The sequence below is a fragment of the Miscanthus floridulus genome, chromosome 9 (assembly GCF_019320115.1).
Source record: "Miscanthus floridulus cultivar M001 chromosome 9, ASM1932011v1, whole genome shotgun sequence".
NCBI lineage: Eukaryota > Viridiplantae > Streptophyta > Magnoliopsida > Poales > Poaceae > Miscanthus > Miscanthus floridulus.
Genome location: NC_089588.1, coordinates 6,908,959 through 6,981,047, shown reverse-complemented (window position 1 = coordinate 6,981,047; position 72,089 = coordinate 6,908,959). Strand labels below are relative to the sequence as shown.

The window sequence follows — 72,089 nt, the reverse complement described above, 5'->3', positions numbered from 1 at the left end:
GCCGTGGGCCAGTAAAAACTAGCTCAGAAAGCTTTGTCGACCAGGTTTCTTGAGGCCGCATGGTTGCCGCAGGAACCAGAGTGAATTTTGAGAAGTAGCTTCACTCCCTCTTCTTAGGTAATGCATTTCTACAGTATCCCTTCCTTGGCACTTTTCCTCATCAAGTTGCCGTCCACCAGCACGTAATGCTTGCTTCGACGGATTAGGCGTTCGATTTCAGTCTTGTCGGCGGGTACTTCGGTGCTGGTGAGGTACTTGATGAACTGTTCCCTCCAATCGGCGACCGGTGAAGGTACCATAAGTACCTGCTGCTCGGCGGGGGGAATTTCCTGAACTTTCTTCTCTTCCTTAATGTATGACGCCAAAAGATCTTGAATGAAGACCCCAGGCAAAATCATGGCACGAGAGGAGCCTATCTTGGAGAGGTGGTTGGCGAGCTGATTTTGATCTCATACCACGTGGAGGTACTCAATACCGTAGAATTTTCCTTCAAGCTTCCTGATTTCGGGGCAATATGCATCCATCTTTTTACTGGAGTAGGACTAGTCTTTGTTGAGCTGGTTGATGACCAGCGCGGAGTCCCCGTATACCATGAGGCATTTCATGCCAAGCTCAATGGCTATACGTAGTCCGTGGAGACACACTTTGTATTCGGCAGCATTGTTGGAGGCCAGAAAATATATTCGAAGAACGTATCAGAGCTTATCCTTGGTCAGCGTGATGAACAGAATGCCCACACCAGCACCATTGATGTTGAGGGCGCTATCGAAGTAAATCACCCAGTGCTCGGGGCAAGTGGCTGCGATGGGCTCTTGGATCTCGGTCCACTCAGCGATGAAATTAGCAAGCGCCTGTGACTTGATGGTAGGACTGCTTCTAAATTCGATGGAGTAAGTGTTGAGCTCGACAACGCACTTGATGATGCGGCCATTGGCCTCTTTGTTGCGAAGAATGTCCCCTAGAGGGAACTCGGTGACCACGGGTCGAAAACATTGTAAAATATCAGTCCCAAACCAAGAAGTGGAGAGACTCTCAGGTGGTAAGAAAAGACATAAAACACGGAGACCTCGCACTCAGAAGAAAACCCAACGCACAACTTATTGGCAAACTGCAACCGAAATGGGAAGGCCCATACACAGCAACGGCAGCAGGGCGCCCAGGCTCTTTCCACTTGACCGACAGCGAAGGTGTCATGATAACCCACACCTGGAATATTGATAGCCTCCGCAGATACTACATCTAGGCAATGTACCAAAGGGCAACCTCCATAAATAATAAGCAGAGGCCCCTCCGTTCATTTACTTTTCAGTTCCTTTTTTCTTTAACAAAAAAATACAAAAGAGCCTGTACTCTTTTCCTCACAGGGGAACTCCAAGCGGAGGTGAGGTTTTTAACGAGGCAGGCTCAATGTAAAAATCCTCTAGAAGTATAAAGAGGTAATTCCCCAAAAGAACGCTTGAAAAGTCCAAAAACCAAAAGCGGCCAGCTCTGGCGCCGCAATATTCGGTGAACAAAAATAAGCACAGGTCCTTGCAAAGCGCCGGCCATAGGCTTTGGCAATTTGAAACGACCTCCATGGCCAATCAGGCCTCTGACCCTTGATAAAGACCTGATCAGATTCAGGCATCAAGGCAAAAACAACCTTGGCCAAACAGGCCTCCGACCCTTGACAAAGACCTGACCAGATTCAGGCATCAAGGCAAAAACAACCTTGGCCAAACAGGCCTCCGACCCTTGACAAAGATCTGACCAGATTCAGGCATCAAGGCAAAAACAACCTTGGCCAAACAGGCCTCTGACCCTTGACAAAGACCTAACCAGATTCAGGCATCAAGGCAAAAACAACCTTGGCCAAACAGGCCTCCGACCCTTGAAGAAAACCTGACCAGATTCAGGCATCAAGGCAGAAACCACCTTGGCCAAACAGGCCTCCAACCTTGACGAAGACCTGAACAAATCCAGGCATCAAGGCAAAAACAACCTTGGCCAAACAGGCCTCCGACCTTAACAAACAAAACTACCCCAAGCATCAGGGAAAACACCATTATGGCACTAGAACCAGGAAGAAGGTCTCCGCCATCGAAAATAGCAAAAAGAGGAAAATGTCTGACAAAACATTGTCACCATTATGGCGCTAGGCCTATTTACTTCAAAAGATCTCAAAAGGAATGAATAATTCAAGCAAGATATAGGCCATTAAAGCCAAGATACGTTCCAACTAACAGCGTACCAAAAAGTTAACACCCAAAAGCCACCACCCCACTATAAAACGGGTTCCCCCCATGCCCTTAAAACCTCAGTCAGCATAGGGCGCAAGGGGGGAAGAAGGCAGAGCACAAGCACAAGCCACAGCAACAGCCATGGAGGCAGGGGTCTCCTTAGATATCTAAGTCGGCCGTAGATATTGTATGAAAACTCGTAAAATCGGAGGCACCAGTAGACGGTCGGAGACAGTGAGAATAGAGACAGAACCTACGGCACGGTGATGAACAGCGTAGGCCTACGGAAGAGGGGGGATATCGTACGAAATCTCGTAACATCCCCCTAACGCCAGAAACCTAACCTGCCATCTCCACAAATGAAACATGTCCCACGGGTGTGCAGCGTCGGAGGCCCATACCACCAGACGGCTAAAACACCCAGCTAAACAAATATCAAAAGTCTCCACCTCATGCACAAGCCGCACCAAACCTCCTATCGGATCCCACACTGACTCAGCAACCCTCGCCAGGCGAACTACAAGTACGCCTCCGCCGGCCAAAAAAATGCCAGCACTCCTACCCCGGCCATCAAGCAAGCACAGAGAAGGAGAAAACATGGGGTGGAGGTCTTGGCCACCACCTCTGTATCGTGCACATTCGCCCAAGCAAAGGCCCACGGTGTGCAAACTCGAGACTAGACGAGATATGTAAACTAGCACAACAGACATAAGCCCCCACACAAACAATCAAGAAAGTGAACCTGTTTTGTATTCCATAAAACGTCAAGTAGCATTCTTACAGGACACAAACTTACAATAAAATCCAAACTATTGTGGCGGAGGTCCGCGCCAAGCAAGCGCGCGAGTAAACCCAGCGCGCTCGTTGTCTATGTCAAACTTAACTGACTCAAACACGTCGCGCGCAACGCTGTGGGGAAAGGTCGAACGCCAATACTCCCAAAGCTCTCCGCTCACATAAATACCGTCGTTGTAGAGAGTCAAAGGCGCAACATCTTGCGCAGGCTCCCGATTTGGAACCTGCGCAAGGTTAAAATTTTCCACAAAATCATTCAGAATAAAAGAAACTTTATTTACAAGAGTCCAACTGGACTACAATATACAAGTCAAAATAGCTAAGTCCTATAAAGAGCCTAGACCTCCGGCGTCTCAGCCACAGCAGAAGCCCCTGGAACGGAGCCTGCATCAACTGTGGGCGGAGACGGCGCCTGCGGCCTCCGACCATCACCACCGCCGATCGTAGCGCCCACCGGAGCGCCAGCGGTGGCGGAGGCGTCGCCCGCGGTCGCCGAGCGTGGAACTGGCGGAGGCCTGCCCGCAAGACTCTTCTGCGCATCCTGTAGCACAGGCTAAAATATCAGTGGCATAGGCAATGAAAGCCTTCGCAGCTTCGCAAAAAGCAAGGAGAGAAAAATAGCGGCTACAAAGACTAGAAATACCTTCGCCCTCTTTTCCTCTGCTAGTTTCCGGGCAGCAGGTCTCCCAAATGGAGCCCAAAAGTACCCAATGAAATTTCTCAAGGTTTTTCGCAAACCAAGAGAAGTCTCACCAAGCTCCTCTGGACTCGGCAGCGCTCCCTCCGGAATACTTTCGGTATGCGTACACCCGCCGCGCACCAAAAGCTTGGCGTAATTCGCTACTCCCGCCAGCGCCCCGTAGTCCGTGTAGCCAATGATTAGACAAGGGAGCTTCGCAAGGTGACGCTTTAGCCAGGAGGCGAGGGCGTAGACGTTGTCTTCCTCCAGAGGAGCGAAGGTTTCACTGCCGAACTCGGCGACGATGGCCCGGTAATGGCCAACGGTTGCAGCAACGACCCCCTTGACCGAGTCCAAACGCCTCGTCGTCAAAGACAGCTGCTCCCCCACCGCAGCTATGGATTCCTTCTCAGAGGCTAGCTCTCGCCGGAGACCCTCGGCCAACTCGTTCGCCCTACGGGCCTGCTCAGCGGACAAAACTTCTGCATCCCGGGCCTTGGCGAGATCGGCCCTCAAAGCCTCCTTTTCTTGTTCCTTCTCCGCCAGAGAAAGGCGGAGAGCTGCAAGGGAGTTGGCCAAACCCCCTTTTCACCTTCCAGACGCTCGTTCTCTGCCTTGAGCGATTCAATCATAGTATCTCGGTCGGAGACCTCGCGAGTGCAGCGCTCTTTCATAACAACGGCCGTGTGATACCCCTGTGATTAGAAAAGAAGAAGACCAAGGCGATCAGCATTAGAAACAAAAACAAGTCTAAAGGCGAACATACACCAAAAAAGGCAAACCGCCAAAGACGCACCAAGCTCTGGTGTTCTAGATGAACACGGAGAAGTTGGAAGAAATCCATGTCCCTCAGACGCTGTTTGAAGCGATATGTTCAAAGAAGAACAAACAAACACAAAACCATAAGGTGAGAAAAGCAAATCTCACAATAAATACACCAACTGCCAGAGACCACCTCTGATGTCTCCAAGAACCCCAAGATAGCACTCTTCCCAACCTAAGATAGAAGTGTCGGAGGAGCCTGCGTAGCAAAAAAAACAACAACAACAACTCAGGTCAGAGGGCCGATTAGAAATAGGCAATAACAACAGGCCAAAAGACGAGTAACATAAAGACACTCTACACTCACTTGGACCCGGCGCCATCGGCTCCGGCTGCCCCGGACCAAACCTGGCGCTGGCAGCGGCCGCTTGTTCCTCCAGAGTGAGGAGTCCGGCCATGACATCACCTGCAAAGCAACAAGTACACAGTATTAGCACTTGGTAGAATACAGAAACAAATAAACCTGGTGAAGACAGCGGACACACAAATGTGCGCCAATCAAACTTACTCATAAAAAGCCCAGGATGGGCCGTCTGACGAGCCCCCTGGGCAGAAGTCTCCGCCCGATCATGCGGTGAAGGCCCGAAAGGCTGGCTCTCCCCAGCCCATGGCCTGGCAAGCGGAGAGCTCGAAGAAGCCTGGGCCGCGGGGGCCTGCTCAGCAAGCACGGCCTCCGGCTGCCCGACGTTGGCCTCCGGCGCGGGGAGAGACACAGCAACGGTGGGAGGCAAAGGAGCGCGCAGCAAGACGACCTCCACGCCCTCTTCAGAACTTGAATACAGCTCGCCAAAAATGTCAGGCATAGGATTGGTGGTGCTGGCCTCCGGCTATTCGGCGCTACTCGCAGCAGCATGCAAGGAGCGCGCCGGAGCAGCGCTGGCCTCTGGCCGCTCCTCACCGCTCACAGCGCCACGTACAGAGCGCACCGGAGCTCCAAGAGAGCCGCTATCTCCGCCGCTCGTGACCCGCACGTCCCTTGATGGGACGAAAGAGCTCTGAACGTCTTCACCACCGGCGGAGGCAACACCCGCACTACCGGCCGAAGACGCCGTCAGCGCGATCACCAGAGCACCGGTCTTCTTCTTCTTTTTTTTCATAGGCGCCTGAGCAACAACGGCGCCCTTCCTCTTCTTGGACTCGGCCTCCGCCGTAACATTCTTCGCGAAGGCCTTCTTCTTCTTCTTGTCAATCGAAGCCAGGACCTCGGCGGGAACCTCGCGCTCCCGGTAGACGATCCCGAGCTCCTCAAAACTCGATTGAGCCACGGCATGGTGCCTGCCACGACTCTCCGAGACATGTACTCACGCTCGGAAATTTTGCCAACCAACCCGACGGTGGCCTCCTCAACGTCGGCAACGAAGCTGTCCTCCGTCACCCCCTCCCCCAAAGACCGGCCAAAGCAGGGGAAAGGAATCCCGGCCTCCGGCCCAAAAATGGGAACCTTCACCTTTTCCAACCGAAAGGATGGGTTGTCTCTGCCCAGGGACCAATAGTTGGAGGCCATAATCTCCTCCACTAGGTTGCGGTCCCCAGAGTAGTGGCACGCTGCCGTAAAAGCCCGGTCGCAAGCCTTCCTCGTCGGAGACATCTCCTCCGGTGGATCCACGCGCGTATGCGGTGCCATCACCTCCATTCTTGAAGTCAATGGATACTCCACGACCTCCGCACCATCCTCGGTAGTGCCGCGGACCCCGTAGGTCTTCACGTAGAACCACTGCTCAAGCCAGCCGCGGTACCACTTGCCCTTCTGGCAAAAAGAAATCTCCAGGCGGTCTACGCCTTGGTTCCTCTTCGACATAAAGGTGCAACTACCATACTAGTAGGTCACCTCCACCTCCTTGCCCTCCCGCACCTCCTTCTTCTTCTTCGGCTACTTCTGCAGCTCGTAGTACGCGCAGAAGGTGTCCACATCCAGCTCGGCGCCATAAGAAACACACGCCCAGCAAAATTTGCTGAGCGTAAGGAAGGCCGTAGGGGTCAGATGGTGAACCTGGACGTTGAACGTCTCCAACACCTGGCGGAGGAAGGGGACGTAAGGAAGGCGGAGGCCGCAGGTGAAAAAGTCCCGAAACACCACCGCATATCCCTCCTCCGGCTCCGGAATGGTCTGGCAGGGCGGAGGGATCTTTACCCTCGAAGAAGGAAAATACGATTCCTTCAACATCTCCACGACCGCCTCTTCAGTAATGGAGGAGGGGCCGAAATCCCATGACTTTATCGCCATGTCTCCGGAATCCGCAGTGACCAGGTCCCCGACAGACGCAGAGACACTCCCCAAATCCTCCTCCACCAGCTTCTCAAATTCCAGCGCAGAGGCGGAGGCAACCATGCACTCCTCAAAACGTGCACTCCAGCCACCTGCCCTAATACCAAGAAGGTGGCGATAGGGTCCGAAGAAGGCGGGCCAGCGAGTATGGGCGAAGGCCGAAAAGAAAGCCACTGCGGCGGCAACCTAGGAGGAAGGCGCAAGCGGAAAGAAGGAACGCGCGAAGGCAGTTCAAGCGAAAGCAAAGAAAGCAGAGAGTGATTTCAGGCGTTGCAACGAAAATGAATGACTCGTGCGGGGGGGACCCCGCCACCAACACCGCCCTTATATAGGCCGCAGGCGGGCGGTTCGGCTCTCGTCGTACAACGGTCACCCCCGGATAGTGCGCCTGGCGCCCAACGGTAACCCCTGGATAAGTTGCAAGGTGCACAACGGCTAGATTTGTAGCCCAACGGCAACCTAAACAAGACCAGCGGCCGCGCCAGAGCGGGCCAGGGGGGAACCGGCGGGGATCGGTCGGAGACATGACCACGCGCAGTCTCCGCCCCCGCGGACGTCCTTGCTTAAGGCGCTTTGAGCTCACGACACGCTCCGGCGGACCGTGGTCTCAAAAGGGGGGAACTGTTGTAACACGGCCTCCGAGAGTAGCAGAGACCTACGCGGTCAGTAGTTCGCAAAGACGTCTCCGACCGATCACCTAAGCGAAGGCCCAGCCACCACGCCTCCAGACCCTGACCCTGGAAAGATGACAGTTTCTCAGACTGTGCTCGCAGGACGCTGCATGCAACCTCGGCGGAGCCTCCGCCCGTTAGGCGCGCAGGCACCTCCGGACGAAGAGGGCGGAGGCCGCCCCACTGATAGGCTAATCAAATGCCAACATCTAATATGTGTGTGCAGGTAAGCAGAGGAAGGCGCTCATGGACGGCGCTGGCACTCCGGTTCGGCCTCCGCTCATATGGGCGGAGGCCCGAGCAGGAGCACGACTGAACTGGGCGTCGGAGGTCGGTGGCTTTCGGCGCCCCTGAGGCGAAGACCTACGGCGGAGGGCCAAAGGCCTATCAACGAATCTTGAGGCCTGCTGGGCCGGTTGGTCGCGCAGACCCAGTATCTGGTAGCGGCGTGGCAAGATTACCCCGAGACGAAGAGCAAGTAGAGGAATATTCCAAGAATGTACTGTAGCAGTTGAGGGGCACTGTTGTAAACACCGCAATGACGGTAGTTGAGCCCTATAAATAGGGAACACTTGTAACAATACAGGGAGGTTGGTGAATGAATTAATGAAACCACAGCATTACGTGTCACTCCCTTACACGCCCACTTGCCGTGCCAACCCTTCCAAAGCTTCCGCCCGATTACTGCACTCATCGGGTGAGGCCCCTACCACTTCCTCACCGTTTGAGACAGCAAGTCTCAACATTCATAAAGTGCAAGCACTCGTAGGCTATAATTATATTATCTATAATTAGCCGGCCTGGAACAAAGGCCGACTGCTCCTCAGATATTACCTCTGGAAGGATACCCCTCAACCTATTAGCCACCATCTTCGATGCAATTTTGTAAAGCACATTGCATAGGCTGATCGGTCTAAATTGACAAAGTTTCTCCGGATTCTCCACTTTCGGGATCAAAACAATGCTCGTGTTGTTGATAATAGAGAGGTCATCTTCTCCTTGCAACACTCGCAAGACAATAGACGTTACCTCCTCCCCGCACAGCTCCCAGTGACGCTGAAAAAATGTGCTGGATTCCGGGAGCTTTGGTGGGAACATTTGGAACAAAGCTGTCTTGACCTCATCACTGCTAAGCAGCAGGCCATTTGCACTTGCGCATGATGTTGTTGTGGCCCGCTAGTAGCCCAACAACTAGTAGATGGTCGATCTATCTACATGCCATACCAACAGCAGACCAAGGCCCGGCCCAGACAAACCATTCAGACATTCAGGCACAGAGCCATTCTTGGGCTAATGAAACCTTCACATATATATATAGTTACATACACGCTTATATACATAATAAAGTAGCTAGATAAATGCATGATGGTTCTCAATGGAACGGGGCGTTGCTTTGCTTGCTTCCCTGTTTCCAATGAGCGGCCATTGATTTGAAAGCTTTGCACGAGGGCAGTCTTGGCATTCCTTTCGCACCTGTATCTCAGCTGTGGAGAGAGCGAGATTCTTCAAGATAGTCAAAAAAGCTCGATGACAAATTTGCAATTGATAATAAGTGGAGGAAAAGTTTCGCGGAAAGAACATTTTTTGTTTGAAGGAAGTTATGCCAAGTTTTGTTTGTAAACAAATGACGGTGGGATCGAAGCCGCAGCGCGCCTGGATCGCGTCTCGCGCAACAAAACACTGGTCAAGTTTGGGCCGTTTGTGGCACGTGGCCCATATTCTTTCCACCGCCCTAAAAAAAAGTCTAATTTATACCTCTCTTATTAAATAGCACGATTATATTTTTCTCCCTGAGCTACAAAATTAATTTTTGACCTACCTCAACTTCTAAAACCATTTATTATTGCATCTTGGATGGTTTTGATGGTGATTCTCATGTCACGCCACGTCAGAGGGACAAAAGTTAAAAGTTCACCGAGTTAATGGGACTAGAAATATGTTTTAAAATATATCCAAAAATTCATAAAAATAAATTTTTAAAACTTTATCTAAATATTTTTACATGAAAAAATAATGCAATTAAAATTCCTAAAATCTAGTTTAGTCTTAGAATATTCATACTCCCTCCATCCCAAAATAAGGGTCGCTATGTTATTCGTGTCGGTCAAACTTTCTTAAGTTTGACTAGATTTGTCAAAAATATGAGCAACATTTATATCTTCAAATAAGTTTATTATAAAAATAGCTTCGACCATCTATCTAATGATACTATTTATGTACTATAGACATTAATATTTTTCTTGTACATATTTGGTCAAAGTTAAACATGCTTGACTCTACGGGAAGCGAGAACACACTTATTTTGAGACAGATGGAGTAGAAAAATTGTTTTACCTTGGAAAACTATGAAACTACTTTAAGATTTTTTTCTTTCTAAAATCATGCCCTATCTTATGGTGGCTAGCTCGAAATTGTTTGAATCTTTATAGATTCATTTTGGTGCTTATTTGCTAGTAGAAACTCTCTCATTTGTTATAGTTAGTCGTCGATGCGTTATTTTGTCGCGCCAAGCGGGCATGCGTGACCAAAAGGATTAGATCTAGAATTTGGAGAGTAGACTATTATTGAAACATTTTGATTTCAAAAGGATTAACAATAACAACAAACAAACACCCCCCCCCCCCCCCCCGCGCTGTCGTGGCTCTTTGGCATTGCTACGCTTGTGCGGCGCGTGAGTACTCACCTACTTGCACATGTGGACTTTCTCGTCATGGTTTGGCCATTTGGAATAGCGCAAGCTCATAAAAGGCAACACCAACTTCACCTACCCTAACATTTTGCCTTGAGGCATCTTTGATGTCATCGACTCTGCCTTTGCTAACTTTTGGGCTGCGGGGCTAGCCGTCGACTTCGTCTAATCCCACATTTCGTCTTGAGGGGCTCGCCATCGTTGACGACGTCATCAACCTTGCATTCGTCATCATTTCAATTTGAAGGCCTCATCATCGACTTCGCGTATGCCAACATTTCGGCTTGAGGGGGTCGCTGTCAACTTTGGCATCATCAACTTTGCCTACGACAACATGTTGACCTAGGTGCTCGCCGTCGCCTTTGGCGTCATTGACTCCTCCTTTGCTAACATTTCGGCTTGTGGGGCTCATTTACGATTTTGCCATCATCGACTTCGCGTACACCATTATTTTGGCTCGAGAGGTTCGCCGTCGACTTCACCATCATAGACTTCGCCTACATTTTGGCTCGAGGAGTTTGTGATCAACTTTGACGTAGTTAATTTCGCCTTTGCCAAAAAATCTAGATTTTGGGGATCGCCCACATCCGCAACAATTTCCACGTCTATGTCACCTACATCAATTATGCAAAGAATCTCTCACAAGCACTAGTCAAAAGAGGGGCCAGGGAGTGGCGCATTAGACAAGCAATGCACCCGTGTATGCAAAGTATTGTCTATGGTGCCCATGAGTAAGGACTTGAAAGCGGTGCAGCCACAACCAGATTAATTCTCCTAGTTATGTGGGGTTCTCCTAGTATTTTAGTATTCAAAATTTAATATAAACTTTTCCTACCAAATGCCTCCTAGTGAGGATTCCCATGTGTTATGACTAGTGGTAGTATTTTATAACTACTTAAATACACTATGAGAATTCCACTATTTTGGTAGTGAGCGATCATTTATGACTACTTTGCCTACTATAACTACTTTTACTACAGCGGCTACATTGGTTCATCCATGAAGTGGAGTTTTCATGGGCCCAAGGCTAGGCGAAGTGTCAAGCTTCCAAAGGCAAGATCGAAAAGGTTCAAGTGAAACTGAGTGTTGAAGAAAAATCAAAGAAGAAAGTACCGCATGACAATCTTTGTATGGGCTAGAGTCACGTGCGTGCTCTTTTTTTCATATCCTTTCCTGGGGTGCACACATGTAGGTTGTGAAGGACGGTTCTCACAATAAAGTCCGAGTTGTAATTAGGCCTCTTCTAGTCTAAATATCTATTGGGTCTGGTACTTTGAGCCCAAACCAAATACCTGAGCGGGTATTGTTCGTGTGTAACATACATTGGGAACCCCTTAGCATGTATATATGCCCAATTACTAAGTCTAGTGACATTTTTGAGGGTTTTAGGGCATGTTTGTACATTTTAGGGGCTCATTTGTAATTGCAAACTCGATCGAGGGAATATATGAAAATGACCACTTCCCTCCTACCTTATAGAAGGAGGACACGAACAAGATGGAGGGCATTGGCAAATCACTCTGTTTACTATCTCTCTCATTTTTTGTTCTCATCCCTCTTTGTTGCTATCTCTCTCCCATTTTCTATTCCCATCTCTCTCTTTTCGGTTCACAACCAACAAATAAAAAATCTAGCAGAGTATGTACCATCTAGATCTTTATTGTTTCTAATAAAACAAGATTTTGATAGTTTACATAAATTTTATATGCTTTTCTTCAGTCAATTATAGTATAATATACATGTTGTTTTGCGCAAAAACATAAAAAACATTTTTCCCTATAGTGCTTCATGTATGGATAGGGTACTCATTATGTCTATCATCGCTATATTATGTTAGCCATGTGTTCCGGTTAGTCATATAAAATTATAATAATACCAATTCAAATAACCTTTTATATATAGAGGTAAATAGAACTACTCCAAAATAAAGTTAAGAAAGGTCAGCAAAATCTTTTTCCTTCTTTTTTAATTAAAAAGCAGATGGTACAGGTCCAAGCCCTTCCAAAAAAACACACATCATTAGACTACTCGGCGCAAGGCTAATATACCCCTCCGTGCTCATCTTGAAAATTTTGATATACCCACTCCGCGCTCCTCCTGAAAATTTTGAGACAAAAGTGATATTTCGATCGCATTACAGAAACACACCTTGCCTCCCTCCACCCGTCGCCGCCGCCACAGCCGGACTCCTCCTAAATCTCGATCTCTACCATCCCCTCCATCTCACCTAGTTGGCTCGCTCTTGTCGCAGATACAAAAGGTGACACTGATGAATTGTTGTTTTTCTTATATAAATGATTCTTCCACTTTAGTTAATAGTCAAAATTTAGTTATGCTTCAATTGCTAAACTTAGTTAATTGTTTTTTAAGGCCACGACTCAGATCTGGACGAGTTGGATGAGCGTGTGAAAAATCTACTCAAAAGTTTCGACGCAAGACGGCCCTCTGCGTGCTTTACTTGAAGTTGTCTTGGAAGATTCTGAGAGAGGTTATCTTGACCAGGAAAGAAATTCAGGTTAGATCGAGATTTAGAAGAGATTTGATACGCTGCAGCAGAAGATCGAGGAGCTTGAATTTGAAAACCGCACGACAAAGGCTGCTTTTTTTAGATTCGGAAGATGTTAAGGGAAGTTAGAGCAACTCCAAGAGGGTTGGTAAAAATATATGGTTAAACCCATGATTTAGTCAATCTCTAAAATAAAAATTCCTGCAAAAAAACAAAAAACTCCAACAGCCTTTCTAGTATGGCGAAGCAGATGGCTAGCGGCACATGCAAGCTATATTTACTATGCGAGAATTCTAGGATAGATGGCTTGATATTTTACAAAGCTAGATACAATAGTTGTTGGACTAATCGCTTTTCTTTCCAAAATAGTCAAATATAGATTATACAAGATGGATGGCTCTTCTGTTGGAGTTGCTCTTAGTTCACAGGGAGATGAACTAAAAGAAGGTATTGCCAAAATGAATTCCTCAGAATTTGAGTCGAAGTAGGAGTGCCACAGATCTGCTGTTGAGAGCTCAGTAGTTCACGTTTTATTTGATTATTATGGTGGCTTGTCTCGAGCATGCATGTGGGTAAAGTTGCCTGTTGGTTGAAGTTCAATGTGGCGTAGCAGTAGTAGTTACTATGTCTTTCACTGAACTTCTGTAAACTTGGGCTATTACATGGTAGATAGTATGCCTTGCACCACAATGTGGCGTATAATATAATTATGGCTAGACAACTGTGTAATTTTGCTTATTTTCTTTGTTTCCTTCTTTGCTTCCTGAAGCTTATACTTGGCAAACTCTGTTATTTAAATTTTAATAAAGTTCAGTAGGAGGGCAACCCCTCCTGTTTTCCCTTAAAAAAATGTGGCGTATAGTAGGTACTGTCTTACATGCTAGGTACTATGCCTTGCACCAGGACGCTGCTAATGTCAATGCAACTGCGGACACAGCGGGTCATGGTAGCTTGTTCCTTTGCTCCCTCAACATGTAAGCATAGCCAATTACATGGTGTAAAAATCTAATAGGTATAAAAAACTAAAGAATAAAGTTTTTAAACAAATTAAACCTTGTAAGGAGCAAATCAGATAGATGACAGCCAATGGAGTAAAATATACTAGCATAAGGGGGAGTTAGATTTACTTAGTTTGGGAGGCAATTAATCCTCCAGTGCAGAAGCGGTCATTGTTCATTGAGAAGAAGACGCTAAAGACTGAAGTATTTGGGGATTGAGGAAGTAGATATGAAGGCGCGGGGCGGGGGCAACAACTTGCGGGGTGTCAGATTGCGCAGCCTCTGTCGACGATGGGCTGATGGCAACGGCGGCATGCACCGGTGGGCCGGCCAACGTTGGGCGGAGGCGGTGCTCGCCGATCATCGCCATCTCCACTTCCCTCGGCTTGCAGACGCGTGATACTTGTTCGGCCGGCCGGGTTCCACATGAACGAAACACAGCCAGCTACCGTCGAGCTTAGTGCCACTGCAACTGCAGTGTCGCCGCCGCCGCCCGAGCTTGGTGCCGGAAAAGGGAGGCGCTATAGGACTGACGCACGAGAGGGTGGAATGCGAAGGCCATATTGGCTCGGGTATTTCACATCCACAGAACTGAAGGGGTCGGTCGTGGGCTGTGTGTGAATCAGGGAGGCAGGACACAGTGCCGTTAAATTGGGGAGACCAGCCGCCACGCGGACGACACAATTTCTTCCACTCTGCTCGTGCTCTGTGGTAAGTGGTTGGCGTCTGGATTCGGGGTTTGGGGCGGTCGAGGACGCGTATGGGCCCGAGGATGGACGTGTGGTCACACGCAGGGCACGCGTCGCCACTTACCCAGGCTCAGGCTGGATCACAAAACACCGAATGAATCCATGACGAGTACGAGTTGGACACACGGCCTGACGGCCACACAGGGGACGACCTGATTCCGCGCCGCTCGTTGCACACGTCGGCCATGAAATGTATCGTGGAGGCGCAGTAGCTACCGATGGAGGCAGATCCCGGACTACTTTCTATGCTTCTGGATAAAAAAATAAAAAAAAAAGAAAAAAAATCTATTTTTATTTTTTTTAAATAAGAAATAAATCATGTATATATCTTGAAACAACAATGATTGAGTACAAAAATTTGAACTCCTTATAAACTATTATTTACAGGAAAAGCTTAGCTGAATAGTTACTCTCTGCTGTCAGTATGTACAACAAGCAAAGCAACCAAACTCATTGCTTCACCAGAAAGTTTTTGAACTTTCAATATTCTGAACATATGAAGAAAAAATTAACATGTATTGTTTTCCGAGTTTGTATTATGTGAAATAAATGATCAAAAGTGGTAGGAGGTTGTGGTCTTTAGAATGTAGCGCCGTCCTGTACAAGGAATCATTAATTTGATGGTAATCCAAAAATATATGAAAAAATACGGGACTAATCTATGTGGCTACGGAGTACTATATAAGGAGTTGATCGTTAATTAACCGAATGCTCAATGCAAATATAATAAGTTTTATTAATTAATTACAAAGAAAACACAATATCTTTATTGGTCTATGCTTTTCTATGTACAAGATCAGGTATTTTCTCCCCCTGACGCCCCTATTTGGTGTTAGACGAGGTGATTGGTTGCTTAGGTGATGGGGAGCCGTCCCCTATTTGGTGTTACCTTCCTTTGATTAAGGTATCTCAAAGGTTCCCCTGACGCCCCTATTTGGTGTTAGAGGGGGTGATTGGCTGCTTTGGTGATGGGGAGTCAGCCCCTATTTGGTGTTAGAGGGGATGATTGGTTACCTTCCTTTGATTAAGGTATCTGTGTTAGAGGGGGTGATTGGTTGCTTTGGTGATGGGGAACCGGTCCAAAATGGTGAGATGCATACTCAAATCGCGCACCTAGTCGTGTTTGATTGTCTTTGTTGTTGGTCCAGTATGAGATGAGATCTTGTTTGGTTGCATGCATGGATGAGAGTTTTGAGTGTATGACACATGGGCTAGGGAAAAGATGCGAGGCAGGCATCCAAACATGCGGGATGGGGCTCAGGATGGCCTCCTGTGTGTCCTAATATGGCTAGAGGGGGTGAATAACCTATTTAAAAATCTATAAATCAACTAGAGCAATTTGATTAGTATGACAAATAGCGAAAAACAAACTTGCTCTAGCTCTACAAGGGTTGCAAGCCACCTATCCAATAATTCTAGTTGCTATGATCACTAGACACACAATTCACTAGGTCACTACTCACTAAGAGCTCTTGTCACACCCAATTTTAAGAACAAAAGAGGATGTACAAAAGTCTTATGTGCACCCCAGGAACGGTCGCACACATAAGTGGACAAATTGTGAATTGTACCAACACAATGTTTATTACAGAGCGAATAAATATTCAACACATAGTCTCAAACATAGATATAATAGCTACTACGATAACTCTCTTGCGGAAGCTCCAACAGGGACGTCAACTGGTGGACACCAAGCCTAATACTCATCACGGTAATCTTCAATCCAATCTTGATCTGTTACCCATCCAGAATTTTTCCAACATAAAAGATAAAGCAAGGCATAAGTACATGTCGTACTTAACAAGATAACTAAGGGTTCATGAGGCTCAATTAGCTGACACTAGTTTACTGCGGTTAGCATTTAAGTCATCATCAAGTTTAGCATTTATTAACATCAAGGTAGCAATAATCCCAAAACACATGATCAATGAACATGAATAATCAATATCTTAAACAATTAACATAAATGATCATCTTAACAAGTAAAAGTCATTATCCCTTAATGTAAGTGTTCCAAGGTCGCTCGTATCCGTGAGCACGGCTAGCATACCAGTTTGTTAACTCTGCGCAGAGGTGTACACTTTCACTGTGAGTCATGTTTCACAAATGAGTGGGTTAATTACTCCCCAAAACATCGGAAACCATATAAATCCACCCAAGAGCTCGTCTAACCGGCCAGGGCCGCAGGATCATCAGATATAGGAACCCCCCTTCCAATAATATAAAAGGCTGCTTCCACAGCTAGGCTCAACAGGACAGAGGCTGTCCTATACCCAACTCGTAGACCTCTAACCAACTAGAAAAGGGTTTCTCAAGCAACTAGAGCCAGAGCCATATAGCCCTCACAACTGTACGTTAAATCCCGGATAATCAGTTACAAGACAAGTCCTTCTGTTGCTAAAAAGTCATATTGTTTTTGTTTATAGCATATTCATTAATCAAGTTTTAAGATCATGATTGTTGCACTAGCAATAGAACTACCCAATGCAAACCTCCCAGAGTGACAAGGTAATTGAGTATTCAAAAGCTAGGAAATCCTACCATAGGTAGCAAGGAAGACACATGCATATGTATTTTAGTGAGCATCATGAATAGGACAACAAGGAAGGTCCTTAGCTATACTTGTCTTGATCAAAGTTCTCCTAAAAGTCTTGTTGGTCTTGCTGGTCGTAGAAGTTCTCTTGATCACCAACGTAAACCTCACCGTCTGAACTCGATCAACAACACCAAGCAGCAACATACAATCATCCGAGCAATCATACACGAAGCAAACAAATGCTATAATTAGAAAAATACACCACCAGCAAGAAAACAGTTTGAAAAGTGTATAAAAACATTCTACTCGTCACTACGATCACATAGACACGAAATTCACCGAATTTGGATCTAAAACGAGCGAGATATGAATTTTCCAAGTTTTCCTATAAACTATTAATGCATTAAACATAAACTCGAAATTTAAAACTAGAACTGAGCTAACAAGGACACTAACACGTAGATCATGAGATTACGAATCCAACGCAATTTGAATGGATCGAATCGGAGTTAAAATGAGCATTTTATAAGCTTTTGAAATCAGTGGCAAAACTGTAATTAGATGGAACTTGATTTTGAATCTGTTAAATGAAAAATACGTTTTCCAAAAGAGAAAACGTATTCTCTGGAATATGCTTTGGACTGCGGGTTCAAAATCTAAAGAGCTCAGGGGCTCTTTAGCAATTAATCCCTGCGAAAGGGTACCGGCCACTGCTGGCCATCCGATCCAATATGGACGGACCAGATTAGATGAGGGGCGACGGCCGGCCAGAGAAGAAACAACCGGCGGCGGCGCCATTGCTGGGAAAATCGAGGACCTCACCGGTGAACTCATACCGAGCGCTACAGGCCATGATTTTCAATGATTCCGGTGCCAAACGATAAAGGAGGAGACGGGGATCTCACCAAGCAAGAAGATGTGGTCGGGGAAGGACCGAGGTGAACGGCCGGCTCGCGACGGCGGACCTGCAAGTTCGGCAAGCCGGTGAGAGCGGAGCAAGGCGCAGGATGACGAAAGAAAAGAACTGGCGGCTTCACTAAGGCAATGTGGAGCTCGTCAAGGAGCTTACGGGGTTGGCGGAATCACACGAACAACAAATCGCGTGCGGCTGCGGCGATTAGGGTTTTCGGCGGCTCTGCTGCTCAAGAGCGAGGTGGCGGGTCGCTTAGGGCTGCAAAGGGCATCGCGGACGCGGTCGTTCGAGCTTTATAGGGACCCAGACACGTAGATTGCACCAACGCGCAAGGAAATCATGCGGACGGGTCGGTGCCGGGTTCGGCTCAACTCCGACTCAGGGAAGAAGGCGACGCTGACGTGCGGGCCCGGTTCATCAGCGAGACAGAGAGGAGAAAGGAGGCGGGCTGCTGCCGCTGGCGCTCGTGGGCTGACGCTGCGCGGCTGCTGGGCTTCGGCTTGGCCCAAGAAGAAAGCGGCGGCGCTGCTGGACTGGGCCAGAAGAATGGCCCAGAAGACCACTGCGGCCAGCACAAGGAAAAGGCCACTCGGGCCAGAGTGTGGGGTAGGCCGAGTAGGCCAAATCAAGGAGGAATGGGCCTTGCGGCCAGGAACAGTAAGGAAAAGAGCTTCTCCCTTTTCTTTTTATTTCCAGAATTTTTTTCAAAGCAAATCCAAATAGAATTTAAACTCCTTTTCTCTTGCAACAAAAACCAGGCAATCACAAATAACATATGCTCCAGCATGAGTGCATCAACATGTTCCTAAACTTATATTTAATCTTATCTTCACAAAAATTATTTATTTAACTATATTGACAAGTTCACAAAATCACTAAAAAAATCAAATTCAACTATTTTAAATTGATGCAAATTTTTGGGTGTTACAGCTCTCACACTTGCTACACTAAAGAGCTTGCTACAACTAGTTTGCGGGTATATAAATGAGTAAGTAAGGTGATTATACCGCTGCGTAGAAGAGTGAACCAATCACAAGATGAATACTAATTCAATCACTGGGAGAATACCAAAGGACAAGAGACAACTATTTTTCTCCCGAGGTTCACGTGCTTGTGGCACGCTAGTCCCCGTTGTGTTGACCAACACTTGGTGGTTCGGCGGCTTAGAGGTGTTGCACGAACCTCATCCACACAAAATTGGACACCACAAGAACCTACACATAAGTGAGGTAACTCAATGACACGAGCAATCCACTAGAGTTACCTTTCGGTGCTCCGCCGGAGAAGGCACAATACCACTCACAATCACCGGGAGATGGCCACGAACAATTATCGACTCATGCCAATCCTCCTTCGCTGCTCCAAGCCGTCTAGGTAGCGGCAACCACCAAGAGCAACAAGCAAATCCGGCAGTGAAACACGAACACCAAGTGCCTCTAGATGTAATCACTCAAGCAATGCACTTGGATTCTCTCCCAATCTCACAAAGATGATGAATCAATGATGGAGATGAGTGGGAGGGCTTTGGCTAAGCTCACAAGGTTGCTATATCAATGCAAATGGCCAAGAGAGTGAGCTTGAGCCGGCCATGGGGCTTAAATAGAAGCCCCCACGAAATAGAGACGTTAGCTCTCTGTTCACTAAAAAATCGGGGCGACCGGACGCGCCGGTCAGATTGACCGGACGCAGGACCCTAGCGTCAGGTCACGCGATGCATGCCACGTGGCCCCTGCTTCAAATACTGATCGCCCCATCTCAACAGTCATCAGTGCACTTAAGTTGTGACCGGACGCGCTGCTCGAAGTGACCGGACGCACCAACACCAACGTCCGATCATTTCTAGTAAGGTTCCACTTGCGAAAATTCACGACCGAATGCGTCTGGTCATGCCCGACCGGACTCACCCAGTGTCCGGTCACTCAATGTCTACTCTGTGCGCCGCCACATCAGCACGACCGGATGCTGAACAATGTTCAGCCAGAGTCTGGTCGCCTGTGTCCGATCAAGAGACCGAGGGTGGCCTTCATTGCACGCCACTGACCGGACGCAGGACCCCAGTGTCCGGTCACTGCATGACCAGTGTCTGGTGCACTCTGTGAAACCCTGTCTTTTCTATACAGGGCGCTGGTGGCACCGTTGGATTGTTCTTTGGGCCCACAATTTGTGTACCAAGGTCTTTGGTATCAAAATGACCTTCTTCTTTGGGCCCATAATTTGTGTACCAATGAACTTAGCCTTCACACCATTGCCACCCTTAAAAAGCATGTAACAAGAATCAAATCTAATTGAGGATACATAAGATTGCTTGTTCTTGTTAGTCTTGCAATATTGCTCTATATGCCCAACTTGCTTGCATCTATTGCAAAACCGACCATTGGCCTTCACAAAAGCTAGCTTTGGGAGTGACAAAGGCCGTCTTGCTTTTCTTGGGGGTATAGCATAATCCCTCTTTGTTGAGAGAAAACATTTGGCTATCCAAGCACTTTAGCAAGCGGACATCTCCACCATAGGTATTGCCTAAGGCACGAGTGAGCTCATTCACCACCTCCTTGAGGGTCTTATTTTCCACCATTAGTGAGGCATCACAAGTGAAACCATCACTCAAAGATGAAGTTGAAGTACAATTGCTACAAGAAGGGTTAGTGGGAGCAACAACAATGGGCTTATAAAAAGATTTATCAATAATATCATATGTTAGTCCCACATCACAAGACACAATCACTTGCTTCTTCTTGGCTTTCTCCATTTTGACTTGCTCAATGAAAGAGGAGTGAGCATTTTTAAGCTTGGAGTGAGCTTTACCAAGCTTCTCATGGGCTTCTAATTGTCTCTCATGAGTGGCTTTGAGCTCATCAAGAGATTGCTCAAGAAATTTGATTTTCTTGTGTAATTCTTTGCACTCCTTTCTCTTCATCTCAAAGCAAGTGTACACTTGCTCACACATGTTCATGAGCTCCTCCTTGGTGTACTCGTCATCATCATCATCACTCCTACAAGCATCACTTTCACATTCATCATCATCACTCACATCATATTTTACCTTGGTAGGCTTTGCCATGAGGCATGTAGATGGAGTGTCGAAGATGGAGGGCTTGTTGTTGATGGTGATGCTTGCTAGTGCTTTCTTGATAGATTTCTTGCCATCATCACTAGAGCCATCACTATCCGAAGAGCTATCGCTATCCGAAGAGCCATCACTATCCTAAGTGACCACATAGCCTTCACCCTTCTTCTTCTTTTAGAAGGTCATTTTTTTCTCCTTCTTCTCCTTCTTGTTCTTCTTCTTCTTATCCTCATCATTATCACTATTGTAGGGACAATCCGCTACAACGTGATCGGGGCTCTTGCAATTGTAGCATCTTCTCACATATTCTTTGCTTTTAGTGTGATCTCTTCTCTTTCTTGCACCATAGCCCTTCTTCTTCATGAATTTTCCCATTTTGCGCATAAATAGAGCCATGGCCTCATCATCAATATCACTAAAATACTCATCATCACTTGATTCTTTCTTGGACTTACCCTTATTCTTGGATGATGAGCTAGCCTTGAATGCTACAGTGTTCAGCCAGAGTCCGGTCACCTGCGTCCGATCAAGAGACCGAGGGCGGCCTTCACTATGCGCCACTAATCGGACGTAGGACCCCAGCGTCCGGTCACTGCGTGACCAACGTCCGGTGTACTATGTGAAACCCTATCTTTTCTATACAGGGCGCCGATGGCACCGTCGTACTGTTCGCACTGCCGGTGAGGTTTCGAACCCTTACCCCCAAGTGCTAAACATCAAGTGTATCACCTTGTGCGCATGTGTTAGCATATTTTCACAAATGTTTTTAAGGGTGTTAGCACTCCACTAGATCCTAAATGCATATGCAATGAGTTAGATCATCTAGTGGCACTTTGATAACCATATTTCAATACGAGTTTCACCCCTCTTAATAGTACGGCTATCGATCCTAAATATGATCACACTCACTAAGTGTCTCGATCACTAGAACGAAAAGCTCCTATCAAGTTTCACCTTTGCATTGAGCTTTTTGTTTTTCTTTCTCATTTTTCCAAGTTCAAGCATTTGATCATCACCATGCCATCACCATCATCATCATGTCATGATCTTCACTTGCTTAGACACTTGGAGTAGTGCTACCTATCTCATAATCACTTGATAAAATAGGTTAGCACTTAGGATTTCATCAATTCACCAAAATCAAACTAGAGCTTTTACCCCCAGAGTGCGCAACAGATGCCGGCCTAGCTCATTGTACCCCGAGCCGATGCCCCTCTGACCCAGGTCCACCGAAGCCCACAGCATACCCAGGCCTTAGGCCTACTCAACCCAGGATGGCCCCACAACATACCCCAGGCATTAGGCCTACTCAACCCAAAAGACTAGCCTATTTTTTAAAGAGGGAAAGAATGACACAAAAGGTGTGTATCAGGTTTATCATATTGTTTGAGCAGCTTTCTGCATATTTTCCAACATCATATTTACCAATAATGGGACAAGGATAGAGCATGAATATACGTTGACCGACAATGTGATTGACAAGTGGTGATGCTACAATAGTGGCTCTAGCAAGGTGCTTGAGAAAATGCTTCTTGGGTTTGTTGGAGCATCTCCAAGAGATTAGCAAAAAAGACTAGGCAAATTTACTGATTTAGCTACTCTCTAAAATAGATTTGGCAAAAAATACTAGAGTACTCTAACAGACTCTGTAAAACCAAGACGCTAGATAGCTGGTGAGGTAGGCTATCTAAAACTAGAGAGCGAATGAGGTGGGATGGAGAGCAACTAAATTTGGAGAGTCGTTTACATAGTTTGTTAGAGACGGTTTTTCCTTCAATAATAGCCAAATTTACCTTTAGAAAACGATTTGGCTAATCTCTTGAAGATGCTCTTAAGCAACATTTTGCTACGTTGCTTTGGATTCAAACTCTATAGCTAAGTGATCTGAAGACAATTGCTCCATTTAAATGTGGTTTTAATTTTTTTTTCTGCACATAACATGCATGTATCTTGTTGCATAAAATAAACTACAGGTTTTTAACTGCCTCTTTATATTTTATCTGATTAATATCCCAAGTAAAGTATATTATAGCATCAGCATCCCACATCACAAAAGGCCTTTGCTGCCCTGATGAAATTCGAGGCACACTGGGCCTGGCTGGTGCACATAGGCCTACACGAGCGGGCCAGGCCCACATCCATCTCTCCACTCTCTTCTTCAGTTCTTCCCCGTCCGTCTCTACCGAGCAGAGAAAGGAGGAGAAGCCATCTGTAAATCTCAGGAGCGGAGAACCCAACCACCACCACACCTCTCTCCCCCCAATCCGTCTTCCTCTTCCCCATCCGTCCTAGTCTTCGCACGCAGCTTCGCCAGGATCGATTCGCGAGTCCTCTCCCGTCCGGATCGAGGTTCATGGTGAGCAACCTCCCCTCCCGCCCTAGTTTCTCCAACCTAGGATTACTGTTTTACTTCTATACCAATCCAAATCTTCCCTCACCTGCTCAAACACCATGTCTACTTCGCCTCCACTTACCTCGAGTTCCATTAGTTCGCGCGTGTATCAATCTGGTTTGATTGTGTGTACCGTCTGATTAACCATCACTTCCATTCCTTTCGTTGGCAGGTTTACATATGCGCGCGGGTTTACTGATGCATATCACGGGCACCTGATCCGGATGTCCTGTGCTGTCCAGCAGACAGATCTCCTGCTTCCTTCGAGTCCAGTTCATGTATGAACTCTTCCTTTCCCTGGCACGCTGCTAGATATAAAAGGCTGTCTTGGATTTAAAAAGAACCAGATATCCATGTCTGATCAGCAAAGGCACTACGGCAGCTACGAGCTCCTCCCCGCTCAGCCAGATGTGCAGTGCCTGGTCTGCACACAGCCTTTCACTCTGGATGCCGAGGTCACCGACAGCTTCGAAGCTTTAGCCATATGCAGGGAGTGCAAGATGACTGTGCTCAGTGACAGCAACAGGGACGAGACTCCCAGAACTAACCGACAGAGAAGATGGCAAAGGCAAAGGTCCAGCAGGGTGACAGGGCACGAGCCGCCCACGGAGGAGGACACGTTCCCGCAGCAGTTCTCCCAGCTGATCAACTTGGCCAGACAGGGTCATGAGGCGGATGCTGATTCTCCGATGGTTCTGCCACGCCAGCACGCGTCTTATAGTTCTACGCCGAGCCGGTCCCAGAGATGGCACACTTCGGATGATGAGAGTGATGGTCTGAGCTATGCTGATTCTGTGTTTGGTGAGATCGAGTTTGAGTCTAACATCAGTTTTGGTGATGAGGGTGGGGAGTCGGATGCTTCTGTTGATCGCCACGCCACGATTGGGAGGGAAATTGTCATTCAGCTTGATAATGAGAGCTACATGAACACAGATACAGATATTGATCCTATGAATGCTGGAATATACCAGTGGGACTCGGATGATCCTGAAGATGATGAGGAGGATGAGCAGTCGGAAGAGTCTGATTTGGATGAAGCAGGTGACACCATGCAGGAGCACCGGCAGCAATGGCATGATATCGCCCCAAGTGGATTGAATGAGCAGGAATCTGAAGGTGCTGCGTGGACTTGGAGAACAGCTGGAAGCCAAGGAGTAAGCAGGACTGATCTGAGAGTCGACATGGAAGGGCGAGAAATCAGGAGAGTTTTTATTGGGAATCCCGGAGATTATGTTGATGCAAGACAGTTTGAAATGCTTCTCGAGCAGTTTGCCGAGGATAACAATTCCAGAAGAGGAGCTCCACCTGCAGCGGCATCTTTCATTGAAAATCTTTCATCTGTGGTCATCTCCAAAAGCTATGAGATAAACGGTGGTGTAACCTGTCCAGTCTGCAAAGATGACATGCCTGTCACAACTGTTGCCAAACAGCTACCATGCATGCATCTATATCATTCATCTTGCATCTTGCCATGGCTTAGTTCTAGGAATACATGCCCAGTTTGTCGTTACGAGCTTCCTACAGATGACCCGGAATATGAGAGGTCCAAGCATGCAACAGTCAATGAGGGAGGTATCCATGGGGTGGAGCGTACCCATCTGCAGGAAGTTGTTGAAGAAACTTATGAGCCTGAGGTTGATGGAGGTTCTAATACAGGTGGCGATACAATGGAAGAGACTAATACACGTGAACATGCTGTTCCTACTGCACGGCAGCCAAATGGAGCACATGGGCGTCATAGATGGCTGTTTATTGCAGCAGCTCCAGTTGTAAGTCTTGTCAGTTTAGCTCTAGTTTTGTGCTTCACCAACCCAGCTGGCAATGTTAGAAGGCAATTGTGCCGTAGATCCCAGACTACCACTACGACACATGTAGACACAAGAAGTTGGTGGTCTATGTTCTAAATATTCAGTGCATACCTGCTGATACCAAATGTCTGTGTGATGGCGTGTGCTTGTTGCCAGTGTTGTGTCACTTGTGTATGAAAAGGTTCAAGATTAATTTGAAGTTCAAACTTTGTGTCTGCTGACGTGATCCACCAAGGAGTTCTTGTACCCAAGTTCAGTCAGTTCAGCAAAACAAATACTGATGATTGCTGCTGTTGATTAATAGTTTGTATGTTTGGTTGCTTAGATTGTAACTTCAAGCATGTAACTAACACTCTGCCTGAAAGTTTACCCATGCATTCATCAGTAAGTACCTAAAATATCTGTTGTCTTGTAGTCTCATTGTGCATGATGCTTGTTGTAGTTTGACTGGTAATTTGCAAGTCCTATGAAACTTCTGCTTTAAATTAAATATGCTTAACTCTCCACTCCAAAGTTTAATCCATGCCTTAAACAATCTATTGCTGACCTTGTTTTTTTTTTCTTCTGATATTTGCCTTATGTTAAAAAAATATCTGTTCCAACCATGAGGTAATTCCTCATTTATTATTTGAAGCTCACTCGTGTTTTATTTGTGACTTTTTTCCTCATTTTCTTTCTTTCTTTCTGATATAAAACTCTTGCCTAGATTAATCTAGTCTCCTGTGTCATGCTAGTTACATAGTGCAGAGTTATATGTAGTAATAATATATGGTGGCTGTATGTTCTCACGAAGTAACACAGGAAGGGAAAATTTTGCAAGCAGAAAGCCTTAGGGTCCGTTTGGTTGAGCTTTTGGCTTTGGCTTTTGGCCCCAAAAGCCAAAAGCCCAACCAAAGGGGCTGCTTTTTCAGGTGGCTTTTTCAGAAGCAGCTGCTTTTCCGTAGTACAGTTTTGAAAGCTGGTTTGACCCTGCTTTTGGCTTTCTGCTTTTCGAAATTGGTGGAATAAAAAGCTCTTCCATAGTTGTTTCAAGAGAGATAAAGATAGAAGGTATATTTTATACTTGTTTAACCAAACAGCTTTCAACTTTTCTACAGCTCACAGCCCATAGCAGTTTTCCCACAGCTCACAGCCCACAGCAGCTTTTTCCCACAGCCACAGCTCAACCAAACACACCCTTAAATCAAGTTGCTAAAAGTCTAGTGATGAATACTTGCCATGTTTTCAAGGTGGCATGTTTCTGAAACTACGTGCTGGAAGTGATCTAAACAATGAGAGAACGTCAGTAGGTCAGGAAAAGGACAATCATTCACCATTATTAAAACAAGTATATGGGTAAATGGGAGTCAGTAGGTCAGGAAAAGGACAAACCACCACTCGTTTCTTCAACAAGGATAGGAACAGATGGGAGCTTTTTTAAAACTGGAATATATAGGAGTTCATTACTAAGTATTTTAAGCTAGAAGACTATACAAGTACTGATTGCCTTGTATGTTTGACATAAGACTCATTTGTTCCTCTCATACTTCCCCCTCTAATGGAGAAACTACTTGAGATAGTTCTAGTTGTTTCGACCATACTTCTTGGCTTAGCTCTAGTTTACTTATATGAAGTCCTATGGCTGAGGCTGGAGAAGATAAGGAAAAAGTTGAGGAGGCAAGGCATAAACGGTCCTAAACCTACTTTGCTCTATGGCAACACCCAGGAGATGAAGAGAATCCAACAAGAACTCAAGTGTGTGCAGAGGCAAGACAAAGACATGAACGGCTACATATCCACCATCTTCCCTCATTTCCTTCTCTGGAGGAAGACATATGGTATGTATAGAATCCCTTGCTTTTGCTTATCTGTTTATATAAGGGTCGCTGCAATGAGACTGATAGCATGATCGTGATTGTTTACTTCATTCTGGAATCACAACAGCTTTCCATAATCGGAAGCTAGAAACATAGTGTTCATAAAAGGCTAGACAGTAAGGTTAATTAACTATGCTTGAAGATAACTCTGCATCGGTCTCCCAAATATGAGGATGGCCAGAACCTTACATCATATACTTAGCATTTAAGTAAGTCTTAGATTCCTTTTGCTATGTTAATCATCTTGTGTGAGCATGCTTTTTATAAGAGAATATAATTGGAGGAATATTAATATATTGCATTGGGCCTCATGGGCTGATTATATAGAGTACATGGGACTAACATCTCACATGATTAGGCAATGTGGTACTATTCCTAATACTCTAACAGCCCCTAGGCTACCAGCCGAACAGGCTTGCTTCGCTGGCCTGCTCATTGGCGAGGCGCCGAGCGACCTCGTCACCCTGGAGCGAGGTGGCGGAGCTATCTTCGTCGCCCTTGGGGGTTGTTGGAGAGGACGACCCCATGGGCGGGCTGCGCGGCTGTTTGCCGGCACGCGAGGGCGCTGCGCGGCTGGTGCCGGCGCGCGTGGGGTGGGTTGGGCAGCGGAAGACCTAACCTAGTTTGATACCATATAAGAGAATATAATTGGAGGAATATTAATATATTGCATTGGGCCTCATGGGCTGATTATATAGAGTACATGGGACTAACATCTCACATGATTAGGCAATGTGGTACTATTCCTAATACTCTAACAGCCCCTAGGCTACCAGCCGAACAGGCTTGGTGCCGGCCCATAGCAGGCCCCTTAGGCGCCTATTCTAACACTTTTCATGTCCAGAAATCCCCAATAACAAAGATGACAGATGTTGATGGAAGATCATTCAGTCTTTGCCACTATGAGTATTAGGCTATTATCTTGTTTCAGGATCACAAACAAGAATGCAGTTGTATTTATCCCCTTGCCTATCTCTATCTGTCACTGTGCAGCTAGTTCTATACTTGAAGCTATGGACCTCCATTAGTAAGTTCCCCTAGGAGAAAATTTAGAAGTTCACTAAATAACATGTTCTGAAGTCTGAACTGATAGTGATAGCCAGATTTTGTATCAAGTATGGTTATTTCATATGATCAGATATTTACCTTAATTAAATCCTTACATTTAGTTTGTGTACAGATAGTTGCCTCAGAAAAGACATCCATGAATACTTTGTTTTCAAGTGGACCCAAATATTAAGAATGAGTACTCTACTCTCTGAAGTTCAGTACTGTAAGTTTGTCCACGAGTAAGTAAGTAGGTTCTGTAGAAACCGTGGTCTAACATTAAGAAATATTTAGCTAAATGATTGTGTAGCTGTCCTGGGAATTTTGGACCTTGTTGTAGCTGAGAGATGCTTGTGACTTGGGTTGTCCTGTCTTGTGAACATTCTGTTGAACTTTCGCAATCAATGTATGCAGTTATAAGTGGTTGACTTTTGATTCATTTAAGTTTCCATTATGTATTGTTCTGTCATTATCTAAATATTTCAGTTCAGTTTGTTATGTCATTACATGGTGTTTGAAAATTGGAACAGGGCCCGTGTTCCTTTACTCAACAGGAGTTTTGGAGATATTGCATGTTGCTCAGCCAGAAATGGTAAAAGACATGGGCCACTGGACTCCATCAGAGCTAGGGAAGCCACAGCATATAATGAAATCACGAAAACCTCTCTTCGGATTAGGTATATTGATAGCGAATGGCGACCTTTGGGCCTATGAGAAGAAGATCCTGGCACCACAATTCTTTGCAGAAAAAATTAAGGTTCTTAAATTTTACTTAAAAAAGCCCATATAACTGTATCATCAGCCTAAGCCTAACCGTGTTGTTCCTACCCTAAGCCTAACTGTCTTGTTCCTACAATGATAGGGTATGATAGGGATGATTGTGGATGCAACCATTCCGCTGTTACAATCATGGGAGAATATGCTTAATAGCACAGGAGGTAGTCAGGAGATCTATGTTGATGGATACCTGAGGAACTTTTCGGCTGATGTGATTGCTAGAGCTTGTTTTGGGAGCAATTTCATAGAAGGAAAAGACATATTTTGCAAGCTCAGGCAGCTCCAGAAGTTAATTTCTCAACAGGATACATTTGTTGGGCTGTCTGCACTGTGGTAAGGGACTTTTGAATTTTTTTTTTTTTTTTTGAGAAATTACGAATGCAATGGAAATGAACACCTTGACTGGTTATTAATCTTGTTCTATTGCAGGAAATACTTGCCTACCAAGAGAAACTGGGAGATACAAAAGCTGGAACAAGAAATCCGGTTACTAATCCTGGATCTCTCAAGGGAACACAGCAGCAAAGGCCGCAGCTATGCTGTCACGCACATGTCCACATATGACAACCTTCTGCATGCCATTGTTGATGGTGCAAACCAGTGCCCAAGCTATTCCAGTGCCCCTGAAGATTTCATCGTCGACAACTGCAAGAACATCTACTTTGCTGGGCATGAAACTACAGCGGTCACTGCCACTTGGTGCCTGATGCTACTTGCTGCACACCCAGACTGGCAGGAACGTGCGCGGGCTGAGGCTCTAGAAGTGTGCTGTGGACAGACAGTGCTGGACATTGACGTCCTTCGGCAGCTGAAAATAGTAAGAGACTCTCCTCATTCCTGCAGGTCTAAATCTTTCTTTGGTGATGCACATTAAAAGTGGCATTAAAATCTTTTGAAGCTTACAATGGTGATACAAGAGACTCTCCGGCTGTACCCTCCGGCGTCACTAATCATGCGTGAAGCCCTGACAGACATCAGGCTTGGTGGAGTTGACGTCCCTCGTGGCGCCATTATCCAAGTAGCCATTTCAATGCTGCACCTTGACCTCGAAGCCTGGGGTCCAGATGCTAACGAATTTCATCCAGACCGGTTCGCGAATGGAGCTGCTGCGGCGTGCAAGCCGGCCCACATGTACATGCCGTTCGGATACGGACCAAGACTGTGCACCGGGCAAAACCTGGCAATGGCAGAGCTGAAGGTTCTTCTTGCACGCCTGCTGAGTAAGTTCTCGTTCTCATTGTCACCTGGGTACCAACACTCTCCGGTGTTTCGGTTGACCATTGAGCCAGAGTTTGGCATGCCCCTTGTGGTGACAAGGCTGCCATGATCTCTGTTTCTGAATAAGTTGCTTCCTCTACGTGAATTAAACTTGTACAATGTGGGCTCGTATATAATGTTCAAGGAGGCTGACCTTTGATGCACTTGGGCTCATCAACTAGTGCTTCAGTGGAAGCGACCACAAGTCAACAAACCTGCAACACCCAACCACCATAACCAAACACCGAATTTGATGTCTGGTTGTGCCTGGTGCTACCACTTTATTTGAAGTTCCTGATGTTTCTTCTATATTAGTTTGTTCTTGTGACGAACTAATCAAATATTTTCCTACACTACAATTTTCTGGGCTCAGGAGAGCAGACTATATTTGATACTTTCTATTTCTCAACTGTGCACCACTTATAGGCATGTTCAAAACTTGTGATGTAAACTTAGTAACTGCCAGCTTCAGATTTTGAAGTTCAGCCATTCTCTGATTGGTGCCATGACAATGTGGTCTATGGTCTTAGAAGAACCAACTTGCCTCCAGCATGCCTTGTTTTAAGATAGGGTAGCATCCAGTGGTGGCACCGGAGGTAATCATATTCATATTCTTTTAAAATAGAAACATATGCTTATTTTGTTGCTGTTCTTTTTCTGCTCTAAAATGTCATGGCCTGTCACTGAAATTCGACCAAAGAAAGACATTTGACTACCCGGTATTTTCAAGCTATAATTGGCATTGTGATTTGTATCGTTAGGTTCTGTATGTGTATATAACAAGAACAGATGGAAAAAGGCACATGGAAAAGGAGATAATATTTAAAAAATTATTTTATTTTATACTAAAGGCAAATGTCTAAACCCAGGTTTGCAGTATGGGACCTTCTTTGCAACGCTGGGATTTTATAGGAATTATGCTTGAATTTTATAGAAATCGATTCACTTTATAATAGAAAAAACACAGAAACCAGGAAAATATTGTACGGGCCTTAGCCCACCTGCAGATGAGCTAGGAAAAACCGCCGGCGTCACTACTCGCTAGCAGTTAAAGATGGCAATAGAGACCCGATACCCGACGGGCAAAAAACTGAAAAACTTCACGGCTCCGGAACGGAAACAAACACAACTGCAAAAACTGCTGGCAACCTAAAAACAACCGACTAATAAAGCCGGCTGATAAATCGACTGAAGCTGTTTTGTTGTGAGAGAAAAACACTGTAGATTAGGGAACAGGCCTTGCACCTCTTGTGAAACCACCACAGCTTGATCAAACAAACAAAAAAAAGTTGGCAACTACTCCTATGATATATATAAATAAAGAAACAACTGATAAACACCAGCATCTCCGACAAACAGCCACGGCTTGTTTTTCCTGTCCCTTCCTTTCCTTGCTCTAATTTTCCTTGGGGATTGATTAGCTAGGACAGGCGGCAACCTCACTCACTGGGACCAACTCTCATCTACTCCTTGATTAGGACTAGTCTATCTAAGCCCTTTTTTAGTTGGCCGGAATCGGCGCCGCCAAAGTACCGTAGCGCACTGTAGCATTTCGTTTGTATTTAGTAATAATTATCCAACCATTGACTAATTAGGCTCAAAACGTTCGTCTCGCAGAGTACAATTAAACTGTGCAATTAGTTTTTTATTTCGTCTACATTTAGTACTTCATGCATGTACCGCAAGTTTAATGTAACGGGGAATCTTCTTTTTGCATAGTGCCAAATTCAGGAGTTTGGGGAACTAAATAACCCCTAAAGTATAATAACCCTTCTCTCTGCTGTCTAGTCTTAATCATCATTTTTTTTTCTCTCTGAAAACTGCCGTCACTACCATTTAGTAGCATTATCAGGATGTGCTGCGCTTGCACATATGCCTGTTCGTTGGTTGGTTTCTGAGCTGGTTTAGGCTGGCTGGTGCTGATTTTATGTGAGAGAAAAACACTGTTGGTTGGTTGGTTTGGGCTGATTGAAACCAACCAGCGAACCGGGTGATGGACATACCCAAGTCCCTAACCACCTGCTCTCGTCACAGCAAACAGACAGAGCTGAGCTTGTCCGTGCGCCCCTAGTCTTTCCTTTCTCTTGTTTTTGCTTTTTTGGGTGCGGCACCCGGGAGCTTTATCTCCAGCTTTCCAGGTTCCCTGCTCACAGGCACAGGCACAAATGGAAGGCCTCTGCGTCTCCTCTCTGCGAGTGCTATGGCTGACCCTGCTGCCTGCGGTCTTGATCTGCGTCCTCCTCTTCTCCTACCTGTGGACCTTCCTATGGCTGAGACCGGAGAGGATCAGGCAGAGACTGAGGCGCCAGGGAGTGAAGGGCCCCAAGCCTTCTCTCCTCCTGGGGAACATACCGGAGATGAGGAGGATTCAGAAGCAGCTGGCCGAATCTGACCACCAAGAACAACAAGAAGCAGCAGCAGGGGGCAGCCATCGCTTCTCCTCCAATTACATGGCCGCTCTGTTCCCTTACTTCCTCCACTGGAACAAGGTCTACGGTATGTCGCGCCAACCCAACTTGTGCTGAATTGAATTGTTGCCTATTTGTTTCCAAATACCATTTTTGCATTTGTTTCGAGCTAAGCAGTGGTTCTACTTTTACTTACTTTCTGTTCCTGCAAAATTGCAAATAGAGACACATCATGTTTCTGTCATAGCAGAAGCTTTAAATATCATGCAAGCAAAGCAATTGTCACATTGTGCTAGGTTCCATCTACCTGTATTCCACCGGAAGCATCCAGTCTTTGTTTGTGACGGATCCAGACATGGTGAGGGAGCTGGCCAACTGCAAGTCTTTGGATCTTGGAAAGCCTCGCTACCTGCAAAAGCAGCTTGGAGCGCTTCTTGGCACAGGAATCTTGACGGCAAACGGTGACCTTTGGGCACATCAACGGAAGGTGATCGCGTCTCACTTCTTCATGGACAAGGTTAAGGTAAAAATTCAGCCTTAGCAATGAACCTGTCAGTTGATGACAGAATGATTCATACACCTAGCTAGTGTTCTGTCTGGAACTCTCCTTCAATACAAAAATTATTTGTGGTTAGTGCTTACACACTAAATAAATTGTCTGTCATAATAACAGTTTGTAGTGGTGAATATGCGCAGGGAATGGTGGATTTGATGGCAGAGTCTGCAGATGAAATGCTGGTCTCATGGGAGGATATAGTTGACAGGGGAGGTGGCAGTGCAGAGGTGGTGGTTGATGAGTTCTTGAGGAACTTCTCGGCTGATGTCATATCAAGAGTTGCTTTCGGGAGCAGTTTTTGTGAAGGCAAGGAGATATTCAGCAAGATCCGGCAGCTTCAGGTGGCAATGGCAAAGCAAGATATATTTGCTGCTCTTCCTGGTACTAGGTATGCTGAGAAAAAAAAAACTTCATTTGCACATTTTTTGTTTGTTTGTTGAACTAGTATCACCGCCACATGCTATTACTTGTGATATATACGATTTAGAAATCAGAATGCAATCGAGGGACAGAAATTGAGAGGGTAATTGAAGCAAAGGCTTCTTTTCTTCCTGAACTAATTCTGCACTGTGTTCCTTCAACATTAAAAGAAAAACTCTGCCTGCAGTGCATGAGCTCCTCGATTAGCAATATGAGCTTATCGACATACCTGATGAGGAACATTTTCATGTATCCTGCTTCGATTCTTGCAAAAATTTTCCTCCTGGCCTGAATAAGATGTCGATTCATCAGATACTTACCAACAAATCGCAACCGAGAGATTCGGAGGCTCGGCGCAAGCATCCGGGACCTCATCCTGGACATAGTGAGGAGGCACGAAGAAGAACACGATCCGCAGGCGACATCATCTGCGAGCAACGGCGACGGCCTCCTGCGTTCCATCGTCGAGGGCGCCAAGGCCGCCGCTGGCGCTTTCAGTCCCTGCACGGCTGAGGACTTCATCGTGGACAACTGCAAGAACATCTACTTCGCGGGGCACGAGACGACGTCGACCACCGCCGCCTGGTGCCTGATGCTCCTCGCCGCGCACCCGGAGTGGCAGTCCCGCGCGCGCGCCGAGGTCCTGGAGGTTCGCCGCCATCAGGGACAAAAGCCGGTGGACGCGGACACGCTCCGGAAGCTGAAGACGGTGACGATGGTGGTGCAGGAGACGCTCCGGCTGTACCCGCCGGCGCCGTTCGTGACGCGGGAGGCGCTGCGCGACCTGACACTCGGCGGGCTGCACGTCCTGAGCGGGACCGGCGTCCGGGTCCCGATAGCGCTGGCGCACCGCGACCCCGCCGCGTGGGGACCGGACCCCGACGGGTTCGACCCGGGGCGGTTCGCCAATGGTGTGGCGGGCGCGTGCAGGCCGGCGCACATGTACATGCCGTTCGGCGTCGGCGCGCGCACCTGCGCCGGGCAGAACCTCGCCGTGGTGGAGATCAAGGTCGTGCTGGCGACCCTGCTGCCCAGGTTCGAGCTCGCGCTGTCGCCCGGGTACGTCCACCGCCCCGCGTTCAGGCTCACCGTCGAGCCCGGGAGCGGCGTGGCCCTGGTGCTTAGGAAGCTCTGCTCTGCTGATTGATTGCAAGCATGGCGTCGCCGTTGTTGAGAAGGCTGGGAACGAACGTGTCGTGAGCTACAGTTGCTTGTTGCAGTACTGGTTCACATGCACGATGGAAACTTTGAAAGTAGCTAGCGACTCTGTAGTTGCTTGTTGCACACGTGGCAGTGCTGTGCGTTGATTCCTTGAAGAAATATCAAACTTCGTTCATCTTATCCCATATTCGGTTGGGTTGACTTGTTTTTTTAGTCAGAGCAGTATTTTTTTCTCACAACGATTCAGTCAGAACAGTGTTTTTCAGTTAGTTTCAGCTAAGATTCAGATCAACGAACGGAGCCTTTAGTTTCTCCCTAGAAATTTACACCCTATCGTCTTGAATGTTTGACACATTCATAGAGTATTAAATATAGACTTAATAAATTTGCCACACGGTTTACTGATGGATTCTGTAATTTTTTTTATTAATATCCAAACACCCTATGCGATGCCTTCACGTAATATTCGACGTGACACCTAAACACCACCTAAATAACACTCTTCGGCCAAATAAAAAATGAAGATGTCAGGATGGCCGAGTGGTCTAAGGCTATTCGCACTCGTCAACCTCTATTTCTATACTCTAAAAAAATATTCTATCCTAGTCATCGAGATTATCTACTCTATATCCATTTCTTCCGCACCCATGTTATCTTTATTCCATACTCTATACCCACTATTCCATATTTTATTCCCCTCCCTCCCCCTTTCTCTCTCTCTGCTACAGTGTCACAGCAATGGCGCGAGAGGAGCCTTGCTGATGTGGTGGACGGGATAGCGTTCGTCTCCCACTGCGCTAGGTTTGAAGATGTCCTGTAGCAAACGGAGGGACTGGGGATGAAATAGAAAGCAGCGGTGCGAGCCTTTCCTCTGTATATTTTCAGTACAGGCTCGGTTCCAAGCGCGTGGTGCGGACAGTCTAAGGCGTCTTACTCAAAGTTCTGATCCTCTAACGAGGGCGTGGGTTGAAGACCCACTTCTGACACGTTCACTATCTTGTATATTCTTGTTTTTTGTTTTTTTATGGTAAATCAAACCAGAGCTCCTTTTTTTATGGTAAATCTTGCAACGTGCGAATCTCATAGTGGACCCGATGATCCTCGAGCGTCGTAGGCCCTGAAAGCCCACGGAGCAAGGCTACCGCAGCAATGATGATCCTTCGATTTATGTCGTGGGCCATGGCACACGTGCGCCCACCGTTTCCATGGTGCTCGATCTCCCGATCGAGCTCCACGTGTTCCTGCTCGAGCTAGAGTTGTGCTTCCTCGAGCTCTAGGTGTTGTGCCTTCAGCTGCTCCACTCATAGGCGAGATGGGGCCCCTGTCTCCCCCTCAACCTCATTGTTGAGGTTATTCATCAGGGTAGCCTCCTCTTCGTAGATGCTTTCGACATGTCCCTTGGGGATACCTGCCACGAAACACTCATGAGAGGGGTGATGACTCCCCCTGCTAGAGTCAGAGCTGGACGGTGACTCCGATTCTGCAGCAAGGAGGTCGTGGAAAGACTCCACGACATATTCGGTAATCCCCATGAACTCATCGTTCATGGGGGATGGAGGCATGTGTTGCACCACGAGGTGGCCATCAGTCTTTGTGGCGTTACGGAGACCGAACGGGAGCGCTGTCGGGGCGCTCCGGATGAGGTATTCCGGAGAGAGCGGCTCCCCTCCGGCAAGCTACGCCAAGACATTGGCGAACGAGAAGGTGAGGTGGCGCATGTCCTCCCAGGATGGCTGGGGTCCCAAGAAGGCACCGAGATGGCGCTCAAGCCTCCCATAGTTAAAGTTGAGGAGCTGGTCGCTTTTGGGGACGTGGGCCCCTGGTGCGTGGAGCTATAGCTCCTTAAGCGCCTCGGTGATTGCGTCGAGGCCGGGAGAGTGGAGACGTCGAATAGCGGCGGGAGCCATCGCCAACTCTCCCTCCATCGTGATGATAAAGCCTAGGTCTCCAAAGCGCACGTGGGTGCCCAGGACCCAGTTGAGGTTGTGACTAGCCATCTGAGGCATGGTGTGGATGTCGAGACGCGCAAAAGGCCCCTACCTAGCGCGCCAACTATCGGTGTTTCGAGTTGCCACCGGCTAGTAAATTTCTAATATTGCGTGTCTAGCTCAGATAGTGTGCTAAGAAGACACGAGGTTTATACTGGTTCGAGTAGAATGTCCCTACGTCCAGTTCGTTACTGCTGCTCATGTTACTAGCACTGAAAGTTTGTAGTAGGGGTTACGAACGAGCGAGAGAGAGACATATCCCATGTCTCTGATAGAAAGGATGAACAGGTGCCGAGGGCTCGGTTGCTTCTCGGCTGTGTGCTTGTGTGTTCTAATCGGTTTAGGGTTCGAGTCCAAATCGGTGTGAAGTGTATCGATCGTTTTTCCCATGCCCCTTAGTGGGATGCCTCGCTTTCCCTTTTACAGGCCAAGGGAAAGCAGGGATTGCAGTGGAGGAAAAAAGAAGAATCAGAAGGAGAACAAGTCCTCTAAGATCGTTGGGTCCTTATTCTCTTCTATGCGGGTCCCACCGACCCTATAGACATCAACAGGGATAGCTTCACATCACGTCCCTATCCATCACTAGTGCCATGTGTAGGTGCCGTCTACCGATCATGGCGCTCCACTCTGTCCTAGCGAACGTCGTGGTGAACTGACATGTCCGTCAGTGTTCGTACGAGGGTTAGGCAGAATAGCACCGGTTTGCCCGACGATGTTCCTAATGTGAGTCCTCAGGTATGGCCCGTCATGGCCATGGGTTACATCGGGGCATGTCGGTTACCTCCCCAGTGTTAGAGCTTTGACCTAGGCCCATACGCTTGGACCTGGGGTGGTCGGTGGTGGTATGGGTCTTCGTCGGGCGAGGCGGAGCCCAAACCCAAGGGTCGGGCGAGGCGGAGCCAGCCCTTAGAGGTCGAGCAAGGCTAAGCCCACCCTTAGGGGTCGGGCGAAGTGGAGCCAGCCCTTAGAGGTCGGGTGAGGCAGAGTCAGCCCTTGGAGGTCGGTCGAGGCGGAGCCAACCCTCAGGGGTCAGGCGAGGTGGAGCCTGCCCTTAGAGGTGGGCGAGGTGGAGCCAGCCCTTAGAGCTCGGGCAAGGTGGAGCCAACCCTCTAGGGTCGAGCGAGGTGGAGCCCACGGCCTCAGTGTCGGGCGAGGTAGAGCTAACCCTCGAGGTCGGGCGAGGCAGAGCCAACCCTTAGAGGTCGAGCGAGGCGGAGTCAACCCTCAGGGGTAGAGCGAGGTGCAGCCCGCGGCCTCAGTGTCGGGTGAGGCAGAGCAAACCCTCAGGGTCGGGCGAGGCGGAGCCAACCCTTAGAGGTCAGGCGAGGCAGAGTTTGTGCGCCTAGGTGTCGGTTGGAGCTGTGGTCGCACTCTTGACTGCTCGGACAAATCAATGTTGATGGTTATTAGCTCCTCCTCTTCGGGTACCCTGGTATTGATCGCTGACAAGTTGATAGCTCCATATTAAGATTGGCAAAAGTTTCATATTGTTCAAGCAAAGTAGCATAAGCTTGTTGTGAGCTATCTAGTTTTTCCTTCATTTTTTCAAGCTTCTTTTGTTGACTAGTGCAAACCTTAGTAAAGTTAAGATTTTGTTGCACAATTTCATTATAAGAAGGTAGCTCATCATCACTATCACTATCATTGTCACTATCACTAGGGATTGATTTTTTGTTACCTCATGCCATAAGGCACACACGTGAAGTGCTTGATGATGAGTGCTTGTGCCCGCGCCTCTTGTGGTGGTCTTCTTCTTCACTTAAAGAATCATCCCATGACCTTATTGATGTGAGGGATTTGTCTTTGCACGTCTTCTTCTTTGTCTTGGGTGTGGGCTTATTTGGACAAACTTCCACAAAGTACCCTAACTCATCGCATCCATAACATCCTTTCTTCCTTGGCTCATTTCTTTGATTGGTGAAAATGAAATCTTTAATTTGGATGGGCACACCCTTGACATTGAGCCTTTGGATCATCTTCTCCACCTTGTTGATAAGTTTGATTGATTCTTCGTCAAGGTCAAAGGTGGAGGAGGAAGATTGATCATCATCACTTGATTTGTCATCATCATCTTCTTCTTCATCTTCACTTGAGGAGCTTGAGCTTGAGCTTGTCTCAACTTGCTTGCCCTTCATCTTCTTGTGCTTACTACAAGTGAGAGCTTTACTTTTGCTTGATGAAGAGACTTATTTGTGATGCATCTTTCATGATATCTCAAATGCCACTATCTTACCAATGACTATGGTCGGGGTCATGGTGCTCAAGTCCTTCATGTTGTGAAGGTTGGTGATGATGCTTGCATATTTATTTTGTGGTAGCACGAAGGTGATCTTCCTCATGATGTCCGCATCACTTAACCTTATTAATCCTATAGAATTGAGCTCATTGATAATTAGATTCAAACGAGCATATATATCATGAACAAGCTCATCACCATTCATTTCAAAAGAATCATAACTTTGCCGAGCAAGGCAATGTTTTTGCTCACGAACATTACTTGTGCCGCCATGGAGCTCTTGCAATTTTAACCAAATTTCATGTGCCGTATTTAAAGTGAACACTTGGTTAAACACATCCATGGTAAAAGATTCAAACAAGCAATTTTTAGCTCTAGCATTGAAATGAATTTATTTTTCTTCACTCTTTATGGGTTTATCTTGATTCTTAATGGGTTTCATTCTATCACGAGTGACTCTCCAAACACCCAAATCTACTGCCTCAAGGTGACAAGCAATTCTAGCTTTATAGTAGGGGATGTTAGTGCCATCAAAGTGCGAAGGCCTAGAGGTATCCATCCCAACCACTCTAAATAGTGTCGGCTCAACGACGGTCAAACCAAAGGTCCAAATTGAGCCAACCGGCTCTGATACCACTTGTAAGGGACCATAATGCCTAAGAGAGGGGGGGGGTGAATTAGGCAACTTAAAAATCTACTCTAAACTATGACCTCTAATTCCATCTTAGCAAAACCTATGCAAGAAAGTAATCTATCTAAATGTGCAACCACGGTTTTGCTAATGTGTTGCTATCTCTACCGCAAAAGAGTCTTGCAACCTAGGTTCCAACCCTATCAACTAACCTATCACTAAACTAGGAAAGTAAAGCATATAACCTAGGTAACAATGTATACGCGGAAGGTAAAGATAAGGTAGAGATGCAAACTTCCATCGACGACTCTAGTATTTTTACCGAGGTATCAAGAAGCGCTCAAGCTTCTCCCTAGTCCTCGTTGGAGCCTCTCGCAAGGAATCCCTTGCAAGGGCCAATCTCTTGGTCAGGTAACTCCGTGGATAGCCCCAGGCCTTCCCCACGTGTAAGTGGGTCTCTGGTGTGCCTTCTAGCAAGCCTCTCCCAAATCGCTCCCCGCCGTCTTCACTATCAAGCTTCCAGCCAAACCATCGCGGGCCTTGTTCCCTTAGGTACACGGTGGCAGCCACACCACAAACACGGTTGGTGTGATCTCGCAAGACTACAACTGTAACACCCCAGGTGTTTGCCACCAGTTAAGCAATGGGTTTGAGCTAAAACATGGTATATTAAGTAATGATGAAGATGTCAAGGTCAAACCTATAGAAACGAGCCCCAACCTAAACTTGGATATTGCACCTTTGCTCGCCTATAGACCCCTTTTCAAGATATATGCTTGGGTGGTGTGATTGGGATATCTTCATGTGTCTCACATCAATACCCATCTATATTGGGCACTCGAAAAGTTTCATGAAGTTTGGAATCAAAAAGTCACATGAAATGACGAGTTATGTCCTTGCTTGAATTAATTTATAAAGTGAATGGAATTCTCGATCGTCAACCAAATCTTGCAACCATGCCCAAATGACTCTAGATGAACTCTACAACAAAAGTCATGAAAGGTTCATGTTGGGCAAATGCCAAGAAAATGCTCCAAAGGATCAAAAAGGATAATTTAAGCTTCATCGTGATCCTACTTTGGTCAAAGTAGAACAGCAGGTTCTATACCAGTTTAGAGGTTGGACCTTAAATGAAAGTTGTAGTCCATATCATGTAGAACAAACTTTGTTTTTGGACTAAGAGCTAGATCAGCTTGGAAGTAAATCAAATCAAGGTCACAAGATCGAATTTGCTGTTGTTTTCAGCACTTCGAAATATTCTAAGTCTGGAGTTTCGCTAAATAACGACGTTGGCATTCCGCGTTCTCCAAAATTCGTTAAGCAACTTGAGTTGGTCCAAAAATAAAAGTTGGAGCTAAGTTCATGGAGAAGATCATGTAAAAGGATGGCACTCGTTTGACCTTGTTATGACCCTCAATTTTGGAGTTTGTTAATCGCCGTCGATGCACTGACAATGCCACTTTGGAGATTAAATTACCCATGGTTATGTTGCTCAAATGACTGGAGTGCCTTAATGAAAAATGTAGAGTAGGCCGAGGTGAACAAACTTCATTTTTGGCCCAAGGACTGATTCGGCCTAGAAGTGGCCCAAATTGGCTCCCCACGTCGCCCTCACCGACGCCCGCCACGTGCTCGGGGAAATGCCCGAATGGCGACGCGTGTTGAGAACGTGGCTGCCATGCGCCTCCGCCGCTGCCGCACGTCCCACCTCTGGCCACGCGCCCTGCGCCCTGCTGCCGATGAGGAGGGGCACCAGCACGCCCTCTCCATCCCCCTCTCCACTCCCTGCTCGCTCCCTCTCGCGCTCTCCTCGCTCCCGTGCAGCCGTCTGCCATGGCCGGCGACTCTAGCTCGCTGCCGCCGCGTTCTCGCCGCTCCAAGCCCCCACGGCCATAGCCACGTGCACCACCACCTTTGCCTCGTCATGCTGCACCTCGCGCGCACGCTCGCCCAAGCCATCGGCCGCCGGAGCACCGCCGCTGGTAAGCTGTTGCCTCCCGCCGTCGCCCAGGCCGCCGGCGTGCGTGGCCAGGCCGCGTCGGGTCTCCTCGGAGCAAGCTGCGGCCACCTACGAGTGCGCGCCAACCTCCTGGTGCTTCCCCATCATTCCCCCACCACCGTCAGCCCTTCTCCGGCCGCCACCGGCCGATTCCCCGGCGATCCTCTGCTCCAAATTCGCGTCAGGGACCTCGTACAGCAATTCGAAGAAGAGCAGGGGCCTTTCTGCAGAACCTGTGACTCATGTGAATAGTGTCGTAAGGACTGGTTTGTAATTATTTTGCAGGAACTTTGGAAATTCATAGTAAATCGTAGAAAATTCGTAAAATAGTAAATGAGGACTTTTTGGAATCCTTGTGAAATTATCTATGCAGTGGATCTATAATATGGCATGTTTTAGTTTAAATATTTTGCGGTAAAAATAGATTTGTGCAGTAAGGTTGTAATGCTAGTTGAATTTGTTATTTTTCATAACTATAGATCTAGGGCTCCAAATGAAGTGAAATTTTTGTGGCATGCTACTCATGTGATAGTTGATGTGTGGTAAAAATTTCATGAGTATTGGATGAAGTATGAGTGAGTTATTGGTTTATCTTGCTCTCACATGATTTCTTGCTTTAGCAACTTGTCTTTTTCATAGAGGTTGCTATACATATTCAAATGGAGTGAAATTTGTACAGTAGACTATTGAGAGGATATGTGAGCCACTGTAATTTTTGTAGAAGTTATTGTGCACTTTTGGTATATGTTCATTAAGTCACCTTGTTATCTAAAATAAATTAAGAAATGCAGTAAAAGAATTTATTTGGTCATGGAAACTAGGTTTTCTGGTGTTCTTTAGTCATGTGTGAAATGTTGGTAAAGTTGGTTTTGCCCAATTATGTATTTGCAACATAAGTTAATAATTATTTTCTTGCCGATGTGGTTTATGGACAGATCTGGGAACTTAGCAAAGTTCTTCATGATAATGTGCTTTGTTGTGAAACTTGTTTATACAAAAGTTGTAGATAATTATAGTATCTAGCTTCTATTAAAATTTGGTGTCATTTGGCCAAGTAGTTTAAGAGTTACAGCTGTTTAAAGTTGGGTTTCAGAAATGGTTGCTTTCTATCAATTGTGGACCAGTTTCTGTAAATGGATATATTTGACTTAGTTAACTTGAGAATCATGCTAAGATGATTAAATATGAATTGTAGAAAATTTCATAAGCTTTCCATAATGTCTTCTTGCAAGTCATTTGGATTTGTGTAACTCCAGTTATAGCTAAATCTTGTAGCTGTTGTTTGCATGTCCAGAAATTGGCAGATTCCAATGGTGTTGTCGTCTCCGTTTGCCATCTTAGCATGATTGATTGTGTGATGTTTAAGTTAAGCATCGCAAAGTACTTAAGTGTGTTAGTGTAAACTATGCTTGTCTTGCTTGCTATTTTGTGATGCGTCTCATGGTACTATTCTTCATATGTATGCACTTGCATATTGCATCTCATCTAGGTACGCTAGATGCACCACGTGAAGGATGAGATGTTGGAGCCAAACCCGAAGACAGTGTTTGATGGATCTATCCCGAAGATGGAAGGACTAAGCGAATGCTAGGACCGAAGATGTCACCAGGATGGTGCAAGCTAACTGAACTGACTTGTGTCGGATCCCAGGCAAGCCCCGGAGCATTCTAAGTCTCCTACTTTATAAAAGCAATTCTTTCTATATATATGAGTTTATATATATTGTTGCATTAAGTTGTAGGAGTTGATTGAAACCGTTGATGCATTTATTACTATCCTTGCCTACCTTACTACCTTGTTACCCTGTTAGGTCAGGATCGAATAACTGCTTAGCCTTGCTTAGACCGGTAGCGATCGGTGATATCCGGTCACCTACATTATAGGTGGTTACTGGAAGAATTTAGCTATGGAAAGAATGATATCCTGGAATTAACCATGTGTGATGGATAATTGGAGACCGGACGGAAAAAGTTGGAGGCAACCAGACAGGGTTCTGGGGTGCTATTAGTTTCCGTCTGTGTCGATTAAGGACCGTCCGTTGTTGGGCCTCGAGTCATGTTGAACGCATGCCTTACATTTAGCTGGCCGGATAAAGTACCTTCCGACCGCGAAGCTGGGAGATTATTCGGGCCGAGTAGATTGCCCGCAGCGCACTGTAACACCCCTGGTGTTTGCCACCAGTTAAGCAATGGGTTTGAGCTCAAACATGGCATATTAAGTAATGATGAAGATGTCAAGGTCAAACCTATAGAAATGAGCCCCAACCTAAACTTGGATATTGCTCCCTTGCTTTACATATAGGCCCTTTTCAAGATATATGCTTGGCCGGTGTTATTGGAATATCTTCATGTGTCTCACATCAATACCCATCTATATTGATCCATGAAAAAGTTTCGTGAAGTTTGGAATCTAGAAGTCACATGAAATGACAAGTTATGTCCTTGCTTGAATTATTTTATAAAGTGAATGGAATTCTCGATCGTCAACCAAATCTTGCAACTATGCCCAAATGACTCTAGATGAACTCTACAACAAAAGTCATGAAGGGTTCATGTTGAGCGGAGGACAAGAAAATACCTCCATCGGTCTAAAACTTGGATTTAAGCTTTACCGTGATGCTAATTTGACCTGTGTTGACCAATCACTTATAGTGTTTTCATGGAGTTGCACCTTAAATCAAAGTTGAAGTTTGAGTAGAGTAGAACAAACTTTGTTTAATGGTCAAGAGCTAGATCAGCTTTGAAGCAAGTCAAACCGAGCCCTCAAGTTGGAATCCATGGCTGTTTTGGAGCTCAAAAATTTGGCTAAGTCCCTAATGGACAGAACCTGAATTTTCAGTTTCGTGTACCGCACTTTAGGTCCTTCTATCTCTCTAACCAGGCCTAATTAGACTTTGAAGCTTTAATAAAAGTTGGAGCTGGTATGTAGATCTACAACTTTTATTAATAGAGTTTTTGCTAACTCGTCGTGGTTTAGGAGATACGGAGGCACGAAGTATGAGTTTCAGTGGTACGTTCGAGGTAGTATTGGAAATTTGAATTCGTAGCTGCAACAGTGCCGACACCGTGCAGGAGTTGCCGTCCGCGTGTTGCGCTCGCTCGCCCACGCTCGCGATGTAAAGAGCCCGAGCCTGCCCTGCTCTCTCCATCCACTCTCTCCCTCTCCCTTTCCCCTTCCCTTCTCCTGCTCGCTCTCTAGCCGGCACCATGCCGCTCGCCATGGCCGGCCGCAGCCGAGCTTCGGCCTCACCGCTCTTGCTACCGTCCGTTGCTCCTCCGACCCAGTCATCACCACTATCAGCGTCGACACCCCGTCCTCCGCCTAGCTTGTCGCTTCTCCGAGCTCCAGCGCCATCGTCCACAGTTGTCGTCGTGGCCGCAGCCCTGACCCGCTGTGCTCATGTGGCCAAGCCACTACGGGCCACCTCGGGCCGAGCCGAGGCTACCCACGGGAGCGTGCGGTCCTCCTGATGCTCCACCACCACTCCACTGCCGCCGACAAGCCTCCTCCGGCCGTCCGTGGCGAACTCCCATGCCTCCCTTGCTGTGATTTGCGACCAGGGACCCCGTGCTTGAATTCGACTAAGGGGAGGGGTCTAACTGCGAAGTCTGTGACTCAAATGAATAGTGCCGGTAAGGACCCATTTGCTGTAAATTTGCTGAATATTTGGAAATTCATAGTAATTCATAGGAAATTCGTAAAATAGCAAATGAGGACTTTTTGGAATCCTTATGAAATTCTCTATGCATTAGATCTATAATATGGCATGTTTTAGTTTTAATATTTTGCGGTAAAAATAGATTTGTGCAGTAAGGTTGTAATGCTAGTTGAATTTGTTATTTTCCATAACTACAGATTTAGGGCTCCAAATGAAGTGAAATTTTTGTGGCATGCTACTCATGTGATAGTTGATGTGTGGTAAAAATTTCATGAGTATTGGATGAAGTATGAGTGAGTTATTGGTTTATCTTGCTCTCACATGATTTCTTGCTTTAGCAACTTGTCTTTTTCATAGAGGTTGCTATACATATTCCAATGGAGTGAAATTTGTACAGTAGACTATTGATAGGATATGTGAGCCACTATAATTTTTGTAGAATTTATTGTATACTTTTGGTATATGTTCATTAAGTCACCTTGTTATCTAAAATAAATTAAGAAATGCATTAAAAGAATTTATTTGGTCATGGACACTAGGTTTTCTGGTGTTCTTTAGTCATGTGTGACATGTTGGTAAAGTTGGTTTTGCCTAATTATGTGTTTGCAACATAAGTTAATATTTATTTTCTTGCAAATGTGGTTTATGGACAGATCTGGGAACTTAGCAAAGTTCTTCATGATAATGTGCTTTGTTGTGAAACTTGTTTATACAAAAGTTGTAGATAATTTATGTATCTAGCTTCTATTAAAATTTGGTGTTATTTGGCCAAGTAGTTTAAGAGTTACAGCTGTTTAAAGTTGGGTTTCAGAAATGGCTGCTTTCTGTCAATTGTGGACCAGTTTCTGTAAATGGATATATTTGACTTAGTTAACTTGAGAATCATGCTAAGATGTTTAAATATGAATTGTAGAAAATTTCATAAGCTTTCCATAATGTCTTCTTGCAAGTCATTTGGATTTGTGTAACTCCAGTTATAGCTAAATCTTGTAGCTGCTGTTTGCATGTCCAGAAATTGGCAGATTCCAATTATAGTGCTTGCTTGTATATTGTTAAGTGTGACGTATGCCTTGAATGATGACTGAGTTAGAGCACTTGAGATCTTGGGAAACTTGTGTCATGCTTGGTGTTGTCGTCTTCTTTGCCATCTTAGCATGATAGATTGTGTGATGTTTAAGTTAAGCATCGCAAAGTACTTAAGTGTGTTAGTGTAAACTATGCTTGTCTTGCTTGCTATTTTGTGATGCGTCTCATGGTACTATTCTTCATATTTATGCACTTGCATATTGCATCTCATCTAGGTATGCTAGATGAACCACGTGAAGGACGTGATGTTGGAGCCAAACCCGAAGACGATGTTTGATGGATCTATCCCGAAGGTGGAAGGGCTAAGCAAGTGTTAGGACCTGTGATATCACCAGGATGGTGCAAGCTAACTGAATTGACTTGTGTCGGATCCCAGGCAAGCCCCGGAGCATTCTAAGTCTCCTACTTTATAAAAGCAATTCTTTCTATATATGAGTTATATATTGTTGCATTAAGTTGTAGGAGTTGCTTGAAACCGTTGATGCATTTATTACTATCCTTGCCTACCTTATTACCTTATTACCCTGTTAGGTCGGAATCGAATAACTGCTTAGCCTTGCTTAGATCGGTAGCGATCGGTGATATCCGGTCACCTACATATATAGGTGGTTACTGGAAGAATTTAGCTATGGAAAGAATGATATCCTGGAATTAACCATGTATGATGGATAATTGGAGACCGGACAGAAAAGTTGGAGGCAACCAGACAGGGTTCTGGGGTGCTGTTAGTTTCCGTCTGTGTCGATTAAGGACCGTCCGTTGTTGGGCCTCGAGTCATGTTGAACGCATGCCTTACATTTAGCTGGCCGGATAAAGTACCTTCCGACCGCGAAGCTGGGAGATTATTCGGGCCGAGTAGATTTCCCGCAGCGCACTGTGCCGGAGCAGGTGTGGTAGGACACGGGGGCGAGATGATAAGACCAAAGTGCAGTCGGTCGGCCCCCGGGTACATGTGGTTCCTGGCAAACTCGAGATTCCTGGATAGTTGACTCGGTGATCAATATCTCACTTTAGCGGGTGAGTGAGGTTTGTGTAAGGAATAAATCACTAGCTGGTTAGGAATCGATTCGAATCGCCATCGCTCCTGGATAGTGAGCACTTGACTCGAGCTACGGCATCGTAGTAATTATTATGGAACAATGATGGTTATCTGGATGATATGGGATATGCTAAATCTAAATTGGTAACTCGATGTTATTGGTTAATCAAGTGATTGCTATAGTACAGGTGCTTACCTAGATGGATAGGTCATAATAAAGATGATGCAAAGTACTTAAAATGGTTTCTTCATGATAGCTTATGCTTTTCGCAAACAAGTCAACTAGCCCACTAAAGAAAGCCATGCATAATCCTTGGTGTCGCTTTATTTTGGTTTAAGACGGGTAAGTCTGGCTGAGTACATTCGAGTACTCAGGGTTTATCCCACCTTGTTGCAGGTGATGTTCTCGACCTGTTGATGATGGTGGCTAACCGCCGGTGGGCTCGGTGATTCTATACTTACTTCTCATCTCTATGCTTTTATCGGATGATGTCACTTATGCTAGCAATATATTTGGAACTTATATTAATGTAATCATTTGAAAGCTATGTTGTTTTCACTAAGCGGTTTTGAAACCCAAACTGGTACTTTTAATTGTGAACCCATTTGTAATATTATTTCCGCTGTAACCCTGTGTATGTGATGTGTATTTGCTTAATCACGCGATCTTGGTTGTGATGTTGATTTACCGAGGTCTTTCGGGACACTCGGCGGACTACCGGGTTTATATGAGTGAAAGTATGGGTGTGTCAACGTGTTAGCGGGGACAACCGTACTTGATCTTGTATAAATTGGGCGATTCTGTCACACGCACTGTGCCAGAGCAGGTGTGGTAGGACACAGGGGCGAGATGATAAGACCAAAGTGCAGTCGGTCGGCCCCCAGGTACATGTGGTTCCTGGCAAACTCGAGATTCCTGGATAGTTGACTCGGTGATCAATATCTCACTTTAGCGGGTGAGTGAGGTTTGTGTAAGGAATAAATCACCAGCTGGTTAGGAATCGATTCGAATCGCCATCGCTCCTGGATAGTGAGCACTTGACTCGAGTTACTGCATCGTAGTAATTATTATGGAACAATGATGGTTATCTAGATGGTATGGGATATGCTAAATCTAAATTGGTAACTGGATGTTATTGGTTAATCAAGTGATTGCTATAGTACAGGTGCTTACCTAGATGGATAGGTCATAATAAAGATGATGCAAAGTACTTAAAATGGTTTCTTCATGATAGCTTATGCTTTTCGCAAACAAGTCAGCTAGCCCACTAAAGAAAGCCATGCATAATCCTTGGTGTCGATTTATTTTGGTTTAAGACGGGTAAGTCTGGCTGAGTACATTCGAGTACTCAGGGTTTATCCCACCTTGTTGCAGGTGATGTTCTCGACCTGTTGATGATGGTGGCTAACCGCCGGTGGGCTCGGTGATTCTATACTTACTTCTCATCTATATGCTTTTGTCGGATGATGTCACTATGCTAGCCATGTATTTGGAACTTATATTAATGTAATCATTTGAAAGCTATGTTGTTTTCACTAATCAGTTTTGAAACCCAAACTTGTACTATTATTTGTTAACCCCTTTGTAATATTATTTCCGCTGCAACTCGATGTATGTGATGTGTATTTGCTTAATCACGCGATCTTGGTTGTGATGTTGATTTACTGAGGTCTTTCGGGACACTCGGCGGACTACCGGGTTTATATGAGTGAAAGTATGGGTGTGTCAACGTGTTAGCGGGGACAACTGTACTTGATCTTGTATAAATTGGGCGGTTCTGTCACAGCTAGTATCAGAGCGAGATTAAGCATAATACTGTCAAGTACATAGTTTTAAAAGCTAAGTTTTGGTTTTAAAAGGTCTATTTTAACTAAAACTTTAGCTACAGGCAAATTTGTCAAAACTTATTTGCAAAACTATGCTAGCGACATCTTCCTTTATGCCCAGTTAAGGACTATTAGGTGGCTATCTAAGTACTAACTTTGAGGAATGTACTTTATTGCAATTTTTCTTTCGTCGTCCATACGGCGTGCTATTGTATGGATGCCATTCGCTTGAATGGTACTGTATGGATCAATTGCCTCTACGCCCAGGTAAGTGTGAGTTGTGAGAGTATGACCGTCCAACTGTAGATCTAGGGGAGAGTTAGCTGTGGTTACTGGAATATTTACATGTTACACACATGTATATATGAAGGTACTTAATTGTGGGTATATCTGCCGGGTAGCTATGGATATCGAAGTATATATATCTGGGGATGTGTATATGGGGGGGGGGTATCTTAGTTTACTGTTTTCATTGTGCGCTTATTTATCTCTTGTAGGGATGGGCTGTAATGAATTTGCCTGCAGGTACGCTAACCACGAATGCGTAGATTGAATGTAGCTGACGACTAGCTATATATCGAGAGAGTACGTGTTATGCCACCGACATAGAATGTGATTGCCACCTTAGGCTGGCAATTTCGTGAGGACGAATAGGATGAGCATGCATCATGATTGTGCTTGTGCATAAATATGCTTCCCTTCCTTTGTTCTAAGTACTAAGTAACTTGTGATCGATGTATTGCACTATCTTCCTTGTGTGGAGTTAAACAAGAATGCCTTGTTCCATGTTGCTTGAATAGGAAGTGCTTGAGAAAAGTGTGTGCTTAGCCATGCTTGAAATAATTGTGGTTACATGCTTAACCTATAATGTCCTCTAGTTTAGCCAAGTGGTGGGTATGTATGCTTGTTATTTAATTAGTGCCATAGTTATCACCCCTTTTGTCCTCAGTAAGCATACGAGTGTTGAAGAGCGCTATCCTAGAACCACGTCCAAGTTTTGGTAATCTCATGGTTGTCATTTTCAATTAAGTTCTCTCTTAGGAGCCTGAGCCTGTACATGTGGTTGCTAGCCCTTGAACGTTGTGCTACGAAGACCTTTATCCCTGCCTTTGCTTGACCTTCGACCCAAGCTTAGCCCCCTTCTTTGCTTGCATGTGTCGTGGTTGTCCCACTCTTGTGTGGAAGGACCTTGCTCAAAAATCCTTGTTAGATCTCATTGCTCCTTCTTCTACTGATGAGCTGGTGCAACGCTAATCGCTATCTACTCTGCTTTGGAACCTTTTCCTCGCAGATCATGTCATTGCCTTATCAACTGAATCCTTAGTCAGTGCCTTGGCTCTGTCCCATGAATCTTGTTTATTTTGTCTCCAACCTTCCCACGTCTCGGGATATCTATCAGTCTTGGTCTCATGTTGTTGCTCAACATGACCGGATCTTATGATAATCTTTCATCTGGTAATCACCTTGGTAGACGTGAGGTGTGCGTGGAATTTAATCAAGAATCTCATACTTAGTTTTCTTTGGCAATTAAGCTATGCTCTCTTGCGTTGTGTTTTGATTTTCGGATCCCCTGCTTGTTGACTCCTAACCTTGTGACTACCTTTGTTTGCTATCCCTCCTTTGCATAGTGCTTGCTCCTATGCAACCTAATTTGTGCCATGTGAGATTTCTTGTAGGTTATATGTTCAGTAATGGTGCCACGATTAGCGATCTATGGTGCCGCGACGAAACCGAGAGCCTCCTGTGGGCGCGCACATAAGGTTGTGCTGCTCGGCACGCGCTGGTATCGAGGTTTCTAGTCATGATCCATTGCAGAACTGCACCGATATGTTATTCTCACTTGAGCTCTTCCTTGGTTATCTCTCCTTATCATGTCAAGAGATCTATATGTCGAACTAGATGCAATAGGACTTCCTTCTGGAGTAGTCCAACGGTTAACCTTTGAAGAACATGTCACTAACAGGAACATAAACAGACTGCAAGAGGGTAGACAAGTGACTCTACTCGACGTGACTGTCCCTATAATGACGTCGATCATCTAGTGAGCAACTTATGTCATTTTCATTGGATCAGAAAGGTGCACCACACTTAAGGTTGAACAAGTTATCAGTCGGAAGGTAAATGGACTAGGATATTATGTGCTGTAGTAGGTCACCTAGTGCTCATGAGCTTCCTGTCCAAGTCTTGACCTTTATGTGCAAGGTGATCAACCGACCTTCTTTGGTGTGACCCCTTTCTGCTGACTTCAATGGCGACCATCTGTAGGCTTCGACCACAATTTTTATTATCAAGAGTGAAGATTTGGAACCTTTTTAGTATTGAGGGACAACTGATTTGTTACCAATAGGAAAGTTAGTCTTCAGTTAGGTAACGACTATTTGGTAACTATGAAGGCCAGATCTCACAGAATGATGTTGATTAAGGAAACAACAAACCTGGCCCCACAATGCAAGTGCTACTTCTTCTCCAAATGTGCTATCAAGTCAATTCCATCTTGGACAATCACGTATATAGTGCAAGACGTGGTATCGGCTAGGTAGGAGCTAGCGAAAGCATGTCCCTAGTTTTTAGTCAGCATCTTTGTGCCCCAAGGTGCCACTAACACATGTGTCCGGACTCTATTGGATGAAGTGCCGAAGGATATATAGGAATGGTTCCTTGTCAATGTAGAAATGCCCTACAGGTGGAATAATGTTTTGTGCTCTACGAAAACAGCCCACAAGTCCAATGCTTGTGCATAGTCAAGTTGGTGTCTAGAACGATGGTTGAAGTATTACCAGAGAAGCATGTAAGGAAAACTCTAGCCTCCATCCTCAGCTAGAGAAAGACTGCTGCTGCTATGAGAAAGGTTAGAGAGTGCCAAACACACACCTCAACGTGTGGAGCGAAGAAAAGGGAGGACACGAAATCTGTCCAGATTTTGTGGCACTAAACCGGTTATCTTCAAGCCGACGGTTAGTGACTCAAACGAAGCTGGATTGACCCCAAACTTGGTGATCTCATTCCTTGCTTAGGGCCCTTCAATGTCTTAAGTTGGTTTGAGTATTGGCTGAGTAAAACATCGGATTTGAGAGATACCTTGTCGGCTCGGTTGCTGCCATTTCAGAACACAATAGTTTTGGTAGAGGAATTATTTGGATGGTCAAACGGTGTCCGTTTGAGTTGATTTTTGGTGAGTAGTTAGAAGACCCATGGATCTACATGTCCACCAAAAATTTGTGCATATTGGAGCAGTAGTTTGTGAGATATGAATAGAAAACAAAAGGGTATAGAATCTGCAATTTCGTTGTGACTGCGATCATCATTTGCATTAGACGGTTGTGTTTGTCATTCTGGCCAAGGAATTACAACTTGTAGGTGTATTGCTGTTAGACAACCCTCCATACCCTTGAGAAGACTAATTGCACCCCTATGTGCCTTGCTTTTGCCCCCTTAGATCAGCAATGCGTAAGCAGTCAAAGTGTTCTAGAAGTCAAATTGTGCCCTTGCAATTCGAAAGTAATTGGAAAGGTGTCAAACCGTGGATTTTCGGATTGTGGTTTTTGGGATATTGATTGGCCTTAGAATGGAAGCCTCGACGACAAATGTAGTAAGAAAGTTGGTTTTGCTACGATGCAAATCAACCCAACTTGCTGTGCAACTGCACCACGAAGGCAAATTGTACTTAACCTGCTTGGCAGTGAACTAGTCCCTAGTTTTGTGATTACTTGCAACTTGTGTTGTCCTCCAAGCCTCGCTAACATCCTTCTGCGTCAATGATTCTCCAATGTTGACATGCCTTTGGTACCTTATATGTGTTTTTACCCAAGAGGTTGCATCAGATTCAACCCAGATCACTGTTGCAACTTGGATACGAAGGCTCCCTAAGGAATGATCATCGAGAACGTTGAGCCGACAGAGTCAGCTATTACGTTTATCACTCACTCGGCAGACTCAGACCATACAATATTGTTATCAGAGAAAGAGAACTGCACACATGGAACCATTGCAACGAGTATCCTTCAGAAGATTATCATCTAGTGCAAAGTCCATATGGTCTGTGCTATATCCACTTGGGAAGTAGATGTTGCAAGTATTTAGTCTATGTTTGTATCGCCCTTTGTACATCGAGGACGAAGTACGTAGGACATTGCTATCTTGGATTCCTCCCAAAGTAACAATACATCGTGAAGGCCAACGAAGGAAATTCTTCAGACAAAACTTACTACAAAGGACAAGTATCAGAAAGTGTCTTGACAAAATTAGCCTCTCTTATGCTTGAAGCTATGTAGCCTAAAGCTATCGCTGATATTGGAAACTGGTAGCATGTCTCTCTTCCATAAAAGTCTTTCGTCCTGAATCTCGGGACGCGATTCTTTTAAGGGGGGAGGGCTGTAACACCCCAGGTGTTTGCCACCAGTTAAGCAATGGGTTTAAGCTAAAACATGGTATATTAAGTAATGATGAAGATGTCAAGGTCAAACCTATAGAAACGAGCCCCAACCTAAACTTGGATATTGCACCTTTGCTCGCCTATAGACCCCTTTTCAAGATATATGCTTGGGTGGTGTGATTGGGATATCTTCATGTGTCTCACATCAATACCCATCTATATTGGGCACTCGAAAAGTTTCATGAAGTTTGGAATCAAAAAGTCACATGAAATGACGAGTTATGTCCTTGCTTGAATTAATTTATAAAGTGAATGGAATTCTCGATCGTCAACCAAATCTTGCAACCATACCCAAATGACTCTAGATGAACTCTACAATAAAAGTCATGAAAGGTTCATGTTGGGCAAATGCCAAGAAAATGCTCCAATGGATCAAAAAGGATAATTTAAGCTTCATCGTGATCCTACTTTGGTCAAAGTAGAACAGTAGGTTCTATACTAGTTTAGAGGTTGGACCTTAAATGAAAGTTGTAGTCCATATCATGTAGAACAAACTTTGTTTTTGGACTAAGAGCTAGATCAGCTTGGAAGTAAGTCAAATCAAGGTCACAAGATCGAATTTGCTGTTGTTTTCAGCACTTAGAAATATTCTAAGTCTGGAGTTTCGCTAAATAACGACGTTGGCATTCCGCGTTCTCTGAAATTCGTTAAGCAACTTGAGTTGGTCCAAAAATAAAAGTTGGAGCTAAGTTCATGGAGAAGATCATGTAAAAGGATGGCACTCGTTTGACCTTGTTATGGCCCTCAATTTTGGAGTTTGTTAATCGCCATCGATGCACTGACAATGCCACTTTGGAGATTAAATTACCCATGGTTATTTTGCTCAAATGACTGGAGTGCCTTAATGAAAAATGTAGAGCAGGCCGAGGTGAACAAACTTCATTTTTGGCCCAAGGACTGATTCGGCCTAGAAGTGGCCCAAATTGGCTCCCCACGTCGCCCTCACCGACGCCCGCCACGTGCTCGGGGAAATGCCCGAACGGCGACGCGTGTTGAGAACGTGGCCGCCATGCGCCTCCGCCGCTGCCGCGCGTCCCACCTCCGGCCACGCGCCCTGCGCCCTGCTGCCGATGAGGAGGGGCACTAGCACGCCCTCTCCATCCCCCTCTCCACTCCCTGCTCGCTCCCTCTCGCGCTCTCCTCGCTCCCGTGCAGCCGTCCGCCATGCCCGGCGACTCCAGCTCGCTGCCGCCGCGTCCTCGCCGCTCCAAGCCCCCACGGCCACAGCCACGTGCACCACCGCCTTTGCCTCGTCGTGCTGCACCTCGCGCGCATGCTCGCCCAAGCCATCGGCCGTCGGAGCACCGCCGCTGGTAAGCTGCTGCCTCCCGCCATCGCCCAGGCCGCCGGCGTGCGTGGCCAGGCCGCGTCGGGTCTCCTCGGAGCAAGCTGCGGCCACCTACGAGTGCGCGCCAACCTCCTGGTGCTTCCCCATCATTCCCCCACCACCGTCAGCCCTTCTCCGGCCGCCACCGGCCGATTCCCCGGCGATCCTCTGCTCCAAATTCGCGTCAGGGACCTCGTACAGCAATTCGAAGAAGAGCAGGGGCCTTTCTGCAGAACCTGTGACTCATGTGAATAGTGTCGTAAGGACTGGTTTGTAATTATTTTGTAGGAACTTTGGAAATTCATAGTAAATCGTAGAAAATTCGTAAAATAGTAAATGAGGACTTTTTGGAATCCTTGTGAAATTGTCTATGCAGTGGATCTATAATATGGCATGTTTTAGTTTAAATATTTTGCGGTAAAAATAGATTTGTGCAGTAAGGTTGTAATGCTAGTTGAATTTGTTATTTTTCATAACTGTAGATCTAGGGCTCCAAATGAAGTGAAATTTTTGTGGCATGCTACTCATGTGATAGTTGATGTGTGGTAAAAATTTCATGATTATTGGATGAAGTATGAGTGAGTTATTGGTTTATCTTGCTCTCACATGATTTCTTGCTTTAGCAACTTGTCTTTTTCATAGAGGTTGCTATACATATTCAAATGGAGTGAAATTTGTACAGTATACTATTGAGAGGATATGTGAGCCACTGTAATTTTTGTAGAAGTTATTGTGCACTTTTGGTATATGTTCATTAAGTCACCTTGTTATCTAAAATAAATTAAGAAATGCAGTAAAAGAATTTATTTGGTCATGGAAACTAGGTTTTCTGGTGTTCTTTAGTCATGTGTGAAATGTTGGTAAAGTTGGTTTTGCCCAATTATGTATTTGCAACATAAGTTAATAATTATTTTCTTGCCGATGTGGTTTATGGACAGATCTGGGAACTTAGCAAAGTTCTTCATGATAATGTGCTTTGTTGTGAAACTTGTTTATACAAAAGTTGTAGATAATTCATGTATCTAGCTTCTATTAAAATTTGGTGTCATTTGGCCAAGTAGTTTAAGAGTTACAGCTGTTTAAAGTTGGGTTTCAGAAATGGTTGCTTTCTGTCAATTGTGGACCAGTTTCTGTAAATGGATATATTTGACTTAGTTAACTTGAGAATCATGCTAAGATGATTAAAGATGAATTGTAGAAAATTTCATAAGCTTTCCATAATGTCTTCTTGCAAGTCATTTGGATTTGTGTAACTCCAGTTATAGCTAAATCTTGTAGCTGTTGTTTGCATGTCCAGAAATTGGCAGATTCCAATGGTGTTGTCGTCTCCATTTGCCATCTTAGCATGATTGATTGTGTGATGTTTAAGTTAAGCATCACAAAGTACTTAAGTGTGTTAGTGTAAACTATGCTTGTCTTGCTTGCTATTTTGTGATGCGTCTCATGGTACTATTCTTCATATGTATGCACTTGCATATTGCATCTCATCTAGGTACGCTAGATGCACCACGTGAAGGATGAGATGTTGGAGCCAAACCCGAAGACAGTGTTTGATGGATCTATCCCGAAGATGGAAGGACTAAGCGAATGCTAGGACCGAAGATGTCACCAGGATGGTGCAAGCTAACTGAACTGACTTGTGTCAGATCCCAGGCAAGCCCCGGAGCATTCTAAGCCTCCTACTTTATAAAAGCAATTCTTTCTATATATATGAGTTTATATATATTGTTGCATTAAGTTGTAGGAGTTGATTGAAACCGTTGATGCATTTATTACTATCCTTGCCTACCTTACTACCTTGTTACCCTGTTAGGTCAGGATCGAATAACTGCTTAGCCTTGCTTAGACCGGTAGCGATCGGTGATATCCGGTCACCTACATTATAGGTGGTTACTGGAAGAATTTAGCTATGGAAAGAATGATATCCTGGAATTAACCATGTGTGATGGATAATTGAAGACCGGACGGAAAAAGTTGGAGGCAACCAGACAGGGTTCTAGGGTGCTATTAGTTTCCGTCTGTGTCGATTAAGGACCGTCCGTTGTTGGGCCTCGAGTCATGTTGAACGCATGCCTTACATTTAGCTGGCCGGATAAAGTACCTTCCGACCGCGAAGCTGGGAGATTATTCGGGCCGAGTAGATTGCCCGCAGCGCACTGTGCCGGAGTAGGTGTGGTAGGACACGGGGGCGAGATGATAAGACCAAAGTGCAGTCGGTCGGCCCCCGGGTACATGTGGTTCCTGGCAAACTCGAGATTCCTGGATAGTTGACTCGGTGATCAATATCTCACTTTAGCGGGTGAGTGAGGTTTGTGTAAGGAATAAATCACCAGCTGGTTAGGAATCGATTCGAATCGCTATCGCTCCTGGATAGTGAGCACTTGACTCGAGCTACTGCATCGTAGTAATTATTATGGAACAATGATGGTTATCTGGATGGTATGGGATATGCTAAATCTAAATTGGTAACTGGATGTTATTGGTTAATCAAGTGATTGCTATAGTACAGGTGCTTACCTAGATGGATAGGTCATAATAAAGATGATGCAAAGTACTTAAAATGGTTTCTTCATGATAGCTTATGCTTTTCGCAAACAAGTCAGCTAGCCCACTAAAGATAGCCATGCATAATCCTTGGTGTCGATTTATTTTGGTTTAAGACGGGTAAGTCTCGCTGAGTATATTCGAGTACTCAGGGTTTATCCCACCTTGTTGCAGGTGATGTTCTCGACCTGTTGATGATGGTGGCTAACCACCGGTGGGCTCGGTGATTCTATACTTACTTCTCATCTATATGCTTTTATCGGATGATGTCACTATGCTAGCCATATATTTGGAACTTATATTAATGTAATCATTTGAAAGCTATGTTGTTTTCACTAATCAGTTTTGAAACCCAAACTTGTACTATTATTTGTTAACCCCTTTGTAATATTATTTCCGCTGCAACTCGATGTATGTGATGTGTATTTGCTTAATCACGCGATCTTGGTTGTGATGTTGATTTACCGAGGTCTTTCGGGACACTCAGCGGACTACCGGGTTTATATGAGTGAAAGTATGGGTGTGTCAACGTGTTAGCGGGGACAACCGTACTTGATCTTGTATAAATTGGGCGGTTCTGTCACAACAACCCCTCCGATGTACAACAATGATGCGCGTAAGCACCGAGTGATAAGAGGTGTGGATACCTCACTAAACACTAGGCCTAAACTTAGAACAAGCGCATAAGCGGTGGTCTAATCAACCTAGGCACTTCGCAAAGCACCTACGCTAATCACCTAATGAATCACTAATCACTATGCAAGTGGATATCACTAAAATGGTGTATCAACACCCTTGGTATGTTTCCTCAGCTCTCCACAGCTCAAATGGCAGGTTGGGAGGTCTATTTATAAGTTCCAAGTCGAAACTAGCCGTTGGGGCAACAACCCAGCTTTCAGCTAGCGACTGGACGTGGATCACGCCTTGATCAATCACGTCCGGTCCTCCCAACCATTGAGCACGCGATAGAGATTGGACTCACTGCTGAGTCTAGTCATTATCGACTGGACACGTTCGGCCGCATTTGCGCCGCTCTGGAACCTCTCTGGATACGATCGGACGTTGCTTCTTTGTGCATCCGATCATCCTGTTGTCGCGTCCGGTCATGATGAGAATGTTGCTGTGACGATGAACAGTGTCACATGTGCGTCTGGTCACTGCTTGGATTAGCGTTTGGTCATCGTGTCGCTCACTGTGGTTGCACGGGCAACGATCGAACATGTCTGGTGCCTTCATGGCAGCGTCCGATCGTCTCTGTCGAGCCCCTTCTTCATTCGTTTCTTCGCGATCCTTGCATTCGGCTTGGTTCACATCTTCGTGCTTGGACTTTGCTTGATATCTTGAGTCTTCTCTTGTACTTCTAGGGTCTTACTTATGGTGTTGATCATCAGATCATCATGCCGCCTTCGTCCAAGTAACGTCTTGCACCTTATTGAACTACAAAACAATTACTTACAAATTTATTAGTCCAATTTGGTTGTGTTGGTCATCAAACACCAAAATCCAAAGTAAATGGTCCTAGGGTCCATTTTCCTTACCATTGTAACCGACTAGGAGACTTGCCTCCTAGGATATATAAAGAAGGGCAAGGCTCCCTAGATCGGCGAGAGGAACAAACCCCACAGTATAAACCCTAAGTGTAGGGCGCAATATACTTTCCACCCAGACTGGATGTAGGGACGCTATTCCGGCAGACCGAACTAGTATAAATCATTGTATCATCGTCCCGGGTAATCCCGTGATGAGTTGTCGGTCATCAAACACCAACATCACCCCTGTCCTCTAGGCTCTTGCTAGATCCTTCCATTGTTCTAACACGCACTTCTGATTCGTTTGAAGCATATCACTATTTTAGACTACGCTAGTGAGGGCAAGTACCATCTCTCTAAAGTCTAATTCCCTCTATTTCTATGTCACGGTCTACCATCTCTATGCATTGTACTCGTAAGGCAGAGGAGGGGGCGAAGGCCCCCCTATCTCCCTAAGTTAAGGTGTCTTTCATAGATTTTCTAAATAGGATTTGCGTTGTTGGTCTCCTCCTTAATCTTTTGTTGCCCCTCCATTTTACAAAATGGTTCATTTGCACTATTATGTTTAGCGACACCCTTTTTTGGGCAGTACAGCTGTCGCCTCCCTTATGTCGGTTGCCATGGGGCACTTCATGCCCCTAGTGAGGCTATTTAAGTGGTTCAACTGTTAGCAGCGGACCTATGCTGTCGAGAGATGGGTTCTTGTCAGTGCTGTCGATGGTGGTAATGGCAGTGAGGCTGATAACTCGGCCTCCACTGTCTCTATTGTTGCTACCTTGATGGACTACTCCGACGTGGAGAAGGCTGATACACACTACCGCTGCTGTCGTACCTAGGCCATTGGCTTTGGTTTGGCATTGGCGCGATTGCCAAAAGTCCTAGAGCTGGTGAAGGTGGCACTAGAGGAGGCGTAGTGTGCTATGCAGAAGAAGAGTGAAGATGTAGTAGTTAAAATGAAAAGTGAGTTGAGAGAGTCATAGGATTGATACTCATTAGAGTCCACAATTATCGTATCAACTCGTTGTTGCTTTATGCAGTGTATCGAGTACCTAAGCTTCTCATGTTGCAACTTACGCTTTACGTATCCAGGGGAGGGGGCGAAGGCCCCCTCTCTCCCTAAGTTAGGATTTGCGTTGTTGGTCTCTCCTTAACAAACAAAAATTCACATTTATGACAAACCACCAAGACTACTTGCATGACTGCATCACCATATACCACTAGTGGGATTAGGGGTGACCGAGGGAGAAGCAAGCAAAGTGAGGGTTTGAGAAAAAAAGAAAGTTGTCTACATGTTATAATGAAAAAGAAAACGAATGTCATAAATATATTTCCGTCCAAAAAGAATGTAATTCTAGGTGCATTAATTGTTAAAGTATTTTAAAGTTTGACCAGATATAAAGGTAAAAATATCAATGCTTATGACACCAAATAAATATATTATGAAAATACATATCATGACAAATCTAATGGTAGTTATTTGATATCATAACTTTTTGTACTTCTTCATACTTATTTGATATCATAACTATTTATACTTCTTCATGCATGTTTGATATCACAACTATTTATACTTCTTTACATATCATGACAAATCTAATCGTACTTAAGATACATTAACTTGGTAGTACTATAGTAGAATTATATTCTTTTGTGGACATAGGGTGTAGATTATTAGTTCCAAATTCATGCTATTGTCGGTGTTTCGAATTACCACCGATGAGTAAATTTTTAGTATTACGCGTTTGGCTCAGAAGGTGTGCTTAGAGGACACGAGGTTTATACTGGTTCGGGGAAAATGTCCCTACGTCCAGTCCGTCGCTGCTGCTCATGTTACTAGCACTAAAAGTTTGCAGTAGGGGTTACAAACGAGTGAGAGAGGGAAAGGATCCCAAGTCTCTAGTGAAAAGAATGAACGGGTGTCAAGAGCTCGGCCGCTGCCCAACCGTGTGTTCGTGTGTTTGTTATCTCATGGTTCAGCTTGATCGGTCCTCGATGGGTCGATCCGATGGGTTCATGATATCCCTCTCCTTCATGGGACGTCCTGCTTTCCCTTTTATAGGCCAAGGGAAAGCATGGGTTACAGCGGAGGAAGAGAAGAGAACGAGAGGGAGAAGAAGTCCTTCAGGATCGTCGGGTCCATCTTCTTCATGCGGGTCCCGCCGACCCTGTAGATGTCAACAGGGATAGCTCCACGTCGCAGCCCTGTCCATCACTGGTGCCATGCGCAAGCGTCGTCTACCGGTCATGGCGCTCCACCCCGTTCTGGCAGACGTCGTGGTGAACTGACGCGCCTATCAGTGTTCGTACAAGGGTTAGGCAAAACAGCACCGATACGCCCGACACGGTTTTTTATGTGAATCCTCAGGTATGGCCCGTCGTGGCCGCGGGTTACATCGAGGCGTGTCAGTCTCTCCCCTGGTGTCAGAGTTTTGACCCAGGCCCATACGCCTGGACCTGGAGTGGTTGGCGGCGGTATGGGACCCCGTCGGGTGAGACGGAGCCCGCACCCGAGGGTTCGGGCAAGGCGGAGCACAAACCCAATGGTTGGGCGAGGCAGAGTCTGCGGCCTCGGTGTCGGGCGAGGCGGAGCTCGCCTCCAGAGGTCGGGCGAGGCAGAGCCCGCCCCCAGAGGTTCCCCAGAGGTCGGTTGAAGTCATAGTCGCGCTCTTGACTGCTTGGATAAATCAATGTCGATGGTCGGTCATTAGCTCTTCCTCTTCGGGTACCCTAATATTGGTCTCCGATAGCTATGTAAGTCATTTTGGCTTTTCTAACTACATGAGACTATGTAATACCTCCGTCGATTCTAGGTTTTAACTAAACCAAACTTTTTTAAGTTTGACTAGATTTATAAAAAACATTATCAACGCTTATATCTCCAAATAGATTAATAATGAAAATATATTCCATAATTCACCTAATGGTACTTATCATCTCATAAATATTAGTACTTATATTTAGTAAAATTTGAGAGTCATTAATTTTTTTTGAAAAGTCAAAACGATACATTTTTTGGGAAGGGGTGTATCTAAAAAGCCTAAAATGGCCTATAATTTGAAAAGATATTTAGTAGAGAAAAAAAAGAAAGGAAAAGCGTGTCACTACAAGGGAGTTGTTGCCAGAGAAAAGTGTCAGCAAGAAGAGCGCAACCACCTGGCACCTGCAGCGACAGGTGCAGATCCAATAAATAAATAATCCATTCGTTCGTCCGATTCTGTGGTTATTATGCACATGATCACCCAGCCAACCATAATTAATTAATTAATCATGTCATACAGTATGATGATACTCTAACAGCAGTGAAATTGTAACTAGCTTCCTACTACATCAAAAGTATATATGAAATGAAATAAACCATGCATCTCTCTGCTACTCTATTTGTATCTGTAATTGCAACCAACACAGCACACCAGCAGCACCAACGGGGGCGGCAGGGCACCCTCACGAGCGGGCAGACGACCGAGAGAGACAAGCCGGGACGCCGGCGATGTGCGGCTGTGCCCTGCGCCTCTGCTTCCCTTTGTTTTGGGACAAATGCCCAGCACCGGAAGGCTAAATTCCATTTCCGGGCCAGTGGGCTCATGACATACTAGTAGGGCCGCGTTTAGTTCCGGCCAGATTTAGCGCCGGCTGAATTTGCCGATACTGTAGCTACAATGTAGCGTTTTGTTTTTATTTGATAGTAATTGTTTCATCGTTGACTAATTAGGCTCAAAACGTTCGTCTCGCAAAGTACAACCAAACTGTGTAATTAGTTTTTGATTTCGTCAACATTTAATACTCACCGCAAGTTTGATGTGACGAGGAATCTTCTTTTTGCATAGTGCCAAAGTTGAGAGTTTTGGTGAACTAAACAAGGGCTAGACTATATTATAAGCTCGAATGCCACGAGCATAATCACATGCAAGCAAGACGCGTGCCCAAATATCCAAAAGGATTTATTTCATCTTCAGGATTTATTTAGTAGCCAATTTTGTGAACCCAATAATACCTCAATCAATTATCCAAACTCAATCAAACTCTATCTATCCATAACGGTTTCTTCATTTTAGTTTATTTATTATATTACTAATTTGTGTTTGTCTTTCTTCGTTGTTTGCCATCGACAACAATGGTCTGATCGTAGAGGAGCTCTACTTGGACGTCAGCACATTGATGACGACCTTGGAGGCCACAAGCAAGAGCCTTGAGACTCGTACCGCGAGGTGCCAATAGCGAGACGTGGAGGCTAGCGGCAGATGTGGCGTGGACCCCGCATTTTGTGCCTGGCCCACTAGTTTTATGCCAATATGAAACTTCGAATCCACTAGTTTTTTTTTCCTTCTAAATCCATAGAAAATCAAGTTCCTTGCTTGCGGGGAAATTCCTCTCTCCTAATACAGGTTTGTAATCTTCGAGAAAATCAAGTTGTATCTATCCATAGCAATTTCTTCATTTTAATATCTCGATTATCAAACTTCGAATCCACTAGTTTTTCTTTCTAAATCCATAGAAAATCAAGTTCCTTGCTTGCGGAGAAATTCTCTCTAGTAATAGGATTGATAATCTTCGAGAAAATTAAGTTTTATCTATCCATACCAAATTCTTCATTTTAATATTGCAATTTGTGCTTGTCTTCATTTTAGTATTGCAATTCGATGCTTTTGTCTTTATTCGCGTGCCGCAGATCCCATGCATGGCTTGATCGCAAAGGAGGTGTAAATAGCGAGACGTGGGGGCTGTTCGCTGGTCTGATAGGCCAGCCGGCTGCTCCCTCATAATTCACTGTTTATCAAATCAGCTTTAATAGTGTTTTTTTCTCACAACAAATCCATCAAAACAGTATTTTTCAGCCAAGTTTTATACCAGCGAACAAGACTGTGGAGTCTAGCGACGGATGTGGCGTGGACCCCGCATTTTGTGCGGGGATTGATATCTCGATTATCAAACTTTGAATCCACTAGTTTTTTTTTCCTTTGTAAGCCTTGTTTAGTTCCTCCTCAAAGTTTACGCACTATCCTATCTAATGTTTGGACATATATATAAAGTATTAAATATAGACTAAAAATAATTAATTGCACAGATTATGATTACTTTACGAGATGAATCTTTTAAGCCTAATTAGTCTATAATTTGACGATAAAGTGTTACAGTGACACATGTGCTAATGATGGATTAATTAGGCTTAATAAATTCGTTTGACTGATTCTGTAATTTATTTTTTTATTAGTATCCGAACACCCATATGTGACACCCAACACATTACACCCTGTAACTAACGCAAGGCCTAAATTTACACCTTTTAACTAAGGCAAAGCCTAAATTTACACCTTTTAACTAAGGCAAGGCCTAAACCCAACACATTACACCCTGTTCTCTGGTCCCGTTCGCTAGAAGGAATCTGAAAGAATTTATGAGAGGAATCATTTGTGAACAGTAAAATTCAGTCCGGAACGGCGGCCGAAGGCAGTCAGAGAATCAAGTTCCTTGCTTTGCGGGGAAATTGTCTCCTAAGAGAGAATTGATATACAGTCTTCGAGAAAATCAAGTTCTATCTATCCATATCAGTTTCTTCACTTTAATATTGCAACCTGTGCTCGTCTTTATTCGTGTGCCACAGACCCCATTTTAATATATTACAATTACAATCTGTGCTTCTCATTCTAGTATTGCAATTTGTGCTTTTGTCTTTATTCGTGTGCCTGAGATCCATCCCATGCATGGCTTGGTCGCAAAGGAGCTCGGAGGTGAGCAGTCACAAAAAACTGTATCACTAATTCACTGTCAGTAGAGAAAAAAAAGGAAAAAGTCTATTTTTGGTTCTCCAACTATGGTTGCAGTTTTGTTCTAGCCCTCAAACTCGAAAATCAGACACGTGCAGTCCCTTAACTCTCAAAACCAGTTAAAATTGGCCCTCGCGTCCATTGGACCGCGGTTTCCGCACAGTAAACCCATCACGACCCCGCCTGTCAGGTCTTTCCCTCCCACCGCGCAGGTTGGGACCACCTGTCATCCCCCTCCCTCTCTTCATGGCGGCGCTTGGCGTGTGAGAGAGCGAGAACGGAGCGGGGAAACAGAGCAGGGGCGACAGCGGTGCTTGCTGTGGCACAACGGAGCAAGGCGAGGGCGCGGCGGACGGCATCTTCCGTCCTTCCCTGTTGTCCGCGCGCAGCAGCAGGGGAGAAAAGGGCAGGGCGGAGCTGGGGGAGAAAGTGAGAGCAGAGCAGAGATGCGGAGCGGAGGGAGAAGGGGGAAGCAGGGGAGCAGCGTGGTTCGGCTCGTCGGCGCAGGGCGGTGGCGGCGCTTGGTGGCTGAGTGGCGGGTGAGCAGAGGGAGAAGAGGAGAGCAGGGGCGCGGTGGAGCAGGGCACGGCGACGGTGGCAGCGGCTTCGGCTCCGGCGACCTCGGTGGCAAGGGCTTCGACGCGGCGGAGGCAGAGGCGTGGCGGCCTTGACTGTGCCCGTCCATGGCACGGGGAGCAGAGCAGAGAATAGAGGGGGATGAGGAAGCAGGAAGCAGGGCAGAGGATGGGGCGAGGTTGGCGAGCTAGGCAGCCATGGACGGCTTTTATGGCCGGTGTAGGTCGGTGCTGGGGAAGAAAGGGAGAGCAAAGGCATGGTGAAGCAGGGCGCGGCGACGGTGGTAGAGCAGAGAGCAGAGGAGAGGAGGAAGAAGAGGGAGCAGAGGAGGTGGCGGAGGCGCGGGACTCCGGCGAGCGGACGGACAGCGGCGGCCTTGGCATAGAAGAGCTCGGCAACGACTCTGACTCTGTCGGCATCTCCATTGCATGCTCGAGATGGACGGCGCCCACGCGGTGTCAACGCGGTGTTGACACGGTGTGGACGTGGCGCACGCGAAGGCAACACGGCTCTGGGCGCGGACACGGCATCGTGGTGCGGCGCGGCACGGGAAAATGGCCGGCTGTCCACGTCGGTGGCTGCCCTGCCTGTGAGCAGCACGGCTTGCGCAACGCTCGTGTTGAGAGGGAGCCCGGAGCAGGCCGGGTGGAGCAGCATGACTGCCGCGTCGCGCCCATGTCCTCTCTCTCGCCCGCATTGCCACGCCCTGCTCGTGTTCGCGCTCGCCGTGGAGAAACCGAGCTGCAGCGACGCCGAGGAGCTCCGCTAAGCTCGTGCGCCACCGCAGCCACGCCATTGCCTGAGCCAGCACGCCAGTAGCTCCGCCTTGCTTTGCGCCACCATCTCCACCCACTCGCAGCGTCGATCGAGCCTAGGTGAGGGCCTATTGGCCACTTCCGCTGCCGCCCGCCATGACCGGGGCTCGCCGGACTTCGAGCTTCCCGTGGCCGGCTATCACCGGAGCTCTCTCACTCCCTTCTCTTCCTTCCCTCGTCTTCCCCATGAACCCTAGAAGTTCGTACCGAGCTTAGCCACGCCCACTATCGGGGACCTAATACTGGGGTACCCTAGGAGGTGGAACCAATAACCATCGAGCGTTAAAAACTTTTGGACGGATAAGGGTGCCGCTACGTTCCTTGCCCGAATGACGGAAGTTTGGTTCCGTCTCGCCCGACACCTTTGGGTCAGCCCCGCCTCGCCCGAGGGCTAAGGGCTAGTCTCCGCCTCACCCAACGTCTTTGGGCCAGCCTCGCCTCGCCCGAGGGCTAAGGGCTGGCCTCCGTTCCGCCCGACGCCTTTGGGACAGCTCCGCCTCGCCTGAGGGCTGAAGGCTAGTCTCCGCCTCACCCGACGCCTTCGGGACAGCTCCGCCTCGCCCGAGGGTTGAGGGATAGACTCCGCCTCGCCCGACCCCCAGGGGGTGGGCTCGGTCACGCCCAAGGGATAAGGACTAGACTCTGTCTCGCCCGACGACCGAGGATGAACCTCGCCCCATTCGATGTCCAAAGACTGGTTTCATCTTACCTGATAACTTCTCCTTTGTTCCCTCATGATGACGGGTACAGAGCAAGACAAGACGTTTGGGTCAACGACGGCTTCAAGGACCATACCCTGCGCCCCGGTAGGAAAGGTACTGCCAGGGAACGACTGGACGGGTGCTTTAGACCCTTCCGGGCACCGCAGTGCCCAAAAGGTATTGCAGACGCGTGCTCCTCGCCCTATAGAGTTGTAGGCGCCGCCTACAGCTCTGGGACACGGAACCCGACGAAGATATACGACAATCACTACACTCCAGAAAAGGATTTGTGATCTCCACGAAGGACGGACATGCCGTCACCACGTTATAGACCCAAGGGAGCGGCGCTCGCTTCCCGACCCCTCGGGTCCAACAAATCAAAGGACCTTGCCCACAACGCTACTCCGGACCCCGACCCCGCGTCCCTCCGACAGAGACCCATAGGAGCCAGAAGGCGTGCGGAGCAAGGCTGGGCAAGGTTCATAAGTCAAAACCACTGTACTACAGCCCATACCCTGTGTAGGGCAGTATTCTGCAAACATCCTGACATTCTGCAGGGGCATCGACAGTATTGTAGGCGCTTATCATCCTTTCACACCTATCAGAATGGGTAACCGAGCTGGGTAGACGTGAGCCACAAGGCTAGGTGGAGTATGCATCCTAAGTCCTCACCCTTATAAAGCCGTCCCTTTTATCTATAAAAGGGGATGCGCTTCCTCTAACAAAGAGAGACCGAATGACACAAGACACATACACACACAGTCAAGCTACTACCAAGCTCTTGGCCTCCTTTCGACCCTTCCATCAAAGACTTGGGACCTGTCCCTCTCTCGATCGTTTGTATCCCCTACTACGAACCATTCATGGTGCTAATAACACGAGCAGCAACAAACTGGACATAGGGATATTCAGCCCGAACCAGTATAAATCTTGTGTCCTTTAGCACACCATCCGAGCCTAATGCGCATTACTATAAATTTAATAGCCGGTGCTTGTACGAAACACTAACAGTTGGCGCGCCAGGTAGGGGGGCTTGCGCGTTCCAAATCAGGCCTCGGATGGCCACCCACGCAATCAGCTAGGCCCCGGGCGCACATGTGTGTTTCGGCGACCTAGATTTCATCGTCACACTAGGAGGAGAACTGGCGCTGACCCACACGGTCGCCCAGTCTCTCCCTTCCATCAACCTCAGTCGTCTGAAGCTTGAGGGCCCGCCGGGCAACTCCCTTGGACCCCAGTTATCTAGGGAGGCCTCACCTAACATCGCCCTGTTTCCAGAAGGCCCCGTACGGAGCGCCCCGATAGCGTTTCCGTTCGGTCTCCGCAACGCTACGGCGACCGCTGGCCACCTTCTGGCACTACGTATGGTTCAGCCGCCTACGAACAGCGAGTTCGTGGGGACGATTGAGCATGATACGGAGACTCTCTATGGGCTCCTCAACACGGAGCCAGGATCGTTCTCCAGCTCAGACTAAAGTAGGGGGAGCCACCACCCTTCCCGGGAATGCTTCATGGCGCAGACCCCTGAGGGGCACGTCGAAAGTGTCTCCGGGGAAGAGGTCACCTCGACAAACAACCCTGACGACAGATCCAGGGAAGAGACGATAGCCCCATCTCGCCTAAGGATGGAGCAGCTGAGGGCCCATCAGCTAGAGATCGATGAGGTCGGGCAAGGGCTTGTCCGGGAGTACGCGAACATCAATCACGAGATTGAATGCCGCAAAGACGAGGGGGGCACGCGCCATGGCCCGCACCGTACACCAAAGGATCCTCACCGACGACGGGACCCTTCCTCACTTCGCTCGGGCGAGCCAAAACATCACCGCAGCAACCGCCTTGCTGCATGGCCTACCGGAGGCCGCGACATCCGAGGATCGCCGCGCTCGCCGAGAAATCCGCACGTTGCTCGAGCGTGCTGCGGCGCAGCAAGCAGAAAGTTCGTTGTCCCGATGACGCGAGCCCGACGCGAGCCAGCGAACGCCCTCGGTGCGCCCCACCAAGGACGCATCCGTTCACCAAACACCGCCAGGCGGCAGGCAGCCCTCCGCCATCCCGGTGCATCAACGTCTCGGCCACGACAGCGATGTGCGCAGCACCATCGACGCCCGCAGGCGCGTCCATGGCAACGCAGGAGAGGTGGCCCGCCGCGGCTACCATCCCCGACAGCGGCGAGGACCAAAGCCCGAGCCCTGGCCTGTCAGGCCCTCAGGCCTTTGGCCGACATATCCTCAACGCTGCGTTCCCCCTAAGGTATCGACCGCCTACCAACATCCCAAAATATTCTGGCGAAACAAATCCCGGGCTTTGGCTCAAAGACTATCGGCTTGCATGTCAGGCCGGTGGTGCGAGTGATGACGATTTCATTATTCGCAATCTCCTGCTATTCTTGGCTGATTTGGCACGAGCATGGCTGGAGCACCTACCGTCCAACGCCATTCAAAGTTGGGTGGATCTGACGGAGATCTTCGTGGGCAACTTCCAGGGCACGTACAAATGCCCCGGAAACCTGTGGGACCTCAAGAACTATCGCCAGAAGGCCGATGAAACCCTCCATGGGTACATCCGGCGCTTCTCTCGGTAGTGCAACGAGCTCCCTAACATCGCCGACGCCGACGTGATAGGAGCCTTCCTATCTGGGACAACCTGTGAATCCCTGGTCCACAAGCTAGGACACACGGGCCCGCGGACTACCAAGGAACTTCTGGACATCACCACCAGTCATGCCTCTGGAGAGGAGGTGGTCGGAGCCATCTTCGACCGCTCCGACGGAAAGACGAGGCGGGACGAGGACGCCGGCGAGGGTGCCTCCAACCGTCCCGCCAAAAGGAAAAATAAGAAGCAACGGCGTGACAACTCGCTCGTGGCCGCTACCGACCGCAAAGGTGGCCGGAAGCCCACGGAGGGCACTCCGAACCACTTTGAGAAAATGCTCGAGGGGCCATGCCCAAACCATGCCTTCCTGGCCAAGCATCTATACAAGGATTGCGGCCTCATGCGCAAATACTTGTCCGGGGGCCTTAACAAAGGGGAGCAGGGGAAGGAACCTGTTCTCGCCACAGACGACGCAGAGGAGAAGGACGACACCTTCCCAATGCCGACCGACGCGCTCATGATCTTCGGAGGATCAGTGGCCTACGACTCTAAGCGTCGTCAGAAGGTCGCGCGCCGTGAGGTCTATACAGCCGGACCGGCCACGCCTACCTTCCTCCAGTGGTCAGAATCCGCCATAACCTTCGATCGGACCGACCATCCGGATGTCGTCCCACACCCAGGAAGGTACCCACTTGTTGTCGATCCGATCGTCGGCCCAAAGCGGCTCATGAAAGTACTGATGGACGGAGGCAGCGGCCTCAACATCATGTATGCCAAGACGCTCGACGAGATGGGCGTTGACCGAACGAACCTCCGTCCCATCCGAGCGCCTTTCCATGGCGTCATGCCTGGTAGGCAAGCCGTGCCACTGGGGCAGATCGATCTGCCCGTCACTTTCGGGGATCGGTCCAATTACCGGACTGAGACCCTCACCTTTGACGTAGTGGGGTTCTCGGGGACTTTCCACGCCATCCTCGGACGACCATGCTACACGAAGTTTATGGCCATCCCCAACTATACATACCTTAAGCTGAAGATGTCGGGCCCCCACGGGGTCATCACCATCGGCACCTCCTTCCAGCGCGCTTACGAGTGCGAAGTCGAATGCTGCGGTCACGCATCCGCAGTCATTGCCTCCAAGGAACTCGCCACCCTCAGGGAGGAGGTTGCCAAAAAAAACGTCCGACGCCAAGAAATCAACCGGGTCGTTCGAATCAGCAGAGGGCTCCAAGGAGGTCCTTGTGGACCCCAGCAGCTCCGAGACTAAAAGGGTACGCATTGGTACTACGCTCTCCTCCGAATAGGAAAGCGTGCTCGTTGACTTCCTCCGTGATAACAAAGACATCTTTGCATGGAAACCCTCGGATATGCCAGGCATCCTGACGGAGGTCGCGGAGCATGCCTTAAAATTCACTCGGGCTCCAAGCCGGTGAAGCAACGCCTGCGCCGCTTCGACGAGGAAAAACGCCAAGCCATCGGTGAAGAGATAGCAAAATTGTTAGCTGCTGGGTTCATCAGGGAAGTACACCACCCAGAGTGGTTAACAAATCCTGTGCCTGTGCGAAAAAGAGCGGGAAATGGAGAATGTGTGTCGATTACACAGGCCTCAACAAGGCGTGTCCTTTGCCATGAATAGACCAAATAGTCGATTCCACCTCGAGGTGCGAAACCCTCTGCTTCCTTGACGCATACTCTGGTTACCACCAGATCGCAATGAAGGAGTCCGGCCAGCTCGAGACATCTTTTATCACCCCCTTCGGATCGTTCTGCTACATTTCAATGCCGTTCGGTCTGAAGAACGCTAGGACAACTTACCAGCACTGTATGCTCAATTGCTTCGGAGACCTCATCGGGCGGATCGTTGAGGCCTATGTCGACGACATCGTAGTCAAGTCCAAGCGAGCTGACCACCTTGTCGCCGACCTTGAACAAACCTTTGTGAAACTCCGGGCAAACAGCATCAAACTCAATCCCGAAAAATATGTTTTCGGGGTCCCGAGGGGCATGCTGCTCGGCTTTATTGTCTCCGAGCGCGGCATCAAAGCCAACCCAGAGAAGATATCAGCCATCACAAAGATGGGCCCAATCCAAAACATAAAGGGGGTTCAGTGGATCACAGGGTGCCTTGCCGCCCTCTGCCGATTCATTTCGCGCCTCGGTGAACGAGGACTCCCCCTTTATCGACTCCTGAACAAATCTGACCGCTTTGAGTGGGCAGCCGAGGCTCAGGAGGCGCTTGACATGGTTAAGCAATTTCTAACTAAACCTCCGGTCCTAGTTCCTCCATGCAACGGAGAATCCCTCCTACTATATATATCGGCCACCACGCAAGTGGTCAGCTCCGCCTTAGTGGTAGAGCGAGAGGAAGAGGGGCACGCCTTCAAGGTACAACGCCCTGTGTATTTTATCAGCAAGGTGCTATCTGACTCCAAAACCCGTTACTCCCAAATCCAGAAACTCCTCTACACCATCCTCATCACCAAGAGAAAGCTACGCCACTACTTCGAGTCACACCCTGTAACAGTCATGATGTCTTTCCCCCTTGGCGAGGTCATCCATAGCTAGGATGCTACAGGAAGAACCGCAAAGTGGGCGCTCGAGCTAATGGATCAAGGCATTACTTATGCCCCCCGAACAGCGATCAAATCCCAGGTGCTGGCTGACTTCATCGTAGAGTGGACCGAGGTCCAGATGCCACCAGCAGTCGTCGATCAAGAGTACTGGACGATGTACTTCGATGGATCACTGATGAAGAAAG

General features: G+C 46.8%; 2 protein-coding genes and 1 pseudogene across 2 annotated transcripts; all 3 read left to right on the top strand.

The window, feature by feature from the left end:
* Nucleotides 1-23,111: 23,111 nt before the first annotated feature.
* On the top strand, nucleotides 23,112-25,881 carry LOC136483352 (uncharacterized). The gene is made up of 2 exons (XM_066480378.1): nucleotides 23,112-23,263; nucleotides 23,472-25,881. The coding sequence occupies exon 2, from the start codon at nucleotides 23,653-23,655 to the stop codon at nucleotides 25,201-25,203; it is 1,551 nt and encodes a 516-aa protein (XP_066336475.1). The 5' UTR covers nucleotides 23,112-23,263; nucleotides 23,472-23,652; the 3' UTR covers nucleotides 25,204-25,881.
* Nucleotides 25,882-26,598: 717 nt separating this feature from the next.
* On the top strand, nucleotides 26,599-32,020 carry LOC136483351 (cytochrome P450 714C3-like; annotated as a pseudogene).
* Nucleotides 29,886-34,817, top strand: LOC136483350 (cytochrome P450 714C2-like). Its single transcript, XM_066480376.1, has 5 exons — nucleotides 29,886-30,007; nucleotides 32,198-32,540; nucleotides 32,749-32,975; nucleotides 33,149-33,396; nucleotides 33,741-34,817. Exons 2-5 carry the CDS (start codon nucleotides 32,210-32,212, stop codon nucleotides 34,573-34,575), a joined length of 1,641 nt encoding a protein of 546 aa, XP_066336473.1. The 5' UTR covers nucleotides 29,886-30,007; nucleotides 32,198-32,209; the 3' UTR covers nucleotides 34,576-34,817.
* The last annotated feature ends 37,272 nt before the right edge of the window (nucleotides 34,818-72,089 follow it).

Bases quoted from the DNA above. Each gene is read 5' to 3' on its own strand.
- LOC136483352 (XM_066480378.1), top strand. From the start codon at position 23,653: ATGTCTGATCAGCAAAGGCACTACGGCAGCTACGAGCTCCTCCCCGCT.
- LOC136483350 (XM_066480376.1), top strand. From the start codon at position 32,210: ATGGAAGGCCTCTGCGTCTCCTCTCTGCGAGTGCTATGGCTGACCCTG. The intron at 32,541-32,748 runs GTATGTCGCGCC...ACATTGTGCTAG, and splicing joins CCACTGGAACAAGGTCTACG to GTTCCATCTACCTGTATTCC. The intron at 33,397-33,740 runs GTATGCTGAGAA...TCGATTCATCAG, and splicing joins GCTGCTCTTCCTGGTACTAG to ATACTTACCAACAAATCGCA.